The 72,089-nt window shown below is 44.8% G+C and overlaps 1 protein-coding gene across 1 annotated transcript; it reads right to left on the reverse strand.

The window, feature by feature from the left end:
- Positions 1 to 17,357: 17,357 nt before the first annotated feature.
- Positions 17,358 to 57,710, reverse strand: LOC306956986 (phospholipid-transporting ATPase ID-like; the record flags this gene model as incomplete). Its single annotated transcript, XM_079548327.1, has 26 exons — positions 17,358 to 17,579; positions 19,269 to 19,399; positions 21,383 to 21,521; positions 22,363 to 22,608; positions 23,391 to 23,474; positions 24,195 to 24,418; positions 25,915 to 26,098; positions 28,291 to 28,438; positions 29,244 to 29,349; positions 30,319 to 30,430; positions 32,182 to 32,346; positions 34,020 to 34,135; positions 34,491 to 34,679; positions 35,109 to 35,274; positions 36,717 to 36,760; positions 38,916 to 39,124; positions 40,577 to 40,773; positions 44,669 to 44,757; positions 45,589 to 45,747; positions 48,933 to 49,015; positions 49,858 to 49,928; positions 50,113 to 50,185; positions 51,568 to 51,629; positions 52,304 to 52,402; positions 54,669 to 54,782; positions 57,702 to 57,710. The coding sequence occupies 26 exons, from the start codon at positions 57,708 to 57,710 to the stop codon at positions 17,358 to 17,360; spliced, it is 3,441 nt and encodes a 1,146-aa protein (XP_079404453.1).
- Between the last annotated feature and the right edge of the window lie 14,379 nt (positions 57,711 to 72,089).

The raw sequence follows: 72,089 nt of genomic DNA on the forward strand, positions 1-72,089 counted from the left end.
CCCACACTCACCTCCCTCTGCGCATGCCTAGGCACTTCTCTGTTATTGCTGCTCAGAGCTACAGCAAAAGACACGGTCAGAGCTGCCAGCTCAACACAAAGCTTGCCGGCAGATCTCCCTGTTCTCAAACCTTCCCACCCTTACCACAGAACCCGGGGAGCACACAGTTTAGCTGATTTATTAGAGACGCATGATACTAATTATGGTTGGTTATGCTGCTTTTTTTCCTAAGTTTGTACATTTCCCACCCAAACTGAAGGTGCAGTGCTATTCTGCAGTATTACCTGCCCCAGATTGCTATGTTTTAGCGGCAAGCAAAGCAATCTCTGCATAACTGATGGCTTTTGCAAACCACCTTCCAATTAAAAGAGACCATGGAAGTTCCATTCAAAGGCCATTCACCAATACTTCGAAATGTCGTAAAGGGGAGAGGGAACAGAACTGCAAACGGAGCGCTACTGAAAACATATGCTAAAAAGTCCACGTATTTCAGGCCTGCAGCTAAATCCTGCAGACCTCCATCTACCTCCTGTGCATCATACCCACTGGATCTGAGTGTGTGTCTTTTCATCTGTGCCATCTCTGGTACCAGTACTGTTAGCTGAAGGGTAAGGTCAACACATAAACAGCAAATTAACATAAATTATAACCATTACCATGACACCTCACGCAGCACAGCCTGCGCATCCTCACCCATAATCATCATGCATGACCTGCTCATTAAGAAGGGATTTGTGGTTACCATAGATCACAGGCTGAACTTGAGTAATAGTGGCATTTTGCTTTGAAGTAGACAAACAGTATGTAGGGCTGTATGAATACATGAGATATGCAAGGCATGGAGTAACCCTTCCTCTCTACCCTACACTGGTATGTGCCCCAGCTCTGTATCAGTCTGGCAAAGATATGGACAAACTGTAGAAGGTGCAAAGACAGCAGGAAAATGAATAAGAGAAGTAAAATGCAAAGCAAGCAGTTAAGCCGTCTGTAGAAAACTACGGGGTACAAGAAGGCAGTTCTGAAATGCATAAAAGGCTGCTGCCAAGAAGTTAATAAGCCATACTCCACATCCCAGAGCAACAAGAATAGGGGCTGCCCCTTAGGCAAGTTTAGGTCAAACAGCAGGTATGACAGATAAAACATTTATTATTTTACAAAAAACAAGCAAACAAACAAAAAAACCCAACCCAGAACACCACAGCAGTCAGAAGATAAGGACGATTTTCTTATTACAACGCATGGGGCTGTATGCCTCAGAAGCATTTTGCTTTATTTATTTGGAGGCATGCATTCCTGTTAGTTTTTGCAGGCACTTAGTGTGACAAATTGGAAATAATTTATTTTCCTGGGTTCTCTGACAAAGAAATGTCCATCTTAGGATCTTGGCCAATCCAGTGTGCCATGACATCAGAATACACTGAAGAAGAGAAAAGATTGGGCTGAAAGGATATGGGATGCAGCAATAATATTCCAATCACTGGGAGCTTCTCGAGAGATGAAACAAAGAAACATGAGGAATGGCATTGCCTGAGTCAACTATGCGATTTTAGGGAGATGGACTTGCACAGCATCTGGAGGACTTATTCTTGTATGATTTCTGTTTGACTCAGAGAAGCAGGAAGCCTCTAATGCAGGATTAAAAGCCTAGATCAGTTTACTCAGGCAGAAATCCCTGGAGAAGCAGAAATATACTTCTGGAAAGATGCAGCAACTCCACAAGTGAAGATGGACCATACAAAAGCATCCCATGCCAGCAGATCCAGTAGCTAATCCACTGGCTGGATTAGCTTTTCTCATGAACTTGTTGTCCTGTTGAAGATGACCCATGACCAGAGCTGATAACTCTCCTCACTTTCTCTTTGGTGATCATGACCTCTTCCCATCTAAGAGAGCAGGCTGCACTGGACAGTCAACAAGCTGTACCACAGGTCTCCATGTCAGGTCAGCCCAACACTAAACAACCCTGTGGTTTTGTGTGCTTACAGCTATATACTAAATCAGGAGGAAGAGTCCAATCTGCAGCATTTGGCCAACTGTGCAAGGTCTACGTCCTCCACAGACACATTTTACCCATCACGTAGAGCCAAAACTGGGAAGAAACTTTCCACACACTGCACAAAAATTCCACTCAGAATGGAAAGAGACCCACAGCAAAGGAAATGCTGGAGTGGTAAAACAGAACTTGTATTTGGGAGGAAATCCTGATATGTTCTTTAAAATAGAAAGCGAAAGTTGGTGGAGGCAAGGCCTAGGCACACACACTGCCTGTGACCTGGTCACAGGAGACTCCTGAGAAACACATCAAGATTAGGCTGCTTTGGGCTGACTGAAATGGGTCTCAACCCTAACATGAGACAGACTGAACAGCAGGGCACAACACTCTGTGATGTTCTCTGTGGATAAATCTCAGCATTTCAGAAACTGTTGGAAGCCACGGACTGAAGCTCTGCACAGATAGCAAAGAGGTGCTTAAAGACGGCAAACAAGTTCATGTGTCTCCATGCATCCCAGATGCATTCCAGCTATGAGACTAAGAGCATACCAGAGTGGAAAGAGACCTGAAAGGGCCCTCAGGAGCTTCATCACAGAGACTTGACCCAGGCCTAATAATAAACATCAACGATGATGATTCAGAGATTTCATATGTTGGCCGGACATGGCAGAGGAGCAAGAAGTCACTGATGAAGGACTGGCTGCTCAGAAAGGTTATTTTCCCTCACAATACCTATAATAAATAGAATCTAATAAATAGAAATATGCTTTTAATCTCTGTGATGTATCCAGACAATTCTGAAGCCTGTAATTTCAGTAAATAGAAACTTCACTTAAGAAAATAGTCCAACCTGTGCATGATTTCAGCAAGAGGCTTTCAACACACAGTAAAGGAAAGAGAAGCCCAACTAAAAGGCCAGAAAAGGAAGATGGCAAGTGAAAGCTGCAGAAGGTAGATAATGCAGTCAAAACCAGAACATGAGCATCTGCTGTACTCTCACCAGTTATGAGTACAACGGAAAACTCCCAGCCACCATGTTATAACATTCCTGGGAACATCTGCCACGCTAGCATTTCCATATTAGAGGAGGTGAAGCATGGAGGGCCCAGGAGCAATGATCTTTTCAGCAGTTTTTGCACACCCGCTGCTTTCACAGCAATTTTCCATATTAGTTTAATATAAACCAAGCCCCTCAGAAAGGAAAGTACTTGGAGAATACAGAAGTGTCTGACCATTCCCCTACAAAGACAAAACTAGCACAGATGCATTTGGACATGCAGGATTGGAGGCCAAGGAGCTTTCAAGAGGGATTGATGCTTTAGTTCTGAACCCAGCATCTGAAGCAGAACCACGGTCACTCCTGTCCATGACACAGCTGCCTTCAACTCATCAAATCAACAGATAAGCCAAAGTGCTGTCCTAAGCTTGCAGTCAGGAGACAGCTCAGCTCTTTTCCTCTTTCTGTATGCAGAGCTCCACGCATTAAGCCACATAACAGCAATGATGGCTGCAGTCCACAGAGGGTAACTTCTCCTACCTCTCATATTAGAGCAGAAGAACAGACATGATGCAGCATCTCTGTCTTCTGATGGTGCTTCACTGAGCACAAGACGCTTAAAGAAGCATTCCTAAGAGAGCTCTGGGATCCATATACAGTGGCACAGTGGGGTCTGCCACTCTGGCCCACTGCCTGAAAACAGCAGAGGCCAATGCTACAGCAGCGTGAGAGCAGAATTACACACCTAGTATAGGATCCGACCAGCAACAGGCCTGAAGACAACAAACTACAGCTTCCAGCTCCTCAGCAGGAAGGTGCAGACTATGCTGGCTGCCCAAGGAGCATGTATCGCAGTCTGCAGTTCCAGTATCCCAGCAGTCCACAGTGGGTTTTTTAGATATAGCCACCAACCACATCATTAAAAGATACATTTGTGATTACATGGATAGCAAGGATGTCTGGAGCAGTAGGCGTTAATCCATCATAGATGCTATTAAATATGCACATTTTCCATAACCAACTCTAGGGCCAGCATCTCCACACATGCCCTTGCTACAGCAGAAGGCTTTTTGGAAGGCATCAGATCTGTCCAGTGGCAGGGAGCTGGTAGCAGGTGAAGCCCTCCTGGCATCTTGCATACCTCCTGTCAGGCCAGAGATAATGGTCAGAATGTGCAGAGAAAGCTCAGGAGCAAATAGCCTAATTAGAAGTGAAAGTCCCACATCTTCTTGGTGACCAGCAGATCTGCTTATGGTCAGGGTTTTCCGTGGCTAACCAGACAGAGAGCACTGGAAGGCCCTCTGGACCCCATCCTGAAGCCCCCAGTCAGGAGCCCCCAGCACTCTGCCTGAACCAACGCCAGCATTTGGGCAGGGCTCAGCGTTATTTTTAACATTTGTTCACATAACTCTTTGGATGAGTCCTGGGAAGAGCTTGTCCCCAAAATAGTATGCTGTGGGCACTATTTATACACCACTGGCAGCAGGGTGGGGTGTGCTGAGGAGGACCCTCTTCCTTCTTCAGTGCTCAGGAACTGCAGATGCTAGGGCCATAAAACAGGGCTTGTTGTTCAGATTAGTTCTCAGAAGGAAAGCACTGCCTGCAGAGGCCTGAGAACTCTGTCTGTCCTATCTAGGAGACTCTCCCCAAGATGGTATGGAAGCCCAGGTACTGTGGGGAAGATGAATGACTTGTGCACATACAGACAGCCACACATCAGCTGCCTTGAAGATAAAAAAAGGAACAGCTGTACTCAGATACAGCAGGGACAGAAGAAAACACTGCCCTCTCATTTTTTTCTGTCCTGGGCTCCTGCAGGGAAACAGTTCTTTGGTGAGCTCCAATGAAGGAGTACAGTGGTGGACACTAAATGCCAGCAAGAATGGCTGGGGAGGGGACCAGACCAACAAGCCGACTGTCCTCCACCACATGGACAGTAACAGACTCAAGCCCTACCACAGCAAAACAGCTTGTCCTGAGGGGCTGAGGGAAGAAAACGATAAAAGACAGCCTTTGGAGACTATTCAGAATATCTTCCCTGCATCTATTTTCTAGGGTAAGGATGCCTTCTCACACACCACTTCTGTGCCCACTGAACTTTGTTGATTTTTGCTTTCTGTGCGTTCCTTCTCCTCTCCCTTTCTACCACGACACATCCTGATTGCCCTTACTTTCAAAGTGACCCTGCTGTCACTTGGAGAAAGCAGTGACACCACATGACCTGTAGAAAATGCACAGGACGCTGTACAGGAGCAGAGAAATGAGCTCTGGAGTATCAGAGCACCAGGCTGGAGGAGAAGGGAGCCAGAGCTGATTTCCTAGTATATCGGGTAAAATAAAATCGATACATGCATTTCCTTTCCACGTAGCAGCATACTACGTGTTCATGGTGTACAGACACCGAACAGAGAATAAAACCAGACAGGTGCTATGAATTGAAGCACACCCTACAGATGGGGCAGGACTGGTCACACCACTTTTAGCACAACAAACAGACGGGATGAGCTCCTACCTTGACAGATACAATCTCTCCAGATTGTGGGCTCAGAGCACAGCAGCTGGGAGTCAGGCAAAGCAGCAACTGCATGAGAGCAGCAGGAGGAATGCAGCACGCAGAGCTGGTGATAACCTGAAGCAAACCAGGAAATCAGCGAGCCTGGCTGTGAGGGTCTCTGCAGGCAGCTTTCCTGTTGCTGTAGGATATCAGGGCAAAATGACACGGTGCTTCTTCCAGATGGGAGCTGGCGTGGGGGTTCCTTGGGGACAGCAGTGCCAGGCTGATCACCAAGTGCAAGGGCAGGAGATACGAGCAAGGGCTGTGGGCTGCTGGCACTGCAAGGGCCAGATTGCTAATGAAAGCCCCAGTGTAAATACAGATGCACTCTGGAGGGGACTATGGCAGAAATGCAGCTCATGTTACAGAGAGCCATTTAGAGCAAGCTCAGAAAGAAGGCACTGCGATGGGACTGCGCTTCTGCAGCTGGGTGGTTGGGCAGCTGCCTGCCGTGGAGCAAGGCAGCCCTTAGCGAGTGGACCCCACCTCCACAGCAGCTCCTTCAATGCCAGGCAACTTGGATCTAAGCAATTTTCCACCTACGTAAGACACACCAGTCCCACATCTTCTCTGGTGTACAGAGTTTCATCAGCCCATCATGGTTGGGAAGGAAAGCATTGCTCCATCCTTATGTAGGACCACTCTCTCAGTGGTATCAGTGCCCACTCCACATGCACACAGATTCCGGTGTGTCATCTTCCTTCAGTCCTCCATCTTCGGCACCTCCTGCTATCATTCTTTCCCTCCCATCTCAGGATATCAGCTGGATCACACTTGGATTTACACCAAGTAAGGGAGGGCTATAGCAATTTCTTCAGCAAAGAAGCACCGTGTCAAAAGGTTTGAAGGCTTTGCCCATACAGCTGGACCCAGCAGTAGAGAGACTGAGCACAGTTTGGACACTGCCCATTGAACTAGCACTGAAAAAATCTCACTGAGAGGTTGAGGAGCTGTTACAGGATACATATGACAGCAGGCACGGCCTATTTTCAGTATGCCTGGTGCCAGACAGGCATACAGCTCACATAAGTGACCTGGAGAGCACTGACAAAGAACAGGGAGTTCACAGAGTTTGGTAGCAGATGACGTCTGTGCTGTAGACACACTAGCATCTGCGGGTACCCTTTCTTCAGGCTGCATTGAAGAAGGTGAAAGTGCTCTGTGCTTTTTCTCTCCACTGAGCAGAAATTTTCCCTCACCTCACAACTGAGCTCAGGATGAGCTCACCTAGACTATGGGTACTCTTGCACAAAAACAAAGGGAAAACTTCCCAACGTAACAACAGTAAAATACAATGCCAAGTGCCAGTCATCAGATCTGTCTGGGACAAAATCTGTCCAGAACTTAAGTCTCCAAAGCCCTATTCATCAATATGGGCTCCAAACGGGTTGTTTCTCTCAACATGATGAGCCTTCGTGATTTATTTCTGCACGTTCACAGACTGGTTCACTATGAAGCAAGACAATATAGAAGTCATATCTTCAAGCAAGCTGCTTCTGCAGCCCAGCTGGCCTCGGTCACGGGATGGCTAACACCAGATAATTCCAAACAGCTTTAAAACTACTCACAGCCACCCAGGCTAAAATAAGGCAGCTGAGAGCATTCAGATCATGGCTGCAGTAAGGCTTAATACATCTGCAGCAACTGCAATCCTCCCATGGCGCAAGAGAGAGCCCTACAGTATCTCCAACCTACTACAAGCACTGAATTTGGCTGAGGAATCCCAACTGTAGCTGTCCCCTGTGCTTTCTGACTACACTTGGAGAGATGCAAGAAAGTGGTACCAACAGAAGATGCGGTCTAGGAATCCGTACAGTCTGGTCTTGTCTTGCTTTAGAAGCACCACTCAACTTCAAATCACAGAATCATCAAGGTTGGAAAAGATCTCTGAAATCATGCAGCCCAACAGTCTACCCACCACCACCGTTTCCCCACTAAACCATGTCCCTAATTACAACAGCTAAATGTTTCTTGAACGCCTCTAGGGATGGTGACTCCATCACCTCCTTGGGCAGCTCGTTCCAGCACCTGACCACTCTTTTGCAGAAGTATTTCCCAACATCTCTCCTGAATCTCCCCTGACATAACTTGAGGCCATTCCCTCTAGTCCTATTGCAATTTGCCTGGGAGAAGAGGCTGACCCCCAACTCACCACAACCTCCCTTCTGGTAGCTGTGGAGAGCAATAAGGTCTCCCGTGAGCCTCCTGTTCTCCAGACTGAACAATCCCATTTCCCTCAGCTGCTCCCCATAAGACTGTGCTCCAGACCCCTCACCAGTTTTACTGCTCTTCTGAAAAATTTGCCTGACTTGCTGCCCACACTCACTGGAGAAACTTAGCCAATACAAGAGAGGACAGGCAGCATCTGCATCACTTCCCCAAGTTAGGTTTGAGTAACCTCCAGCAGCCCAGCACCCAGCCCCTTGCCTCAGTTTCCCCACTTGCAAACCAAGCATCACAATGCTCACCAATTTTCTGAAGCTGTGATGAAGTTCAGGTCCTTAAGAGACGCTGACAGTCTGGAAATAGTAATAAGCATTCTGCATTTTCCACCCATAAAGCTGAGATCCTTGTGGCTTCCCCAAGCACACTGCTCTCTGTTTCACCCTCACCAAGGCAGGTACGCTGCAGAGATGGTGATCCCTACCAGCCCCCAACGCAGGAGCTCACGTCCCTCTCCCAGCTGTGCCCAGGCCATCTGCCAGGCAGGAATGCAGTGCATCAGCTAAGGGTTGCAGGAGAGCTGTCAAGACAGCGGAAGGGCTGGGGCTGCACCATGCTGGAATTCCAGCAACGCACAAACACCCGAGCGTCCGCACCAGGAACGACTCCTCCCTGCCCCGGACCAGGGCTGAATCACTGGAAATACCAAAACAATGATGAGGTCACGTTCCCTGAGCAAGGAGCCAGAGCCAGATATAGATGCATGGAGAAGCATGCTAAAAAGGGACTCAATGTACAAGCTGGATGCTTTGGCAGACAGGCACCCGGGGCATTTGTCTCGTTTAAAAACAGCTTGAGGCTTCTTTCTTTTTTTTTTTTTTTTTCCTCTGCAGGGAGCAGGGAACTGAGCAGTGCTACAGGGGCTTTAAATTCTTTATTTGTCCTGTAGGAAGAGCACATTGGAGATCATGAGTGTGTAAACTGGTGTTCAGAGCAATATGGGAATGACACAGACGTTACACTATGACTCAGTTCCAAGCCAGGTGGTCCCAAAATGTCTGTCTTGCTGAGATTCCAGACAGTTCCACAGTTTCCACAGTTAAGAATCTACCTGCAACAACCTGAATGGCAGACAAAAATCACATGGCATTACTGTCTGATTGCTTTTGCTACAGCCTCAGCCAGATCCAGGAAAACCCATTGGTTTGACAGGTGGTGTGAGCAGCAAATAACAGTGATTCCTGCTAGAGCTCCTAACAGAAGCATCTAGGGCAATCTACAATCAGCAAATAGACTTTTCCAGGCATGGCAGATCCAGCTGTTCCTAGTTCTCAGCGGAGGGAAAACGCAGATATCTACTGCTTAGAAAGTGGAGGAAATTATAACAGAGAACCTGTAAGGGATGGAGGAATTCACAGTGCAAGCCTAAAATTTGCCCTTCTGCACAGCTAGATATTTGGCTGGATAACTCAAACACCCACACTTGCATGATGAAGAGGCTTGAAGCGTCCAGATTTTGTTCTGTTGGGACACGGAATCATAGAATCAAGGAATGACATAAATCAGCTCCTTATCAGGAGCCAAGGGGAGCAGAGGTAGGAGCAGATATCTGGCACTGCACATCTCACCCTGCTGGCTGCGTGCTGTCTGCAACAGCCACAGCCTGGCACTCTGCACTGCTGTGCCTGCACCATTCTCTTCCTACTGCAAGCGCTTTCAGATCTGCTTAAAAAAAAAAACAGGAGAATGTGTGGCGTGAGGTCCCTCCTGGGGGAGGAAGAAGGGAGGGAGGAAACCAAGGCAGCTGCAGTGTGATGGCATGCTATATCCCCCTGCTGAGACATAGCTCCTTGTGGAGAAACACTGCTCTGCAGACATCAGCTTGGCTGATGAGACAGGGTTATCAGATCTATTCAAGCTCCTTCTATGGGAAAAATATGGCTGTGCTGCAGTGCAAACTGGGACCCACACAAAAGCTGCCTGTGTTACCGCACTCCCTTCAGCCAAAGCCACCAGGAGTCTCACCAGCACCACAGCCAGAAAACTTCATACATTCACATCATTTGCTTCTGCCTTCTCTCAGTGACAGAAAGGACACAGACAGGCACTGCCCTTCCTCTGATAAAGCATCTGAATTCGCAGACAAGTTGACAGCATCCAAAGGCAGTGTTCAACAAAAGACTTCATAGCCTGGTCCAGTCAAATACAAGTGTCAGCAGGGCACTTGTCCACAGCTGAAAGCTTGGATGTCCTCCACTGAGGACTCCATAGGAAGCACAGAGTCTAGCACAAGACTTCAGAAAATACCAATGTGGGGCATAACAGATGTCACTCAAGGAAATCAATGCTCCCAGTCCGTGCACACACATGCAAAAATGAGAAGGGGGGGAGAAACTGTGGGCTATCTCAAGTAGAACCCCACCAGGCTTCGTGTTCCAGAACAGAGCTACAGTAATCTGTCCTCAGGAAACACCCTTGTATACATGTTCTTTGGCAAAGAGCAGGCAATTAAGTGTTCAGCAGAAGGCAGGCTGCATGAGGCAGCCGTTCGGCCTCCCTCAACATCTGGGAGAGACAGAGTGAGCAGAACTCCTCCCAGCCAACTTCCCCCCAAAGCGCTCCAAGCCGAGCTGGCAAAGCAACGGGACCTGGTGCCTGGCCCAGCCTCAGCAGAGCTAACCACCGGGAACATCATCAGGCAGCTGCAGCTGTGCACGATCACTTCATTTCATCAAGCTCAGAGCTACCCGTGCCACACAGCAGCTTGATGGAGAGATGAAAGGGTGAAAGAAACACTCATATGAAATATTGCCATCCCAGCAGAGAGATAAAAGGGAGGTTTTTGTGAGCCATAACCCCTATGAACAGCCTTGGATGTTACATTTTCTAGCACACTTAACATCAGAGCAGACGTACTGCACACTGCACACCGCCCAGCCAACTGCTCCACCAGCACACTCAATATGCAGCATGACCACGCTGCTGCAGCAGAGAAAACGTAGGAAGCCAGGCACCCTGTACAGCAAACACCATCAGACAGCATCTGCTGCCACAGCAAAAACTGAACCGGAAGCAGAACTGCAGGCAAAATATTGGGCAACTGCAGACGAGACTTACAGCTTTTGAATATTCAGTGCTCCCATATGCACGGCTTAGAGGTTTCTAAGGCAGCCAGCAGGTAAGGAAGCAGCTTTAGCAGCTTTAAGTGTTGCCCACGGCCCAAAGGATGCAAACCCACTGCCCGTGAAAGGCCACCAAATGGGGACCTTGCCTGGCAGACTTTCTGCAGCATGTGAACGAAGAGACTTGGGCTGATGGGTAGGGCAGTGCTGTTCTCAAGCTGACAGAAGATTTCAGTCTAAAATTCAGGGCAGCTCCTGACTCCCGGCATGATCTTGCTCTGCATTTTTCTGGTCACAGCTCCTGCTGATCCTCAGTATGAAGATGCAGAAAGGGGCAATGACCCCAGGATCCCCAGCCAAATTCTCAAATTTAGGGGAGGGAAATGGGGTTGTTTGTGGTGTACAAAAGCCAGGAGCCTCCTGTTAACACAACTCACAAAACGCCCACTAAAAGGCAACAGTAGGAAGGCATGTTTTCCTAATTCAGAGGAAGCCTGGCCTTGCTCTGATTTTCCTAAACGTCTCATGAGGCTGGGAGGGCAGAGGGAGTGGAAGAGGCTGGATCCGTGTACAGCCCCAGAGCCTGGCTGAAGGCTCAGTGCTGTGCGAGCAGCTGAACAGGGACATGGGGGTTGTCAGAGGCACTGCCCTTCCTGCTGAGCACCCCAGGAGAGAGGATGCTCCTTCCCAGCACCAGGTGGAGAAAAACATCCTCTGCTTCGGAGCGAATTATAACAAGTAGGGCAGCAGCAAGCTAGCTTTGGAAAAACTGAGCAGCAGTTCTCAGATGGAGCCTGGTCAGAAAAGCTTTTCTGAGACCTTTCTTCTGAGCCCAGGGCCACCTCTACCCACTCAGAAACACAGTCCTGACTACTGAAATAAGGGTAGAGGTGGCTCCCAGGCAGGAGGCTGAAGAAGGAATGGCAGCTCTCCAGCATGCCTACAAAAGCTGGAAGGAAAGGAGATGCAGTAAGAAGCCCCCGACAGCCCTTGCAGAGAAAACTTGTCACCAAGGACAAGAAAAACACCAGTTTAAGGCTCGCACAGACTGACACTCTGATGACTTCAGCACCCTCCCACATTATCAGGCATGAGGCGGTGAGAGAAGAAATATTTATTTAGCTCATACCTCAGCTTTACACAGACATGAAGGAACTTTGGGTGCTGGGTTCTCTGGGGTGTACCCAGCACCCTGGTTGGTGCACAGAAACGTAACATTATAGGGATCAAAGCAGCCAGTCCTGCATACCAGAAGGCTGTCCCAAATGGCGATTTCTTTACTGCTGTGCCCCAGGCAAGGGCTCCCCACACAGGCACCAGTATGGACTGTAGAAAATTTTCTTCCCATTGCAATAAACAACACATTTACAAAGACAAAATAGGAAGATTTATATCTATTCAGAAGGTGTGCATTGACAGAAAGGCACATTTTCAAGCTTCATTCACCCAAAGTTTTGAGGTATTAGTTTGCCGGGCTGATAGCTGGGCTGCAAGGACAGAGCTGGACAACTGCATATTGACAACAAAGTTAGGAAAAGCAGTCACTGACAGTGCATAAGGAATTGCAGAGATGACGCAGCCCTAAAAAAAAGCAAATGCCGCCCAGACAAGGCAGTGAACTATCAGCATTATAATACAGGCACTGGTGACAGGAGCATCACACAGAAGAAAAAAAATATCTGTTCATCCACATTTAAAAACGATAAACTCAAGTGAACAGGTGCATAAGGAGCCTGGGGGAAACAGAAAACCTATCAAACAAGTAGAAACTTAAGAGCCTGACTTGTTTAGCCTAGCCAAATGTAGGCAGAGAGCGGATAGGATTGCTCTCTAAATATATCACAGGAGACAAACAAAACTGCTGAAGCAAAAGGATAATGCTGGCACAACAACAAGAGAATAAATGTGCTGTGAACACATTTAGGGGGAAAAAAACAAAAAAGTCAGTCATCAGAAGAGGAAGCCTTCCAGATGGCACAGCAGAATTTTAGGATGAAGTTTGATCAGTGGTCTGAAGGGGCAGGATGCAGTATCTCTGCCCAAAGGTATCCAAACGGTCACCTATGTGCCTGTCTTTGTTCCCAGCTGGGAATTATCACGGGTCGCAATGCACAGGGCTCCTGTCTTGCACAGACCTTGCTGAGAGTCACATCTATTAGAGAACCTAGGGCCAGCACGTGGTGCTCCAGCAGCCTCCCGTGCCACAGGAGCTGCTTATGATTAATGACTGCCAGCCTACAGGTCACTGGAAGAGCCTCGTGTGGCTGCACATGGATGAGGTGACAGCCACCAGGCACGTGCAGGCAGTTACATAAAACACCCCCAGGTGCCTCTGCCCTAACACAACCAAACTGCTGCAGCACAGGCTGCTGTTTTTCCCATTTTCCACAGCTAGCATCAAAGCCTTATCATTCTTGACCCCAAAATTGCTGTGCGATAGGCCAAGAAGTATGAAGGTGTTACAACAGAATCCACCGTTCAGACCACTATATTATGCAATAGTGTAATAGTAATAATAATAATAATAAAAAGCCAGGGAATAATTTTCTATGTATCTGTCAAACAGAAGAGCTCCGTAAAAGGCTGAATACCTATCCGCCATCTCTTTCAGAAAGCACGCCGCACAGCAGGTCACGACACCTCACCCAACCCCGAGCGGAGCACCGTCCGTGCTCGAGCCACAGCCCATCATTCCCGCAGGGCTTCCCCCTATTTACCACCAGCGCTTTTCGGACATTCCTCCACGCCTGTACGGCAGCGAGGATTGCAACACCCTCCAGCAGGCGCTGGCGAGAAGGAGGTCCGTATTTTCTACGGGCACCGGCACACACGTGTAGCGTCCCCACCGCCCCGCTCTCCCCCTGCCGACCGCCGCCCCTCCTCACTTACCGAACCGGCGCCGCTGCGTACAGCCGGCCGCCGAGGCGGAGCCTCACCGCTGTCCTCCCCACGGCCCGCCCCACCCGCCCGGCCCGCCCCCGGCACCGGGGTCCTCCCCCGCGCAGCCCCGGCGGCGGTGGATCGAGGAGGCGGGAGCGGCTGAGCTGAACGGACGCGGTTAATCGTCTGGCGAGAGCATCCTAAGAGCAGGTCGAGGAAACTGGAGTTGCAGCTCCGTCACAACCATCTCCCGCAGGGCTTTTCCTAGCGCTGTGCTGCTCAGAGCGGTCAGATGCAGCTTACTTTCTTCCCTGGTAGTTTTCCAAGCCCAGATGTTGCTTCCATGTAACTTAGCAATAGGATTAGAGGAAGTGGCCTTAAGTTGTGGCAGGGGAGGTTCGAGTTGAGCATTAGGAAGGATTTCTTCTCCAAAAGAGTGGTCTCTCCTGGCCTGGAATAGACTGTCCAGGGAGGTGGTGGAGTCACCATCCATGGAAGTGTTCAAGAAAGGCTCATGTTGCACTAAGGGGTTTAGTGGGGAAATTCTGGTGGCAGGTGGATGGTTGGACTGGATGATTTTGGAGATCTTTTCCAACCTTGGTGATTCTGTGATTCTGTCACTACTCAGCTCTGGTGAAGCCTCACCTCGAGTGCTGTGTTCAGTTTTGGGCCCCTCACTGCAAGGAAGGCATTGAGATGCTGGATCATGTTTGTAGACAGGCAGCAAAGCTGGGAAGGGTCTGTTGCATGGGGAACAGCTGGGGTTCTTCCGTCTGGAGAAGAGGCTCAGGGGAGACCTTACCACTCTGCTACTCCCTGAAAGGAGTTTGTGGCAAGGGAGGTTTGGCCTCTTCTCCCATATAACAGTGATAGGACTAGAGGGAATGGCCTTCAGAGGCACTGGGGGAGGTTGAAGTGGGGTGTTAGGAAAACTGTCCTACCAGAAAGAGTGGTAATGCGTTGAAGTGGGCTGCCCAGCATCACCATCCCTGGAGATGTCCAAGAACTGTGGAGATGTGGTACTTAGGAACAAGGTTTAGTGGGCAATACTGATGGTGGGTGGACAGTTGGATCTTAGAGGTCTTTCCAACCTTAATGATTCTATTATTAAAGGCACTGTTATCTAAGATCCAGCCTCCCACAGCCCATCCTACCATTTTAGGAAACCCAGAACTACCTGTATGTCTGGTTCTAAACACACCTGGTCAGTTAGCAGACTGGCAACAAATCGGTAATCCCAATATTCTCTTTTTATTTAAAAAAATATTTTACAAAATCAGAAGTGATGCAGGACACACATCACCACCAGATGATATGTCTCAAATCTAGATTTTGACAAACTACTGAAATATTTGTAGCTGGAAACAGTTCCCCAACAGATCCACCACCCCCTGCATGTCCTTTGCAGCCTCCACAAATCCCCTTTAGCCAGAAGGTGCTTTGTATGTAAAACATATGACGTGAGTAGCACAGCCTTTTCCTTGCTCTCTTAGCAAAAGAGAGTTTCCTTGCTCTCTTAGCAAAAAGTCTGCCTCTGCTGCTCTGTATTAACATCTGCTGTGTTCCACACTGGGAACAACTTTGATAGGTCCACAGGCCATATTGGGTGTTGTGTGGATGTCTGCTCACCTGCACACACTCTCTTTTTAACTCCAGTCCCAAGAAGTCTGACTATCAGAGAGATATATCTAATCAGAAAACCATGATTCCCTCCATAAAGTGAATGTAAGTCAGAGGGAAGTTATGAATACCAACTGTCACAGCAGTTTCTTCAGTCAGGTGAAGGCTCTTGGTGTATTTAGATATCTCCGTGCAAGGGAGATAACTGAGTTAGAATTTGCTCCTTTCCTACCAAGCAGCTTCTGGTTGCTGAAGCCTGGATCCAGTTCCAGCTCTGGTTTGCACTGGCTAGGCTGAAATTTAATACCATAGTTTGCAACAAGCCTCTCAAGCAGCAGGTGCAACAGAATGGTATTTTATGTGCACTGAGATAAATGTGGGGATACAAAACCTTCTATCACAGCTTAAACCATTCCTTACAGTAACTGCTGAAACTGGGACCACGGGCAGCATGGTGTTGTGCGCAGACCAGATGAACAGGGGACATGGCTGGCCTCTTGCCATCACTGAGTGCCTACAGCAATAGCTCAGAGTCAAGGCAGAGAGCTCCCAATAAATGCCAGATGGTTAGTGTTCAAAATTCTAGGTCAGTACTAGACAAGAGACTAAGTTTGTAAAAAGGAACTGAGAAAATATCACAGGCAAAGCTGCTTAGTCCTCTGCACACACACAAAAATTGCTCGGTATAGACAGCTCAGCAGCACTGCAAGACAGATCCTCGTACAGCCATACCAGCCTTCCACCCAGTAACCCACTGGTACTGGTGCAAAAAAGCTGCCAGCCATCCCAGTCTCTTGAGATCATCACCAGATCACCAGGTCCCTCTGCTGGCCGACTTATAGGATTTCGTGGAGCCTCCTGCTTTCTGGAACTGGTGGCTGAACCATCCAGAAGCAAAATAGCAGCACAGAGAAACTCTGCAGAGGCCCCTGAGCCCTTACCTAGTTCTCTGAAACTTGACCACATTGCTCAACAGGGAGGGCAAAGAGCAGCCAGATCATAGTTCATCCCTTACTCTGACCAGCCACATCAGTGGAGTACAGGGCAGGACGCCCTGTGGCAGCAGTGAAATAGCATCTTTCCCCCTGATATTTCTGGAGTGAGTCCATCAATTCAAATGTGCACATGTATCAGTCTGCTTTGGAGGGAAATCTATCTGGTGCTGGAGGTTCAGATGAGCCTAGCCGTGATACGAGCTTCTACATGCTAGATTTTAGAACTTGATTCGTAAGGGTGCCTGAATTTCTTTTGACCTTCTATTTTAAGTCTAAATGAAATGGCCGGTGCTCAGCTAAAAAACCTGAGATGGCTGTGAGGACAAAGATCTTCCACAAGAGCAGATCGGCATCGCAGACAGGGCAGACTGATGAATATCTACTCCTTGTTCCTTGACCAAGTGGGAACCTCTCTGAGCTTGCAGCACCTTCTGACTGAATGTGGAGGAACAGGGTGGTTGGGGGATACTGGCCTTCCTTTGAGAAACGTGATCAACCGTTGGTTTGAAAGGAGGTTACTTCCAAATCATCCTTTCCAAAGTGCTTGTGTACAGAATAGTCAAAAGGCTATAGAATTACATATGTTATGAAGACTAGGGGTTTGCGAGTTGTATGGCTGGACCTAAGGCACATCTGGGGTCCATACTATCACCCCAGTATTATGGCCAAGAGTGGATTCCCAACAGACCCAAAGGCACATGATTAGAAAAGACATTGCCAATTCAACCTTTTCCTCAGTCTGGGCTTCACTTTGCTCTGAGGTATATATAGATAAAAAAATGAGGAGCTTTACAATCTTAAGGAGTGAAGGGGCCTCCTGCAGCATGTTCTCCTTGCTCCAAAGGAGGCTCTTAGGGATACTGCATGGCAGTTTTGCTTCCCCTGCTCCTCCTTCCCCAGGAACAGGACACAGCTTTGGGAGAGGAGCTGCATCCAGAGAGTGCACATGGGAGAAAGGAGAGGCGAAAGTACTTGCTTAGGTAGTCCTTCCCACCAGCCCTTTGGTTTGCTTTGGTTTGGTTGATTTTGGTTCTTACAGTCCCTTCTGCTTGTATTTGTCACTATTGGGTGAAAATGTTCCGGTTGTGGCAAAAGGTGATTTTGGCCGCATGTTTCTTCCAGACATGATGAGTGCCCCAAAGCCGTGCTGGTGGGAGAAGGCATAGCCCGAGCGACGCGTGCTGGTCCGACGCAGGCGTCTCTTGGGGGACGGTGGGGGTGGCCTCTTTTTAGCTTCTTTGATCTTGAGTAGGACCTGAAAATCAGAAAATGAAACAGAACACGTGGCAAATGCGCTGCTATTCACAAGCACAGTAAAAGAGGAGCGAAGAAAGGAGAGAAAAAAGTAGGGTCCGAACCCAAAAATGATTAACAAAACAAGAGGACCGTGGGAAGGACTGCAGATCAGGAACTGAACTTGCCAACCTAGAAAAGGGTAAAAACTAATCTTATTCTAAAAGGCACTGCTGGTAATGTTGTCTGTAAGACATGGGAGAGGATGATTTCTGCTCTGTGAAACCTTGGTTGTGGAATTGCCACAGCTCTTTTAGGGACTTCAGTCAAATTCCCCAACATGCAGAAATCATTGCAACAACAGCCGAAAATCCAGAAAGCAAGATCTGTAAGGAATTGTTGAACGCAGAGTACTTGAGGGAATCTCCAATATGTACAAGGTTTTTATGATGGTGGTGATCAATGGATTTTCATATCCTTTGTCAGAGGGGAGAAATATGGTGCACTTTATTTGCAGATAGGAGGCTCTCTGTCCCCACGTGGCTCAGGATAATCCCCTATTGCCTCCCTTTGGCCCTGCGGCCTGGGACAGCACTAAAGATACTTGGTTCTCTAAGGGTCAGTCCTGTATATAAGTTCCTTTTGTGCTGCCAGCTGGGGATTTCTATACAGCAGGAAACAATCCTCTCCTGTGACAGTTCATTTCCCAGAGTAGGAAAAAACAATAAAGTGGTTTTGCACTATTGATGCTCACTCAATGCACAGAGACTGGCATTTTGGGCCACAGTTATGTCTGCTCAGCTAAAGAGTAAATTCAGCCCATGTCTGCACATCGGAACTTCCTCTTTGTCTCAAGGACCATCCTACCTAGCACCCACCTTCCCCTCTGCAAGGGCTGAGCATTCCCCCTGTCTCTTCCTCAAACAGCCCTGGAGCACCCGAGGAGATCTGTGAGCATCCCAAGGATAATCACAGAATCATAGAACCGCTTAGGTTGGAAGGGAACTTAAAGGTCATCTGGTCCGATTTCCTTGCAGTGAACAGGGATGAAGGCCCCGCAGCGAGGTGCAGGAAGAGGAAGGGAGCACGAGGTGGCAGCAGCATTTAGCAGATGCTCCTGTTTGAGACTAAGGTCGGAGAGCTGCGGGGATGCTGATCTTGTGCAGGGGTCGTTCGCTGTGCTGAGCTGTGTGCTCACTCCATCTCTCCCAGCCTCCTCTTGCCCTAACGGTCTCACCTCCAGACTCCTGGGCACGGGAGGGCAGCTGGTTTCGGAGGGGCTACAAATGAAGTAACTTCTGAAATCAAAAAATCCCCAGCAAGATGGATGCTGGGTGGGGTGTTGAGGGCTGTGGTCTGCCAGGCAAAAAGTTCTGCAGTATGAGGGCAAGAGGACTGAAATACACTGCTCCTTTGCTGCCAAGCCACAGGACTTAAACCCTGCACCTAAAAATAGTGCTGCTTCCTCACTCCAGTGCAATCCAATCCGCATCTAAATAATCTCAGCCTCAGTCCCAGCTGCAGGTGGCTTAAGCAGTGCCAAAAGCCAAATTCTGTTTTCCTGCTCAAGGGACTGGGAGCCAGATGGATGGCAAGCACTTGCACCTGCAGGGATGTGAGCTCCAAGCAGTGCCAGGCCCCTGCAATATGGCTCTGCAATAAGCCTGGCTGGTAGGAAGAGGGTTTCAGGCTTACTAAAATGCCTCCTTACTTTATCACTGGCAGTTGGCCTTAAGAGAGCCTTCAGGAATCGGAAGCCAACGACGGGCAGCACACAGAGGGCAATGCTGAGGAAGATTGCTAGCCACACGTTGGGTTGGCTGAGAGTGTTTCGAGCAGTACCTGAAAAATAAACGATTGAAAGCATATCAACAATATGTCTCACCATCATTCTATTCAGTGCCATGATTCAATCACTCTGTCACTCCAAAACACTGGGAAACTGACCAAAATGGCTTCAAGCTGCACCAGGGGAGATTCAGGCTGGACTTGTCTGAATACTACTTGTCTGAAAGAGTGGTCAGGCTCTGGAATGGGTCAGGGGAGGTGGTGGAGTCACCAACCCTGGAGGTGTTCAAGGAATGTCTGGATGTTGTATTTAGGGATATGGTTTAGTGAGAACTATTGGTGATTGGTGGATGGTTGGACTGGATGATCCTATAGGTCTTTTCCAACCTCGGTGATTCTGTGTGATTCTGTGAAAATATAAAGTAGACACCTTCTCCAGCAGTGAAATGAACTTGCTGCAGAGGACAGCAATATCATTATCACTGAGATGAGGAAACTGGAAGGTAACATCCAAACTCAATCTCTCAGACAGAGAGGTATGTTAAAGAGTCAAATCAAGTGCAAAAGATTGATGTAAGTGTTCAAGACATCTGTAGCAGCAATTCAACCCTCCCAAATTTTTCCAGGATGCTGGTGCAAAAGGAAGAACCCTTCTTAATTTCAGCACTGTTTCCCTAAATGGATGAGATCACAGCTCGTTAGAAGAGGAGTGTGCGTTGCTCTGGGTGTGCATCTAATGGATCTGTGGGCAAACTAGCCGCCACGTCTGACACTGCTGTGTTCTTTGAAACCGAAGTGCTGGCTTTTGGCTCCTCTGAAAACTGAAGGAATGTAGGAATATAGAAAACAGTCTATAAAACCCTCATTACAGTGTTCAACGATGTTGTTGGTAGTAAAGTTGCTGAGTGTCTTCACTTGGCCAAATTCTGCCAATTCCAGTAAAATAAGTAAAAAAGTTTTCCAAGTGTTTCCTAGAAACACTTTCCTTAGACATGGTTTCAGACTAAGACCTTATTAAGCAGCATTCAGCATTATGGATGATTTCACCTCAGCAGCACCAACAGAACAGCAGATAGAGAAACCCCTGGCAAGAGAGTTACCAGCTGTCTTTGGAAACTCAGCAGACACTCTACCTTCTCACATTCAGCACTTTTGATGTTAAAAGCCATCTTACCATCTGCTTGGAAGACACACTGCAGGCACTGACTGAAATCTAAGAAATTTCTAAAACGGCCATGCAGCGAATATGGGCAGAACTGGTCTTGGTTCAGCAGACCATCCAGAAATAAATGTATTGATTTGTACAATGATCCAAGATGTGAACAAAAAGCTTTGTGCTATCAGGAGTAAAATCTCCTAGCAATGGCACATCAATGGATACACAGAACCATTAAAAACATCCAAATTACTTTTCTAATCTTTCATCTTCCCCCTGGTTAAAGTCTCATGAGACATTCATTTTTATGGTATTTTTTCCTTTTTCACAAGTTCAGAAACTTTTTATGCAGAGATGAAAATTGATAATCGGCAGTGGCATTTCTTTATTCTTGAGCATTTGCTGTCTAAGCTCACCATTGTCCTATGGCATCTAAATACATGTTGTGTTTCTGTGTCTTTCTACACTAACACATCAATTTGTTTATGACATAACATCCATCCTTCTGCAAACAAAATGCTGCCAGACACCTATAAGCATTGGATATCTGGAAACAGAATGTGAAAGTGTAGCTGAAAGTGTTCCAGCCAGCTCAACAAGTTTATTTTAGGGATCATTCCCGTGGCTGTGTGAGAATGTGCATTATTCTGCAAGGAAGTGAATATGGTGCATGTTCACATGGATGGATGGGACTCTAAGTAAGCTTTTGTGGCTGCCTCCAGAAGTATTTACCCTGGCATTTCTTGTGAAAAAGGCCATCATTATACTCTAGCATATTATTGCCTCCAGAGAGGCAAGGACCCATACTAGAAGCACTTAGCAGAGTTAAGCTCCACCGTATAATAGTTTTGAGTACAATGCAGGTTTGCGCAAGTGCTTACCAACAAATGGGAATGAGGCTGGGAGGATCAGGTACATGCCATCACTGTACATGGTGAAGGTGATGGCAAAATAAACAGAAAGGCTGCCCCAGATGAAGAACTGGTTCACAACTGTCCAGTAAGAGGTGTCCAAGCCAATCTGAAAGAGCAGAGCAGTATAAATGCCCTTATTATTTAAAAGATATGGTTGGAAGACAGCTGGAGATCTTGTCCTCCAGTTTGTACCCCTACCCCCAAGACAGTTGTTCATTCAGTCCTCACTCCAAGCCTTAGATAACACCAAGCCTTAGTTAGAATGCAGGAAGACCATTCAGGGCAAGCATTATTGCATTTGCCCTCTTATCAAAAATTCACTAGTGGCCAGTAGTAGAGACAGGATACTCACATCAAAAAAGCCATATTTACAACCCCACTCCAAACTGATCTTCCATCAGAAGCTAGGAGAAGGAGCCTATAAGACCTCAGAAAGCAGAAACCATTTTCTAGAGAGGTATGAATGATTTGCTTTTCTGTTGAGAAATTTCTCTCATCATTCCAATACCATCTGAATGCTGTAGCTCCAAGTCCTAGCAGTTTCTTTCACTAAGCCCAGTTCTAGCTTCTGCACCACACATGAGATCTCACTATGATGGAGTCCCCATAAATAACTGCCTGCTGGCAGACACAGTCCTGTGGTTCAAGCACATCCAAGAAAACTGGAATGAGTTCTTTTCTATTTCCAGCCTTAAACACCTTCTCCACAGTGACAGCAAACTTTCTCCACAGTCAAAGCAAACTTGCCTGACTGTGATTTTTGTGGCAGAAAAATCTATTGTTCTGTAAAACTGAGGAGAATAAGCTGGTGTCACAAGAATATACACAAAAAATACTTTTGCAAGAATTGAAGATGCAGCAGCAAACAGAATGCTATCAGAATGCCAAGTGGCCCTCCAGAGGCTGCCTTCTTAAAACAGATTCTTAAATACAGTCAGTACAGTTACCTGTACAGACACCACAATCAGTAAGCAGGTCTGGGCCATCAGGGCGAACGACTGGTAGTCAGCAATGGCTTTCCCATCACTTCTCATCGTATTGTACATGGCCCCATAGGGGATAAAGAAGAGAATGAGGGAACTGTAGATGCCTTGCAACATGCACTTGATAAACACTGTTTTGTTAAAATACAGGTTTTCCTGTCCAGGCACATATAGCTGTGGAAACAGCAGGCTCCAACGGTCATCCACGTCCTGAAAACAGAGAGAAGATGGTCACATTTGCAGGCCCCTTCCCAACCAACCACACAGGACCACTTAAGGTTACCATGTCCCCTTATGTTCATTTCCATGAGAAAAGGCTCATCAACCAATTCACTCAGTTCAGTGACTAGCATGCCACATATCGAGGTCACCTAGACTTGTTTTCCATCCCAATTTCACCATTCTGTGCTGAAAAATCTGACAAGTGTTGGGAAAAAAAAGAAAAAAAAAAAGTACATTTCATCTTAATCAGACTGCATGCCCAATTCTCCTAGGGGTTTCCTGGAAGCTTAACAACAGAAAATACCATTCTGGCTGTGTTTCTACTGAGGTAGAAATGTATGTGTGAAATACATGTATATGTGAAATTACTGTGGGAAGGCTTAACCTGGACCTCCTGGCTAAGAGGATCCTCAGAGCTGTATGTCATCCGTTATTCTGTGTGCTGATTAAAAAGCCACTTGTCTGGCTTTAGAATCACAGCTATTGAGATGTGGCTGCTCCAGGGGAATGGCGCAATAGCATCTTTCACTCATGTCAACATCAAAACATCTCCAAACACTGAAGCACACAGGACAAGGCAAGATAATATACAATCTCCTTCTTGGTGTGTCCTTTTTTTGTGCTCTGAGGTCTCACTGACAGGAATCTGTTTTAGGGACTATCACAACAGCTAGCCAAAGAGCTATCTGCTTTTGCTTCTCTGAATCAACTCAGAGTACCCAGACACAAAACACCTATAAAAATAATGTGAGGAGTGATCAAAACAGTACCTGATCGAAAAGGCTCATTCCTAGCACTGGGAGGGAGGTATATGCCAGATTGTAAAGCGTGATGAACCACTGATCATAGACAGTCTGAAGGGAAAAAAAAGCAGAGCATCATGTTAGGAGAACGCTGCCTTTTCCATCTCTTCACAAGATTACACAGTTATAAAAGCAGTCTCCTCCTTGTAGATCTGCCTGAACATGGTCCTGCTGAAGCAAGGGTTGGACCTGCTGGACGCAGAGGTCCTGCCAATTTCAATCACTTTGTAATTCTGTTAGGTAGATGCTGGAGCATCGTGACTGCAGATACTATTGAGAGCAAAAGTATAGCAAGACTTGAGCTCAACAGCCCTAACCTGCTCACTACCAGAAGGTGAGGAGCATGCAAGAGAAGGATGACTTTATGTCAGCCCTGACTGCTAAGCACTCACTACTGCCCACAGTCACAAGAGCTCCTTGACCTAACCCAGTAAGGCTCTTCTTGCATGTTCACGAAAATCATAGGTCCTACACAGATCTGCACCACAGTGGTCAGGCTTTGGGTAATCTGCATCCTACTTTGATGGCTGTAATCATTTTGGACACTTTCAAAAGTCCCAGGAGGTGCCTACATTCTTCATAAGGCAGTTAAATGTCTTTAGGCATCTTTCCTTTATCAGCAATACTGTATCAGTTTTGTACAAGCTGAAGACAGAATTGTGTGCATTATAGTAAGGGAGAACTGGTTTAGTTTACTTTTATTTAAAATATTTGCAGGCATTTTCCTTGGAAATGCTAAACACGACCATGAAAACAGAGGAGCTGACCTACCTGAGCTGAGAAGCCGGAGAAGAACCCATACCAGAAATGCACTAATGTGAAAGCAAAATTCTTATAGAAGAAGTACTTGAGGAACTTGCACATGCGGATGTAGGACCAGCGTCCGTGGACCAAGAGCAGGCGTTGCAGGTAGCGGAACTGCGCAAAGGAGAAGTCACTGGACAGGACTGCCTGCATCCCCTCCTGGCCACTGATACCAACCCCGATGTGGGCAGCTGCAACAAAGAGGTTATTGGTCACATCAGGTTGGATATTAGGAAAAAGTTATTCTAGGGAAGAGTGTTGAGGAGTTGAGGAACAGGCTGCCCAGGGAGGTGGTGGATCCCTAGAGGTGTTCGACAAACGCGGAGATGTGGTACTGAGGGACATGGATTAGTGGGCAATACTGGTTATAGGTGGACGGTCGAAACAGATCGCAGAGCTCTTTTCCAACCTTAATGATTCTATGAGCCTATCATCCTATGTGAGTACAGCAAGGGCTGTGCTAACCCCATTGCTTAGATGAATTACTCATCCTGAGACACTGTGTTAATTCCATCCCAGACTGCTTGAAAAGTCCTACGTAAAGATATTCAGGAAAAAAAGTAACTAGAGGGTACTAATTCTTTCAGCACTGTTATGATTTTGGCTGCGTTGATTCATTTTTAGTAACTGACTTGTACTACCTGAATAGAGCTACATTCTCTGCGACAATACATTTTATTTTCCAACAGCACAAATCATTGCTGCTGTTATAAATACTTTTAATTTCTGTTGACACATGAATAATTGTATTTACATGCGTAAAAATCCTTCCAACAGCCTTAAAACATTGCTTCAGACAAGCAAAACTTTCAAACTGTCAAATGTTTCACAGATTTATCAGACACAGTAGTATAAGGCTAACTGCAGCCTTTACATTTCTTGGGCTTTATTAGTTCAATCATATAATTAGATAGAAGAGACACATCTCTTTTAATAGCAGCCTGGGTTTATTAAACATGGACAAAAGTTTAATATGACAGCTAATTATACAGCTGTAACTAACGAGCAAGCAATCTTGATGACTAAGGGTTGGTGAGATTCAGAAGTTTCCATGGAACAGCGAGGTGATAAAATCCCAAAGTCCCAACCCTCTTGTAGTGGCAGCGTTAGTTTCTAATTATCATTTTACACTTTTTAATTTGCTTTTCTTATCCTTTCTTGACTGGCTGCCTGACTTATCTCCCTTGAAGCTCCCTACTTAGCCTTTTCTTTCTTAATTAAACAGCTCCAGTTAATCAATTCTTGCAAATTAACACAAGAAGATTAGCAACAGGCTCTTCTGAATAACCTTAATTTAATTATACATAGTTAGGGAATTCTTTTCATAAATTCATTGAGGAAATGCAACACCAAATGATGCTCAAGGATAAAGGAGCCTAGAGGCCTGTGTTTTATAACACGTGTGAGACAAATGACAAAGGGCCCCACTAAGTGGAAATGTTAAAAAAAATCCTGCGACATTGTGCAGATTATTTAAAGCTGTGGAGATTTCCTTCTGCATGGCACATAGGCCACCCTGAAACAAGTTTGTTTGTCCTTTGCATTACCATTATGATGATGGCAGGCAGTCATACAGGTGGACTTGTTGCACCCCAGAGAGCTTCAGGTCTATTACAAGGTGCACCATTTTTCTGGAGCATGCTGGCTTGTAGGAGGCGACGAACGCTGGCTCTCAGCCCTTACTCACTTTTGATCATACTGACATCATTGGCACCATCTCCAATGGCCAGGGTCACAGCTTTCTTGTACTTCTTCACCAGCTCCACCACCTGGGCCTTCTGCAGCGGAGTCACCCGGCAGCAGATCACCACCTTGCACATGCACGCCGTTCGCACCAGCTCCAGTTCCAGATTCCCTTCCAGCGCGTAGGCCTGAAAGCAAAAGACAAGGATGTTTCCTAGTAGCTTGTGTCAGACCAGCAGTGAGATCTGGAGTTTTCCCATCCAACACAAGGGGAGTATGAGGTACCTGAAAATGCTGAGCTTAGAAGAACCTGAGAAAGCAAAGCACAGTTGGATTTCTGATTACCCCTCCAGTTCTGCCAGAGAAGGCTTAACAATTCATATTTCTTTCAAATTGTGGTTTTTGGCTCTGTTCCTTGATGTTTTTCCTCCATAGACATTCATGGATGGAATCTACTTACCTTCAGCTTATTAAGTGACATGGTCTGGAGAAGTCACAAGCATTGGTAAGTGGTTGGACTAGGTGATCTTATTGGTCTTTCCAACCTTAATGATTCTATGATTTTCTCATTACCCATTACAGCAAGCCCACAGTCCTTCCACTGTAAGGCAGACCATCCTTTGGCCATATGTCCAGATGTCCTTTTTTTCTTTTTGTTTAAGAGTCAAGAGCTTTAAAATACTGTGTTATCAGAATCCTCCTTCCTTCCTGTCAGTGGCAGGGAGACAATGAAAGAGACCTGTTCTTGATTTGGTTTTAGTGCATGTACCAGTGGTTGCAGCCAGAAATGGGTTTTGCTACAGCATCCTGCCCACACAGCACCAGGAACAGCTGTGTTTCACACAGAAACTCTGCTACTGGCATGGCGCAGAGATCAGCTAGTTATATGATGCTGCTTCTTTGCCCTGTTCTTTTTCTGTGTCTCAGCAAGACTATGTGTACACAGTACCAGTAGACAGGGGGACAAAGCACTGTCCAGATGCTCTGTTAAAGTAGGATGCTAGCAGGACAGTTACCACTCTTCAAGCCCTAGGTTCATAGATATAAACCACATCTAGTGGTAAGATTTTTGGGTAGTAATTAGCAGGGCTGATGTAGAGCTGGGAGTTAAATTTACTGGATTGCTATTAAGAGGTAGCAACCATCAATCCATCCCCACCATGCCTACTTCCCTCCAGTCACGGTGACTCCACCACCTTCGTGGGCAGCCCGTACCAAAGCACTATCACTTTTAATGAGAAAACATCCGAGCTGAGATATTCTTCTGTGAATTCTTTTACCTGTTCATATCAGGGTGGATCGGCATTCCCTGGGCTCAGAAACCCTAACTCTCTTATTTCTCATCTGTGGTCTCTAGATCATACATGATCTTACAGATTTCTTTGCATTCTCTCTCCTGTTGGCCTACAATTTTCTTAAAAAAAAAAAAAAAGGGCAAGTGACTTGCATTATTTCAGCTACAACTTCACTGATGCCAAGCATCAGCGAGCAGGAGGGTTTCTTTGCAAGTGTTACAGGTGATGCTTTTACATCCATATGTCTGATCTTGTATGTGCACAGCTGATTGTGTGAAAGTGGAGAACAATGCACTTGTTCTTCCTGAATTGCATTTTCTATGTTTTTCAAGATATTTCTCCAACTTGCCAAAATTATTTCCAAATCTAATCTTGAACTTCTTGCATCATGGCTGCAGCTCCCAGTGTGGTGTTACCTCCATGTTTAAGAAGTCTGCTTTCTTTGGAAGCAGTTAATTAAAATACTAAGTATTAAATAGATGTGGGTAGCCCTCTAGAAATGTCACTGTTGTTTCATACCCACAGTGGGCTCATAAAAGCCATACTTTCCAAGCAGCCCTGCATTTGTCACATAAAAAACTTAATCAATACCATATTACTTCAGCTTGCTTGGAAAAACATCACAGGGAGCACTGAAGAATTTATTAGTCAAGTTTTATGACATATATTCTATCTTTATCAGATACATGTATTTATCAGATATATGTATTTACGATCTTGGCATACTTGAAATACATGTTTGATGCTATCTTATTTTCTTGGCGCATCCACTGACTGCCTGAATATTTTTCCACTATATTTCTGTAAGAATAACAGATCTGCCTACTGCTCGAGCTCACTGAGCATCAGGTCCAGCTTTTTCCTGCTCCTTCTGAAGTCTTGCTCATCACCTTTGATGCCTCAAATAATCACTGGAGCTCATCTTCAGGTAGGGAAAAAAAAAACACTAAAACATCACATGCAGGTAAAAAAAAGCAAACCTCTGTGCTCAGTTGCTAATTTTTAAACATTTTCAGACTTCCAGCACATCTCGAACTTAAGTTTCTAGGAACACTGAGTCCTGCCATGACTCTGGACTTCCTTACCAAGCTGTGACCATTGATAACCAGACCATACACCCCATTTGCTTGTTCATCAGGTAGAAGCTTTAGATTTTTGGAAGATTTTTCAATCTGAATGTTGATTTCATCACTGTCCAAAAAGGAGTCTGGCTTCATCTTTCTCCTTGCATTCCTGAAAAAAAAAACAGAATAAGAATTAAAATCTTGTAGACATATATGATGTACTAAACCAGCTTTATGATGTTAGGAATTTGGAGCTTCCCTTTGTTAGTTTAGTTCCATTTTTCCTGCATCCTTACCACAACATGCATTGTTTAGCTGCTGCTTTTTGTGCACATCACCCATATGCTTATGAAAGTCTACAAAGCATTTTCTAAATCTGTGCTGATCTGAAGTCAAACAACTGATCTGAGTGTCACAAAAGACCATATTCCAAAGGGATCCCAAATTTCCTTGCATGTTGTTTGTCAATCACCTCCTTAAAGAGAAAAGGTTTGAAAAAAATTCCAGTTTTCCTCCATGTATCTACTGAAGAGGCTATGGAGGAAGGCAGATTTCCAGATAATGCCAGACCAGGATCATATCCAAGCAAACAAATTACAACATGAATGAACAACAGTTGCAGTAGAGCAACAGCACAGATCAAGCCTGAAGCCAAAGGCTTTGTGGCTCCTCATCACTTCTCCAATGTCAACTGATGCTGACTGCATGACTTTGCTGCCTCATTCAGTGATATAGATTTGAACTCTTGGAACAAGAAGCTGCAGAGTTTACCCTCACAGAAGATTTCTACACTGTGTCTATCTGGTAGGTCTTCCAGGGAGGCAGCTAATCAAGCTCCCCTGAAATGAGCTACACCAGGTAAAGCATCCAGGGGAAAATAAATGAATGAACAACAAAAAAAAGAGAACAACACAGAATACTGGCCATTCCATCGTCAGTGCACAGTAACGAAGCTGTACATTTCAACCATTTACCTGAGCTCATCAAGTACATCCTCAGAAGTGCTGCCTTCAATAACGAAGACATCTGCCATGTCATCATACAGCAAGTTGCAGGAGTAACCGATATTCATTGCCGTCTCTGGGAAAGAAAGGCAGGAGAGATTACCCACCTTAGTACTCCAAACCCACCTACAGTCTGTGTCTTAGATGGGCGTAGCAGGTCTCTAGCTGGGTTTTAGAAGGCCACAGAAGGAAAGAAATCTACAGAAAAACTAAAAAAGCTCGAAATACCCTTTGGTCAACACACTTGGAGCAACTAAAACATTTCGTGTTGCCTCCAAAATTTTTTTTCAGGATACTGAAGTTTCCATCCCCTATCTCTATTGCCACCCTAAAAGGGAAAACACAGCCCCAACTCAAAGCGCCGAAGAAGAATATCAAGACTTTTTATTTAGAAAACTCCTTGGGGAAAAAAGTATTTTGTTTTTTTTCCCAGAAGTAAATTTATTTCACTCTCAACATGAAAAATGAAATGCTTCATTTTTTTTCTCAAAAATTCACTGCTCATTTCTTGGTTGAAGTGATCTGGAAACACTTTTTGCATCCCAGAAATGCCGTTGTTTCAGCAAGGTTATTATTTCTCCAAAATAATTCACTGGATTCTATTCACAGTTCTTTCCAGCATAATGAATTTTACAGAAGCTTTTGTTTCCTCCAGTTTCGTTCTAGAATGTTAATGCCAGAAACAGAACTAAGACCAGCTTTAGCATTCAAGTTTCTTGAAAGTTATAGTTAACCTTTTCTAGCCTTCTTCAGCAAGACAGTAGACTGCATTATGGTGACACATTCACTGTCACCTCTCCGTTGCCAAAGGACACTATCTTCATACTGTTTCCATCTTCAGGTCAGGACTTAGGAACAGGCACTTCTTGCAGTTAACTGGTCTCATTGCAGCTAACTAGAGTTTTGCCTTGCTGGCACTGAAGAAAGCCCTCCAAGTTTACCTTCTGTGCAGATTTTCAAAGGAGAAAGGTTGAGAATATGGATCCCAGTGGAATCATCTCATCAATGAAAGAGAAGGTGGCATCCCAAACTGTAGCCCCCTTACCTTGCTTGTCTCCAGTAAGAACCCATATCTTAATGCTGGCTTTGGCAAGAGTCTCAATGGTCTGTGGGACCCCATCTTGCAGCTTGTCCTCAATCGCTGTGGCACCTAGCAGCTTTACAGAGAACAGGGAATAGGTTAAGACTTCCCATTGTGAGTACAGGAGAAAGCATTAGATGGCCATGCAGGTAGTTAAGCAAGAACAAAAGAAACTCAGAAATAAAGTTGCACTGATTTTCATTCTCCCTCAGCAAATTTACTGTTCAAGGCACAGTTCTGATCCTGCAAATGTTGTACTGTGTAACCCTCTAGGCTCAGCTGGATCACAAACATGCAAAAAATCATTTGCCACACATGAGCACGTCTATGTTCTTCCATGTCCTCTCCACAATAGATAGAGATTTAATGCAGGAATGAAGACTTTTGGGGATTCTTGTCCCCAAATTTCCATATGCAATCTCCAGTGTAGATCTTGCACCAGACATACTGCAGCTGTTGCAAAGCATCTTCTCCAGCCTACAACACATTCATCCCAATCCTTACTCCTCACTGCCACACAGCATTAAATTCAAACTGATCAGGACACAGACCTTTGTTATTTTAAAGTTACTATTTTCTCTGTGTTTTGGAAATACTTGGTGGCTTTAAACTATTGTCAAAGGGACATGAAGGTTTCACTCTCTTTCAGGCATAAGCGGCACCTGCTACCATCCCTCCTGTTTTTGGGAGACTAAATTCAGACTCTTCTACTCCCTTGCTGATTCTGTTCTCTTGCACTCATTCTCTACCACAAGCCAGGCTCCCTTACACCACTCCATTTCTCCCTACAGCACATTCTGGGGATAAAGTCAATCCTGTGTAGGGTACAGAGAAGGATCTGGTGTTCCACCTGTGAGCCTCTGACCTGCACAAGGACTACTCTGTCCTCCACAAGGACTACTAGTTTATTCAGGCCGTGAGCTTCATCATCCTGAGTTGCAAAGCATCTGGCTCCCTGACTTCTACGTATTTCCTGCTCTGAACATACCCCATGCTGCATTCATGTTTTCCACTACTCTACTGAGATCAGGAGGGCAGCAGGCTCTGCCCCACAGGCTATGCAGCTTCTAGAGGTCAGTTTCTTCTAGGCTTACACTTACTTCTTCCCAGCTCTTGCAGTGTCCTGAGCATAAAGCTAATGGAAAGAGCAACAGTGCAGCTCCCCAGATTTCCCAGATCTCAGAAAAACACTGCTATGAGTGCAAAAGCTGAACTGTTTCCCCTCAGACACCACACATTCTTTTCATTCATTATTCATGTCTGTAAAACACAGGCAAACCCCAGGGCTGCAACAACACTCATGGAGAAAAGAATGACTTAAAGATCACAGTTCAGCTCTGCTTCAGATTGACACAAACATCTTCACGGACATCATCGCCCATCCTGCCCAAGGCTGTGAGAACAAAGGCGATGGTCTCTCTGAAATGGAGCAGGACCTGGGGATTACTCACTGCCTGCCATTTCAAAGAGAGGAAAATAAATAGATCAGCCATTTGCAAGCACAAAGGAGAGCTATGAAATATTTGTGTCCCTGCCACCTCCCTTAGGCTCTGCTATGTCACTTCATCACGAGAAAGCTACTCCGACACCCACGTGAGATAAAATAAAACCATTCCCAGGCACTGGTGGCTGACACCCCATTGCTGGCTCCGCACGGAGGTGCCAGTGAAAACCCAGCACTGCCATATTTCAAACTGCTCCTGTCAAGCAACCCACTGAGCTGTTTGCAGAGCAGTGTTTACTGAAGTCATACTGAAGTGTCTATTGACAAACCACTATCCTCACTGCCTCCCCCAGACATTGGCCCAGTTTCCATGAAATACCAACCACTAGATCTTTTTCGATCTCTTCATATATCTCTGACAGTTTGTCTTCCCGTCCTTCCAAGGAGGTGCTTGCTTCGTGGTGACGCTTGATCCAGTCCTGAAAGTATTCTTCATCCAAGTTCTTATAAGCCACGACGAGTGTCCTCAAACCTTCCCCAGCAAACTCCTGTGAGACAGTGGTGGGGCAGAAGAGGTCAAGGGAGAACAGTTTCTTTGCTCTGCTTTGCAGAGGACTCTCTGAAAGCAAGGAGCTATTTGTGAAAACTTCCTACCTAATGTCTGCAGAGGAAGGGTGAAAACCCACACCTGAGTCTACAAATCTACAAGTCTACAAAATGTTTAAAAACATTTTACATTGCTGTCCACAATCCTTGCAAAGAAAAAAAAAAAAACAAAATCCTCTCCAACTTTCTGGCTTTGACCTTTACATCAACTAGGCTCTTGTTTCCTGGGACCCCATTTTTCAACATGTGGTTCAGAGTAGCGAGACTTAAATTAGACACTCTGAACTCACCCTTAAATTTCAGAGGTGTGCTCAACATGTCCAGTGGTGGATTTAAATGCACAGTGAGGGCACAGTCATGACATCTCAGGAAGATCTTGTAAGTCTGCCTTCTGCAGATCACAGAGTCACATACCGAATTGAAGAGGTTGGAAGGGCCCTTTAGAGATCACTGAGTCCAACCCCCTGATAAAGCTGGTTCCTCTTTACACAAACTGAAGTTTACCCCCAAAACAGGACATTCACTTTCTTTCTCCTTTGGGATTCCATAAGTACAAGCTTGAAGTAGAAGTGCATCAGGGACAGAATGACAGAATCATAGAATCATTGAAGTTGGAATAGACCTCTAAGATCTTCTAGTTCAGTATCTAACCTATCACCAACGTTGCCCACTAAACCCTAAGAATGACATCTCCAACACTCTTGAACACCCCCAGGAACGGAACTCCACCACCTCGTTGCGCAGTGTTCCAGCGCCTCACTACTCTTTCAGAGAAGTTTTCCTAGTATCCAACCTCAACTTTCCCTGGTGCAATCTAAGGCCATTGCATCTCATCCTACTGCTGTTACCTGGAAGAAGAGGCCAACCCCCACCTCATCACAACCTCCTTACAGATACACCACAATCACAACCCATCTCCCTGTGCTCTGACTTCTTCATCCACCACATTCTTCCTCAGGCAGTAAGCAGAGATGTTTGTGCAATTGCTCCACATCCCTGGCAAAATATTCTGTTATCTTGTGCTCTGCTCTGTATCAGCTGGAGTTGGTATCACAAGTCAAAGTAAATGTTGGCCAGATCATCCACTTGATGAGTGGATGAGACTACACCTCAACCATATAAAAATCCACAAGTTTGAGAGCTGCATTTTCCATTCTGTTCTGTACGATGTAGGAGAATCATTAGATGGTTTGGGTTGGAGGGATGCTAAGCACCATCTAGTTCCAACACTCCTGCCACAAAAAGGGACATATCCTCCACAGGATCACAAGTTCCACCTACCCTGCCTGGCTTCTACCTCCTTCTCTAGAGGAATATAACTGCTGTGAATGTTGTAACCTGTATTTGACATCCATGTCATGATGTCAAATGTCATGATAATACAGAGCAGTTTAAATAGCACCTGTGATGCCTAATTTGGTATCAAAAGCTTCATTAGTTAATTTCTCTCTTCAATCTCCATGAAAAAAAAATATGTTTTTATATATCTATATATACTTCTTGTTTGGGTGCTGCTTCTGAAATCTATTTTTTTGTTTAATACAAATCACATTTTCATACCTGGAGAAAATGCAACCACCAAATGCAGAGATTCAATGAAGAAGGAAACACTTACATTCAGGTGTTCTGTGGTCTCCTCCTTGAGAGACTCACAGGATGAATGAAGCAGTTCATAAAGAATGGTGTCAGCCCCCTTGCAGTACAAAGTCAAGTCACCTTCTGGACTGCGCACTAGAAGGAAGAGGACAAAAATTCTTCACATCTCAGGCTGAAGCAGGTGGGATTCATAGCACTTGTATCAGAACAAATGTTTTTACAGGTGTCCAAACTCTACCAAATGTTGGCAGAATCCCAGGAACCAAGACGAACTTGCTTAGAACAGAAGAGAGAGTAACTACACTCAGCTTTAGAGGTTGAACACTGGTCTGAGCAGATTCTCTGTTAAGACAATATGGTCCTAACAACCTGAAATTCAGGTAGGACATCTATATTCACACATCAAGAACAATTTGTTCTGATGCCAGTGAAGGTTCTCATAAACCTAAAATCCCAGGAAGGAAGAAAGGAGCCAAGAGAACATACATACCAATAACAGACATTCGTTTGCGGACATTATTGAAATCAAGAATAGCCAGAAGTTTGTAGATTTTTGTTTCTCCCATTTCCACAACAGTGATGGTCTCTGGTGTGCGAGCCCGGAACACAAATCCAAAGTTTCTGGCAGCAGTGACAAGGGCTCCCTCATCGGGAGATTGGGCCTGGTACACCAAGTTACCTGCCACGCAAGAAAAGAAGGTAATGTGACTTCTGCCCTGTTTCTGAACTAAATAAATACTTTTTTTTTTTTTTTTTTTTGGTAGCAATTAACTAGAATGATAGAATGATAGGATCATTAAGGTTGGAAGAAACCTCTGCAATCATCTAGTCCAACTGTTCACCAGTGATCAGTGTTGCACATTAAACAACGTTCCCAAGTACCACATCTCCACATTTCTTGAACACCTCCAGGGTTGGTACAGAATCACAGAATCATTAAGGCTGGAAAACTACGTGTGAAGTAGAGAAGAGTGGTTCAAGCCATCTCCCATCTGAGGGAAGCTGCGGCACCTACAATTTCTGCACTCCAGTTACAGTAATCCCATCTTAACCACAGTCATAAATGATGGGCACAATCACTTCAGCTGCTGCCTTTGCCAGTCCTCACCTTCCTTCTTCTCCTCAGGCATGACAGTGTGACAAAGGGAGAGCAGCCGGAAGAACCTGTGTGTCGGGGCATCATTCAACTTCACAGCTTCGACCAGGCTGTGGTCATAGAAGGCAAACTTAGGGTCAGCCAATTGGTTGTAGGAGAAGTCAACCTTCTCTGTGTTCTGTAAAAACATGGATTAGTGTTATCTATTGAGTTCTCATATACATGTATAACCAGTGCCTGCCTACCCCATTCTCTTACATTTACAGAGATCTCTTTCTTGCAGAACTGCTCATGACACAGTGATGAATCTAAGTGGGAGGTCCTGAAAGCTACTTAGTCACAGGAGAGGACAGGCACACTGGTACTGTTCAGAGCAGCACCTGGGCTGACAGCATGGTTATCTAAAAAGATGCCTCCCTTCTTGAAAGCATCATCCAGATTTCAATGTTTGTCTGGGACATGGGCACGTGGAGGCTCAATTTAAAATAATTCAAAAGGCTTTGCTCTCCATCCTCCTAAAAGCAAGTGAAAAAAAAACTGATATGGAAAAAGATGGCAGATGAGTGATGTAAAGGTTCAGCCCTGTGGGCACTGCCTACTCTTATTGTTTAAAAACTGTCTGAAAACAGGAGCCTCCAAGCACAGAAGATCACAGTGGAAAACAGGATGAAGTGTCCTGGAGGAGTGTTTGGCAGAGCCTGACCAGCATGATCCCCACTCTCATCCCACCCCCAGTGAGCTCAGAGTTTCCGGGATGGGAGTCACTCTGACCTGCACCAGCTGACATTCTGCACTTACACCATAAGAACACAGCCCTCCCACCTCCGCTGACTTGTGCAAGGTCCAAACACTCCAGCACTGTGGGGGTGTGGGCATCAGCCTTTCATCCCGCAGGACGCTGCTGCTGGGTAGCTGGCTGGGAGCAGACCAGCATCTCTACCCCAGCAATTCTGAGGCATTCTGCTGCTTGAAGCAGGGCAGGATGGTGGCACCTCTGACAGCACTCAGAGCAAAGAGCCAATTTCAGTTCAAGTTCTAAAGGGTCTAGAAATGAATCACAGGGATGAGGAGTGGGATTTTAATCACCGCTTTGCCATTTGTTTATTGGATTATTGCATGCAGTTTTCAGACATTTTAGGCAGTGAAATCCAATATGGGGGTTTGTACCAGCAAGCAGAGGCTGGAGAAAATGAAGAAGTCACTCATTTTCACGCTCTCCAATGTTCAGACACTAGGGAAATTTGAAAGTGACCTTTTTAAGGATATGAACTGAACTTCCTGATTCCCAGCCAGAACTTTAATTCATTGCTAAGGATAACAGTACCCAACAGTGTCCAAGTTTCCAATCACTATCAGTACCCAAGTGTCCAGAGGAGCTGTGCATGCAGTAGGATGCCACACGAAGCTGAGGGAACAGTGCTGCCCATCCTGCAAGTTTAAAGCAGGCCTACTAGAAGGGAATGCAATTATGACAAGCCTCTGATGCCCTCAATAACGCACCTCATTGCTGTTAGGATAAGGAGGAATATGAGTACGAGCTAAGCCTGGGTGAGATGTGTCGATGGACACCTCTGCATGGTTCACAGAAAGCAGAGGATCTGCTAGCTCTTGAGCACTTACCTCGTTTATTTCTACCCGCTGACCAGACTGATCATACACATCACCTGCAAGCAAGAAAGACTGACGTTATCCCATAAACTCCAGATAACTGCAATCTCTGAGCTTCTCTACCAAAAAAAAAAAGACAGAAGCGTTTTGAAGCTAGTGCCAAATTTAAAAGTTTCAATAAAAACAAATATATTGACATGTGGAGTGGAGACTGGTGATTCATACTGATCAGATCCTATACTAATCCATGACAAAATCCAGAGATGAGCTTAAAACTCAAAGCAGCGATCATAAAGTTGTCTGCAATTTGGGTAAAGAAGAATTTCTGCTCAGAAGTGACAGTGCTAAGACGGTGCTTTCAGGAGATTTCTCTTGCATCTTTCCTTTGGAATGGAAAATATTTTGGAACAAAATCCAGCTGTTGGGTCATGTTTTGCAGCAGTCCCTGAGCAAAGAGCAGTTTGTGCCAAAGCCCCTTCTTCCCACCCATAGATGGTATTTTCACTGCACTGACGATCTGGTCAGAGAAATGAATGACATCTCCCTTCTATCTACAGGAGTTTCCTTACTGAAACTTCTGTCTGGACAAGAACATCTAGGAAGCTGCGGGCTGTGCCCAGGCCAGCCAGATTCAATACTTTTTGAAATAGGACTGAAACACAGAAAACTACATATTTGACAGATCCAAACTCAACTGCGGCTACAATCAATTCAAGGTACTGCTACTCCCTCACAAAAACCCTGAGGTTGAGAAAGAAACTCAGAAGCCATCTCTCCTGAGAACTGTACAGCAGTTGATCCCAATGGGAACTATAATCAAAAGGCTATTAGACATCTCCTCCTTAATGGCAAGCCTAAGCCTACAGAGTATCCTCCCTGGCAGCAGAACCAATGCATCCTTTTTTCTGGCATGGCTCGCTCCAAGTGTAAAATCCAAAGTATGCTGGAGAAATAGCTAAGCGTTTGGGGTGGGAGGAGTGGAGGGGAAAGGATAGACTGCCTTCTTTCTGTCTACTTCTCATTCCTTTCTTGAGCAGAAAACTCAACAAGAGGACATATGAATGTCAGCGGTTTACTGGTCAGTTTGGCCTGGTTCCATGACTAATATGTATAGTACAACCATGGCCATGAATTAGCAGGCAGAATATTTTCAAATGGCAGCACTAAGGCTGGGTAGTAGCACTGTGTCATCCAAATATACGCCAAGCAAGATTTATAGGAAGAAGTTACTCCTTCGTCTAGGCCAACGGATAGCACTGAGAAAGAAGCACAAGCTTTTTGGCGCACTCATTCATCAGTAGGTCTGATACAGGCAACACAAGCATCAATCTACAAATAAGATGTGACTAATTTCTCTGGGGGAGACTAATGATGTTAATCAATTAGTCAGTATGTGAATTGCTAGCACCTCTAGATGTGGATGAAGAAAACTGCCTGTGGCTATGCAATGAAGGAGCCTGTCAATGACTGTTGTCATCTAATGGTGCTAACAACCATTGTTGCCCGTTTTTTCTAACTCTCTACAAACTTTTCTTTCTCCTGGTAGGCTAAATAAGTTAGGATGCAGATGAATGGCCATACCATTGACACGGGCTGAAGGGCAAGCTACCTGAATAGGATGTATAAAGCCAGTGCTCAGTATGTAAGAAATTGCTAAGTGTGAGAGAAAACACTGTGAGTAGTTGACAATATACCACCATGAGGCACAGCTCATTTCACAGGTGGGTAAGACTGAGTATGTGAGGAACAGCTGGGCTCCACATATAGTTGGAAGGGAGGACTGGGTGCCTTTTAGGAAATAAGAGTTTTACAAAGCTATCAATACTTGGGTAACCATATCAATAACACCACAAAGGGCTGAGATCATATAGGCAGTGATATCAGAAAAAGAATAAATTTGGGTATAGATGTAGTAAAACTCGGATCAATGAGTGAACAAAGTAATGAAGTGCAAGTTCTTTCACTGGGTGGATTATGGGGTTCCTACCCCATAGGTAGGTCAAAAGGAGGTCAAGGGATGGCAAAAGGGGGAAGCAAAGGAAACAACAGACAGGAAAATCATAGTAAGATACACAAATAATGCAATATCAGGACTGTCCTCGTATATCTGACCATTACAGCTTCTTACAAAACACTCTTCAAGATGTCATATTTAGTCTCTGTTAACTGAGAGGTGTGAAACCCAGAGAATAAGAGCAATGGTTAACATACCATAGGATTTGCCATTGATGGAGCACTTGTTGAAACACATGATGTTCTGAGTGAGAGTTCCTGTTTTGTCTGAGAAGATGTACTTGATCTGCCCCAGCTCTTCATTGAGTGTAGTGGTGCGGGCCTGAGCTGGTGTGTCATTCAGGGGGTAATACATCTTGCGGTCCCAGTCGATGTAGAAACTGTTACCCAAGCGTATAATCTCTACACTGGTGAAAAGAGATAGAGAGGGCGACCAAATAGTCATTGATTTAAAGGACAAGATCTTTAGCACTATCATTAGCAATTAGAGGACAGCTTTGAAGTTAATGACAGGGCATACTTGTCAAGTAGTCCCTAAATGGACTGCAGTGAGCAATATTAAAGCAAGTCCCACTGAAACGATGCAATAGGCTTGTAGTAGCTTCCTTTCCCTTATGTATCAAACCTGCACTTGCTTCTGCTGCGGCTATCCTTTCTTAGGCTGAGCAGTGAGTTAAGACAAGCCACAAAAATTCACTCTCACTCTAGCACAACTCATCATTAACCCTGCTGTGAACAAGTGGCAGCTGTGCATGGAGCACAGCCGTGCCAGAGGCAGCAGCAGGGTGTTTCATTTGGTGCAGTTTAGGGAAAGTGTTTGGAGGGACTCTGGGCTGAGCTGCACTGTGGTGCCTGGAGATGAGTACAAACAACTCAGATCACCAGAACAAGTGAGTCATTGTGTAACTCAATATAATCATGGAGCAATATCAACTCACACAGAACATGAATTTCCACTTTGCCGCTGGTATGACACACTGGGCAGGAACGGGATGAATTCCTTACATTTGATAACACAAAAGGGAGTCTAAGAACGCAACTTCCAACCCCTTATCTCTAAGTGTAACTGCTCATGCTCTGGAAGCTCCATGGAGAGGGCAGCACCAGCAGCTACAAGCTGTCCTTGTGGCTTGGCAACACAAACTTTTCACAAATGTTCTCTGTGAACTACACAGCAACAGTACATCCTGCAGTCAGAAGCATTTCTCCCCGACAAATTAGGTAAGTTACAAACCAAACCAGCCTAGGCAGTCAACAGTGCCACCTCCAGGTTTTGTAGGTAGCACGTCCACCCTTCCTACCCCACTTGCCCATCTGCAATAGCCAACATAGCACTGTTCTCTTGGAAACTATGGCAATGACTGTCCACTCACACAACTCTTACCTCAACTCCTACCTGGCAACCCACACCTCATATGAGCCTTGTAGCCACTGTAAAGAAAGTGCTATTCAGTTTTTCCAGTGGGTTGTACAAAGGGGAGAGAGCATGGTACTACCTGTAGTAGCAAGTTTCCAGCCTCACTCCCACCACATCCTACACTTACACCTCTTCTTCAAATGGAGAAAAAAAGGTCTCACTAAAGAAGACAATATATTTTTTTAACCTCCTGTTCTTTCTAAAACCATGTGGGACCTGTTCTGACTAGTCAAGAAAGTAGGGGCTATGAGATGTCTTCACTAGATGGCAACAGCGTAGAGAGCTGGCCCTGGCTGTGTAGAGTCACCCACACTGGGACTGAATTCATGTCGTATCACAGAATGGCTTGGATTGGAAGGGACCTCAGAAATCATCTACTTCCAACCTCTGTCCAGGCAAAAGCTAAAACTTTTCTAAAATGAAAGAAGGATCTGACACATACCTGACATAGAGAGAAATTGGCACCACTGTGTTTAGGATGATTACATACGACCAGAACATGAGGAAGGCAGAGAAGGGGGCAGAAGTGACATCTTCTGCCCAGGGCAGATACACTTGGAAGTTGTAGCCCTTATCAGATTCCCAGATACCATTGCCAATGGCTAGGATAAGACACATCAGTGCTAAAAATGCAAAGATCTGGAAAAAAAAAGAAAAAAAAAGAAGATACTGCATGTTAGAAACAAGGAATTCATTACGTGCTGTTTAATTGAAAGACCGTAATCGAAAGGAGTTGGATAGTCTGCATGATGGGTAAAGGTTTTTAGAGGTAAAGGAGGCAAACAGACAAAAATCTGACTCTTTATCTCAGAGATACAACTACACAGTGCAGAGTCTCTGGCAATTCGGATTCACAAGACTTCAGACAAACAGGAATTCATGTCCCAAGTACAGACCTGTAAGAGGGTGCTCATAGGCAGATGGGTGTAGAGCATCAAATCTCACTGGAGGAGCACTGAGCTGCTGCTCCTTAAAAGTCTGGCTGCACACTCGAGAATAAAACCACCCTAAAGACTTCTTCTGGCTGCTTGCCAGATGTGTCAAGGTTTTCCTCACAATTTCTGAAAAATCAGTAAGGATAATTTGTAATGCAGGAAATCCATCGCTGTGCAGGTTGGAATTCAGCACTGGATATTATTCTTATGGTTAAAGGAGAGTCACTGACTCAGAACTAATTGTTGCCTTGGTACCTACCATTGCAATCTGATTACACCTCCTTTGAGCTAACAAAAAGCAATGTCAGACACTGAGGTGTAGCCTTGGACTTAGAGCAAGCTACTTCTTGAAGCTTAAAGCAACCCGGGGAACGGCAATTGGGAAGAAAAATCAGGTAAATACCAAGAAAACAGTAAACACACAAATATAGGTGTGGAAAAGGCAGTCTTGTTCAACAGACATTCCTCCACTAATGATGGTGGAATAAAGCAGAAGGATGTATCTATCCCATATGATGTAGCAGATGGAAAAGACAGTTCACCTTCTGTGATAAGGAACAATATGTTGCTTTATCTGCTAATAACAAGCATTTTCTAATCAGTGGGTCCAGGTAATTGAAAGCCAAAAGCTTGAAGGAGCTCACTGAGTAATTACCTTAATGAGTCAAGTTAATTTTTAACAATGCTTTGAAAGCTGCAAAACATACTGAAAATCTGCTAAGATAATTACAATATTTGGAAGCTGAAACAGTGTGACTGTGGTAAAGAAACAGAAGCTAGCATGACATTATTCCTAGATAAACGATACTAAAAGAAATTCCATTGATACTGGATTCTCCTTGAAACATCCACCATCCTAACAGGAGTGTGAAGATACAGAATCAACAGACTGTGCAAGTGTACTGTTAAAAACCATCTCCTGCACGTATGGCCATTAGGGATGAACTACCAGTACACTGGGACACTGTAAAGCCAACCAGTAATAATCATACTACAGGAGTAATCAACTTTTTTTGAAACAGTTAGTGAGATACAACTATAGGAACTGCGGGTAAAGCAGATGTTTGCATTACTAAGTAGTCTATGAGGGGAGGAATGATATTTTTATGGAATGATCTGAGTCACTTGGTTAAAAGTTCATGCCCAACCAACTTCAGATTCGATACCAACAAGATACTAAGGGGGGATTTTAATTAATAAAGGTGTTGTGCTGGATTCAGGAGGCACATTTGTTTCCCACAACAGAGCAGGCTTTCTGTTTCGCTGTGGGAAGCCCAGTATATTACTCCACTGGTGAAATGGAGACAATGTTGCTGCTAGTAAGGAATGTGGTGTGGTGTTTTTAAGCCTGGGTGACAGCCACTAAAAACAGACTTTATTTTGAGCTGTTGCAATAACAGCGGTTTAAGGGTTTGTGAGAGGGATGACTCAGGAATGGGTAATGCCCTCTATTGAACCAACAGATGGAGAAAACACACAAGCCCATCCATTTTCATACGTATTTCTGTCGGTCGAGTAAAAAGTATGACTTCTCACTGCAGACCTCGTCTGCTATAAAATAATTAGAAAAGCCAAACAAACAACTGTGGTCAGTGTTGGCGTCATTACCACCACTCTGGAAAAGCCGCAAGAGAGCAAAGCTATCGCAGCTGAAGGCTTCCCACCATGAGCAGACTACACAACGCCTGATGAATGCTCTGCAGGACTGAGTGGGATTTGTGGAGGGAGGAGCTGACTTCTGACAGACATTTCCTGCCAGACAGTGCATTAGAACAGTCTGGGTTTCTTTGCTGGCACTTCGAGTTTTGCTCTGTGTTGAAGCAATAAGGCGCTTAGCGATGAAGCTGACAGCTGTATTTCTCCCAAAATGTGCCTCCCCAAACCTGTAAAAAAGCAAGTTTTGGGGGGAAAACAGATTCCTGGTACTGACAGTAGCATCCCCTACTGGACGAGGACCATTCTCATCTCTCTGAGATCCCGATAAATGTTCCTCTCTTGCTGATTTCTGCCCTGTGCTGCCAAAGAGCCTTGCAGAGAGAAATGTTCCCAAACATGAACGCACAGTGATGGTTTCCATCTGGAAAGGTTCACTCCCAATTAACCCCTGTAGGGACAGACCAGGGCAGCACTGAACCATAACTCCTTTGTCACGCCTTGCCAAAAAAACTGACTTGTCCCTGGAAGTTTTACAGACAATTAAACACAAAATGCCTTTGCCAGTGTTAACGCAGAAGGAGTTTCATTAAGCTTAAAATGAGCCATTTACCACAAGCTGCGGCTGCTCTGTATTTCCAAACTTGGGAGTGCAACACACTGCCTCTTTTTATGACTATGCTTTGCAACCTTTGGCCACATGGAGAGCTGGAATGGACCTGAGGCCACATTGCTGGCCATGTGGGACAGGGCAGAGCTGCACTCAGACACCAAAATGCTAGGTGCCTTAAAAGTGCATGAAGGAGAAAAATACACACTTGGCTCCACCAGTGCCCGAAAACGCAGGCAGAGGCTGATGCAATCCACTGCAACTTGCTCTTTCTTTTTTTCTTTTTTCTTTTTCTTTAATGGAGCCAGGAGGTAAACTCATCTTGTTCTCATTCTCAAAGAGAGGCCAGACAGGCTGAAATCTCTGGGTGGGACCTTGGCTTGCGAAAGCAGATTTGGCAAACCTTCATCGAATGCTAAATTCTGAGTTCTCTATTCAGACTTCCTCCGCTCCTCTACAATTCTACCCCACATCCCCTGTTCCTTTCCAGCAACTGCAGAACAGAGCACCCTTGAAAATGTGTGTTTTTTTCAGAAACCAGCAAAATTCTCAATGTCAGATGCCCAAATCTTGCTTGGTTTTCGCTGTCCCCTTAAGCCTAAGGGAAGAAAGCAGAAAAGAAAGCGAGCTGAGGATGATAAGTGAGGATTTCACTCGGTAGCAACTGGTGGGGTGTTATTAAAGTCAGTGGAATGTCTTTAATGTTCACTAAACAAGGGCCCAAAGGCTTGAAGATGATCCCTGAACAGCTCTCCGTGCTGTGGCATTGCTTAATATGTGCAAAGACGCACATGTAGATATTCAGGACACTACTTCACAGTGCCAGCAGTCAGTCTTGCATTCAAAGGAAAACAGCTTTTCTTCCAGCAGTGCTGAGTGCAGCAACATCAGAATGCAAGGCTCCGAAGATTGGTGGTGATAAAGGTGGTCCTTCCCTGATATGCTCTGAAAGCAAGTGGTAAAGTATTGAGAGAGTCTGCAAAAGAATCACTGCCTGGTACTGTTTGCCGTTTGTTGAAAACACTGACAAGCTTAAATCTCAACTTAGGACTGTCTTATTATGTATGTAGAGCACCTGCAATGTAAGATCAGTGCTTTCAGATTTGGCAGCTCCTGAGAACATCACTTTCTTGGTATTAACAAGCCACATCTCATTGTTCACCCCAGTGTGACAAAGCAAAAGCTGGCATCATGTAGATCAACAATCTCAGTTACCAAATGCAATGCATATATCACCAAAGACGCCAAGAAATCAGAAAGAAGAGGGAGCACTTCAGAAGAAGCGTGGGGCATGTGAAAATGATAAACACATCTGGACGAATGTAATGAGGCTGACCATCAGCACAAGGACATTCATGAGCCGGTCGATGCTCGTCCTTTTGAAAGTTGTTCTTCCACTGTTCTGCATCAGTTTGGTGTCCGGCCCTGGAGATGAAACACGTTGATGAATGTGTTAAGCCCTAGGTTATAAGGAGGAGTCACGTAAAGCTAATTAACTAATCCATTAGTTCTGTGTTTTGATCCCATTCTTTTCTTTCAACAGCCAATCCTCTCTTTGGGTTTAATTACTTTTCACCGAATACCTGATGCTGTGCTGTTATTACTGACATATTACGCATGTCTTCTAAGTCTACAGCACTATAGAAACGATAGAAGGTCTATGCTTATAAAAAGCATAGGTTGAACAGTCTACAATAACACATCTGATGGTCATGATATTCAATATGGCTTGAAATCATATAAAAATGATGTTGAATTTTTAATCAGATACATTTAAGAATGAAAAATTTTGAACAAGCTTGGGAAATTAAGGCTCCTATTGGCCTAAAGTAGGCCAATAAAGGCAGATCTCAGATGTAATTCCTAAACAAATTAAATGTTTAAATTCTTTCTTACTGAGAGATCAAGACTTCTCTCACATACTTTGCTGCACACATTTCAGAAATAAAACACTAGTTCTGCCCATAAATGCATTTTATTAAGATGGAATGGGATGCTGTAATGTAATATTTGCAAACCACTTTTCTCTTACAGACCACTATAAAAATTTCAGTTTAAAATCCCCAATAGTATGCAAAATGCCTAGCCTAAAGTTAAACCACGGGATCACATTTATTGTTTTGCCTTTATTCTTTTATCTGATAGGAATCTATCTCTAAAGAGGAAAGTATTTGGTTCCTTTCTCCTTACTAGGTATGATGTGCTCCCATACAAATGCTGCTGCACTCTGCATTTCGCTTGTTGTTTCCTACCTACCAGCATAAATAACAAGACCAAAGCACCACTCCGTGTTCCTAATGGTACAGCCCCTCAGCAACATCTTCTCATTATCCAAGGCATACTTCTCTCCTCGAAGAGCAAGAGTTCCCGTGAAATTATCCAGCTTGTTGTTAGGTGCCTCACATTTGACTTCACCTGTTATAAAAATAAAACAATAACAAAAACAAAAAAAAACAAACAAACAAACCACGAAAACATTAAGAATCTTCATGGCCTAGAAGTACCTTGATCAATACTGCATTCTCAGCTGTTTCCAGGCAGGAAATATTTCACAGTTTAGTTGATCCCATCATTCCTAACCTTCATCCAATATATACTGGCGTTGCGCTCACACCGTATCATATCATAATCTAAAGGCCACAGCAAATTTGGATTTATCTTAGATTTTAGAGATGGTAATTCTGTATTACTACAATCCAAAACTAAGTTTCCACTCTCTTTTGTGGGTGAGAAGAAATGTTGAACAAGCAACATACTTCTAATCCTTCCGCAGCAAGATCGTCATGGTAGGATGTCACTGGGTAATTCTAGACAGCAGTGCTGACCTTACACAATTCCTGCTCCATTTTCTTTAAAATTGCATGAGCCCAAGCAAGAAAATCATTGCCTGAAGGCTGCAAGAGAGTAATTAATTGAGGTGTCTTTGTTCCGTGGTTTTTAATTTTATCTGTTTTATACCTTAAGACATGCTCACACTTGAAAGAGATGCTGCTCCCTTTGGCCATGCAGCTGACACTCTGTTTGGAGAACCTGTTTCTATTTCTATACTTTGTAAGAGAACATGTTAATGTAGAACTGTAAATACAGATAATTTGGTATAAAAAATATTATTTAAATTGACTTAGCAGCCAGCATCTAAAGATTCAAAGCAGAGCCCTGTGAACATGTTGGAAGGAACTGGGAAACATAAATAGACCTTACAGAAAAGAGACTCCAAGAGTTCAGTCTGTTCGGATAATCAGCAGAAATGCTGAAGTTCTTTTGATCACAGGCTGTAAATCTCTACACGAGGACGAGCATTTGCAGAGAATACAGTTTTTCCAGCTGTTTTCAGATACAAAGACACCAGATTAAGAGGTTTCAGGGAAAATGCAGAGATGTGAGTGTTGTGGTGGACTCCACTGCTTAAAATTTAAAACTAAGGAAAAGATGTTCTCATCGTGGAAAAGCCATTCTGCTGTACGGCAGGGAAATCACCAAATTCCAAAGAAGAAGCAATTAGGAAGTTCTAAGAGACATCGTTGCTGGTGTTGCCGTTTCATGCTCCGGTTGATCCAAGAAGAATCAGACCTGCCCTCCCTAGCCTCTAACTCCTATAGTCACCACACGTGTCTCGTGGCAACCCTCACGCTCCACAAAAAGCACAAGGGAAACAGAGGCTCTGCAGTGTAACCCAAAACACAACACAACTTCGGTGAACCAAGACCAGGGCACGATCCTTGCCAAGAGGTGTGCTCCTCTCCTCACGCAAGTTTTGGGTTGTGACTTAAGTATCTTGTGAGTCAACGCCCAAATCTGCTCTCCCAGCGAGTGGGTGAGTCTGACATTTTGACATCGGAACAAAATCATTTGAATGAACCCAACCACAAAAGAGTGAGAAACTCTGGAATGAGAAACCCAGTGCCCTCACCATGACCCCACTAAGACTCTATGCCTCCTGTCCTGCTAACAGCAGGCAGACATCAGAATGCCTTTCACTTTAAATGCTGCAAAGTCTACACGCAGTAAATGGTAGGTACTGAAAAACATTGCTTCCTTTTTGCCTCCTGGTTTCCAAATGAAATAAAGTTCAGCATGTTTCAAGCATCTTCCTTATCTGAGCCATCACAGTGTCAACAAACATCATAACTCACATTAAGCATTCCACTGAGTGCCTATATTAGCTGCTCAACCTTTTCCTCTCTTCCTTCTTAAGAAATAATTAGATAAAGAATTGCATAAATATTTAAATACTTCTGCAGAAGTTAGCTAGGGAAATGCAAGACTGGGTCTGAGTCCAGGCACTCTTCCCAGTATTCACCCAAATACAAATCATCCTGGGAAACATTCTACTCATTTTAGTACAGAACAGAGGCCACTTTATTTACAAGCAGAGATTTAAAGGACAAATAAATATTTGATAGAACCGCTGTAATTCTCCAAGACTTTGAAACATTTTTTAATGATGTTGTTTCAAGAATGCAGCATCTTTAGATAAGCACTACCCAGAAAATGCTTGAAAAATGGTGTAAGACGGAGGATTTGCTAAACAACGGATACACACTGCATCCTCCCCAGGAAAACAGCTGAGAGCACAACCTGACTATTGACAAAAAACATCTCGCTGCGCCCACAAAAGCACATTTCTCAAGACCTGAAGCGCTCAGAACCGCAGCCTTCACATTGGAGAAATCCCAATGTTCTGAGCTGTTGCTCAGCTGAGACCACACATGTCGCTTCACAGAACCTCAGTGCAGAAAGCAGAAGGAAAGCCTCTACATTTGGATGATACTACCAAAGATCATCCACACCATGCTAACTCTGCCACACCACCACCATTTTTCCTGGGACAGTCTGGTTATTTCAATGAGATTTATTTTTACTGTAGATTATTTGTCCTCTTTAACTAAGACCACTTCCTGAGAGCCTGCACTCCCTGAGAAGTTTTAGTGGAACTGCCCAGGCTGCCCAAAGAGGCTGTGGGTGCCCCGTCCTTGGAGGTGTTCAAGGCCAGGTTGGATGGGGCCCTGGGCAGCCTGGTTTAGCATTAAACGTGGAGGTTGGTGGCCCTGCATGTGGCAGGGGGGTTGGAGTTCATGACCCTTGAGGTCCCTTCCAACCCTGGCCATTCTGTGAAGTTCCGAGGACAGCAGCCCTCGCTCCACTCCTCTCCATCCCCGAACTTCCTACAGTCCTGCCCAATGATGGAAGCCAGTAGGGCTCTGCAAAGCATCGTTCCCTTGTCCTCTCTCTGCTGACGGGTGATCTATGAGCACAGACTATTCTGTCTGCAACAAGTCTGGCTCCTTTTTCCTACTGCTATATATTTGAGATGCAAGCAGTGTGAAGAAAGGATGCTTTGCCTGTTAACAGCAGCTGGAGTATAAACACCTTAAAATGTGGTCCCTCTGTGGCATTTATAGAGAACTGCTGGCAGGACAGAGGTTCTTTAAGTTGCTGTTATTTGCTGTACAGATGCAATGTGCCCATTCTATTTGCCTGCCACCACATCCAAAGGAGTGCTGTGCAGGAAGTAGCCTGGAAAGGAGATGCTCGGGCAATCCATGGACTCCAGTGTTTGAGAAAATTCTTTGAAAAGACAAATTTCGACATAAACTCACCATTGAAGTCTGTCAGTTTCTGAAGATCTTCTCCAAGCTCAGCAGTGACTGTCAGTGCCTGTTTCACCTTGAGGTTAGTTTCACTGTAATACATTACATAAAGCATAAAGGAATGAGACCATCTCTCCCAGAAGGTCACTTCTGTCCTTAAGGACTGCCTCCTTCCCTAGACATCTGATGGACCATGCCAGTACAGGCCTTTTTTTAACTGCGCAGAAGAATGAGATTTACTGTTTCAGTTGCAAAGACAAGCAGTCCAGGGCAATTCTGGACATGGTAGCAAAGAGGGTGAGGTTGTCTGTGTCATGGTCACCGCAAAGCATAGGACCAAGCATCTCAACCCCCTGAGCAGTTTACTGTCAATTCTGCCGTTCATACTACATGCAGTCCTGAACTATCTGAGCAAATAAGAGAGTTTTGGATCTTAACCCATGGTATTCTGGACTGAAGAGCTCTGAAGTTTAGGCCATCTAGGGGCGTGAGTTGAAATGCAGCACCAGATAAACACTATTTGTACTGGGCATCCTAAACGTTCTCCCTGGCACTTGCATGTACCAGAACTACGTGCTCATTTTCAGGAGAAAGAAGAGAGGGAAAATCCATAGAGCTCTGTGTAGGATCTGGAAAGATTACTGTCCCTCGAGCTCTCTGATCTGTCTTGCTCCTTCAGCCAGTGCCAGAGTTCTCAACTGACGCTAACTCTGGGCAATGCAGAAAGGGTAATGCAAAGTGGGATGTAATGATGAAGTCAGCTCCAGTTTCTGCCAATTAATACAAATAAAACGTAACTCTCTAGCTAGTGGCCCACTGTACCCTCAGTAAGCAGTGCTCGCATGGAGCAGACCCCTGCAGCACCTAGGAGAACCACACAAGGCTTGTCCTTGTGCTAGCAGCAGCGATGGTCCCGAGGAGCAGGCTGTCTTACCCATCCAGTTCCGCCGTCTCGATGTACACCAGGCTGTGTGGTTCACTGCTCGACAGCAACAGCAGATCAGCCTGGACACAAACAGACATGCTGGGCATGAGCTATGCACTTGGAGGGCAGCGCACTGCTACGCTGCTCGTGCTTTCTCAACACTGCAATTCTCATCCCTGCTGATTTGTCTGCTAGTGAGTGGTAAGGCAGTCAGAGTAATTATGGAGAATGAGTGTGAGCAGGATGGAGATAAACTGTACTCACCGTCACAAAGTTGTTGTTTTCTAGTTTTATTATATCCCCCACTTGGATATTCATCCATTTTTCATCCTTCAACCTGTAAGAGAACTCCTAGTAAGTAGGAACGTAAAGCAAACACCGCTCAGGAACATAGGGTGCCCTGCTCTGCTTCAGGATGTACGTGCCATCAGAGTCTGGGCTGCTGGTAAAAAGGAGCAGGTCTGCCACTATGTGGTCTGGTACATGGTGGGCTATAGGATGGCATAAAAAGCAGTATCTGTGGCTGGGGTGACACATGAAAGGCTGAGACCGTGTGCACTCTCTGGTTGCTCCCTTCCTCCGATGTGTGAGGGAAAAACTCCCTTCTTTGCTGCAGCAGATGGCAAAAACACCTGGGAAAATCACCGGATGGGTTGGCTTTTCTAAGCAGCACTAAGGGCTGGAGCCTCAATTCTAGCTCCTCCAGGAAGGGCAGCAATGCAGGTGCTAAGGATGCACCAAGATGCACGCAGCTAGCCCCTGTCTATAATGGCCTTTGCAGCACAAAGCTGTGCAGGCACTCAGCTGGACTAAAAGCACCAGTGTAACCAAATCCAGTTTTTTGTTTGTTTTCTAAAGCAAGAGCACATTCCTCCTTCTTCATTTTCAAGACTCAGTAACTAACAGAGAGTAAACTAAGAAACTGGCATACTTAGCAAAAGGCACAAAAAGTACATTCCTATTCTTTAGTTTCCAGTTGTATTTTTAACTGTTTGATCATCCAGTGGAGTTTACACAATATACTGCTATTTACAGCACAGGAAAAAAAATCACAGAGACTTCACAGCTGTATACAGCTGTGTCCTACAGGAGGGTGGACTCCATGGAGCCACAAGCAAACAGTGTGTCTGTCAGCCACAACAGCCACAGCCTCCACTGCTTTTTTCTGAAGGAAAAGAACAGTGCTGGCAGTACCATGTCTAAGGCAAAATTGAAATGTTTTGAGTACATTTAAAGTCTGAGGCATTAGGCACAGAAGTAAACACACTCAAAGTATTGCAGCACAAAAGAGGAAGCTGTCTGCACTTATTTATTTAAAATCAGTTGTTGCTAAAGTCTAGTTTTGCTTAATGCAGAAGTAAATGCTATCAGTATGGACACAGAGATAGCCTTGCGTGTCACTTCAATGGTAAAGAGTAAAATAGCATAATACTCTCAAAGCACCAGTTATTCACACATAGATATTTCCATCCAGGAACAGAAATAGTTTACTTTCTGCCTGTGCAGGCACAGCCATAATGTCTGCACTGATTGTGTAACCACGTCATGGGTTCACCAACAAGCCACATCATTCAGAACCGCACTGTGACTTAACACGGTGCGAGACAATTCCATCTGAAATAGTTTGGTGATTTTTGGAAGCCCAAAGAGAGAAAAATTAAGTGCTCTTCCCATTGGTGCATGTTCAGACAGAATTACAGCAGAATAAACAGGACTTACGTGCCATTGATCAGGACCTGGACTGGACGGTTGTTGACATGATTGTCACTTTTGTGTCGATTCTGAAAATGTGATCAGTGTGTTAAAAAGCATCCCCAGAAAACCAAGCACACAATAGCTGTGGGCAGTTCATTAACATTTTAGGTTTTCTCCCAACTGGCTGAATGGGTAAGGCAGATTAGAGTCATAAGTGAGTCATAGCTGAGCTCACATTTAGCTGGTAAGATAAGGCATAGCTGGACTGCAAAGAGCAGCAGGCAACATAGGGTGCGCTCTCTGGAGAGAAAGAGGAGGGTAGAGCCTTATTTAGCACAGTCCTGATTCAATTGCCATGAGACCTGCCCATCACAGCTTCATAAGCTAAGCATCCAAAGGCACCCACTCTTCTGCTCTGCTATGGCTTGTGGCCACAAGTTCTGGTATGTCTTCTGGTACAGCCCCCCACCACCACTGGATCACCTACATCCAAACTATCATTGAGACTCCACAGAGCATATTTTAATAATGACAGAAGACTGGATGTTAAAGTCAGCTCTGTTTTATCATCGCTCCAAGAAGTCAATAGAACTTAGACCATTACAGAAGCAGATTTCAGTCAAAGCGGGGCATGTGTGGAAATGTACACACAGCTTGTATGCCTACTTGGTTAGAAGACTTTTCTAAACTTTTACTTTAGTGATTGTGCTGAAGAATGAAGTGCAAAATCCAAAGTACAGGACGGTAATGCAAATCTTACAAAATCATCGATGGCATCCTTGACTCCTGATACAGCCAGCACCAGCACCAGGGGCACCACTGTTGTGAACCATGGCAGTGAGGAAATCTGAGGAATCAACTGGAGGAAGAAGGGATCTAAGTTGAGAAACTTTTTGACTTTTCAGCAGACAGAAACAAAACACAGTTTTCTGCATAAGCTGCAGATAATTTGTTCTACGACATCTGGATACAGAATAAAGACAGCGATACATCTCTGTCACTCAAAAATATGAGAGAGCCAGGGAATCTATGCTTAGCTTATAGTTGTAATTTAATATGTGAGCATGGTGCTGTCAGGAAATGCAGTGGGCCGCTCTTTCTCGTTGCTGGTAAAATTAGCATTGTGAAATCCCTGTCGGATTTTTCTGGAGTGGCATGAGCAAGTCTGGTTGAAGGACCCAGAGCCATCTGAGCAAAGGCTGCTGTGTGGAGCCTTCAGATGCTTCTGTTTTGTTTCAGTAACTCTTCACGTTTTGCTGAAGTAAACTTCATGTCATTGAACAGCACACAGCTGTTCCCAAGGCTCTTCCAAGATTAACGGAGACATTTTTGTTTCTGACATCTTCCACAGAGAGCAGCCAAGAGTTGAAAGTGACTGTGCCATGCCTTCACCTCTTACTCCAACAGAGTTCTCCCCTTCCTCTAGAAGAACCGAGGGACATGTTTTGGTGGCATGGTGGTGTTGGGTCAATGGTTGGACTACATGATAAAGCAGGTCTTTTCCAACCTTAATGATTATATGATTCCATAATGATGGAAGGAACATGATGTGAGCATCACTCCATCCATCAGAATGCATTTGGGCAGTACTAACTCCATGAACAAGGTTAAATTGACATTTATGCCACCAAACAAACTGCTCTTCGTGTTTGGTTCTTCCACTGCACAACGCAGATCCCACAGGTACCACCAAATCCAGACAGAAGGAATGTTGTTCACAGGCAAACAGAGCCCTGTGCAGAGCCATGGGACTGCTGTCTTCTCACACAGCTGGGAAGATGCATGTCCTCATGGGCTGTGCCCACAGCATGGGGCTGCAAGCACCCACAGCCACCCATCATATCCACTCCTTCTAGTGCTACAGGAAAGCAATTAGCAGGTAGAAGAGGTAAAAAAATTAAATGGAGAAAAATTAAATGGAGAAAAAGAATGTAAAAGACTGAAAGTCTTGCCTTTCTTAGCCTAATTTGACAAAGGTAGCAGAAAAAGCTCTATGCCTTTATATACACAACACTCCAGATCAGTTAGTTCGGCGAAAGACACAGCTGAATAACTTGGGGGTAAATAGCTTGAAGTATCGTGAATTTGATAGGCAAACAGCTAGAGTGCAGTACAACAACACAGGAACAGTGCTGTCGGATTAGCTGAAAAAGCACTTCTTTCACTGCAAGCTAGTTTCTTGGAAAATATGTATGGGCTGAAATAATTCATTCCCTGTAAATAAGCAAAGATTACATACAATTTGCTATAGATTGAACTAAATTATGCCTATGCATTCTTGAGCTGAAACTGAAAAACATAATTTGAAAAAAAAGTAATTTTTTTAACTCGTGTGCACTGAAGTGAACAAATTTAAAATATCATCCCTGAGATAACCAAAATTGTACCAGTTTTTGTGGTGGCTTTTTTTTTCATGTGTATTCTAATATGACTCAGCAATGAGCAATTATGCAGCTTTTATCCATGCTTTCTCAAAGTGCCAACGGGCAGCAGGTCCTGATACCAACTTCTCTGGTGTGTTCAGCTTTCAGATGCAATAGCATTCTCATTGTCTACGGGCAAAGTGCAACTTGATGCCATTATGAGCTACTGGGTTCGGTGGTGTTGCCACTTCCTGACATGCTCCACATCAGGCTTTGTCCTTTCCTTGCTGAGCAATATTCAGCTATATGCAAATGAGCTGCAACTGTCAGCTTTCCCGATGTTAACTTTCCTTCCATCCTCCCCAAGGAAACTTGATCACTTAATAATTTGTTCTTCGTGCTGCTTTAAGGCGGTCAAAGGAGTACAAGGAATTTGCCTTTAAACCTTTTGTACTACAGAATGAGTAAGTAATGCAAATCCAAGGAGAAGCAGGAGCACTCAGATGTAGACAAAAAGGGGCGTGAGAAAGTGTACACAACTTACTGAAAGCTGCAATTAATTTTTTTGTTCATTCAATTCAAACACTCATGTCCAAAGCTAAGAGAGCAGCTGGCTCCTTCTTCTGCCCTACTTTTTACCTACTTCAAGGCTCTACTGAGATGACAGCTCACAACAGGGAAATAGCTTACAACTATCAATGTGCAACCAGGTTTTGGTAACTGACACAGCAATCTGTTCGAAACAGCACAGTGAGTTCATACCTGCAAAATCAGCAAGAAAAGAAAGTAGGCATTGGCTATTCGCTGAAACTGTTCAAACAGGTTGAGAGGCAGGAAAGTGAAGAAGTTGTACTTCGATGTTTTAATTGAATTATTCTGTAGGAAAAAAAAAAAGGCAAATAAATAGGATTGGTAAAACAGGAAACAAAATTACAGCACAACCCATTTCAACTGTGTTTTTGCTTGCTTATATTTAGCAATAGCATTGTTTCCAACAGCAGCTCAAAAAACATTTCCTTTTCCCCACACAGCCGTGCTGAGTCTGGATAAACAGAGAATTCCTCATGGAATTGGTGAAAACACGATGCTCAGTTTATGGTAGTGCGACTGCAGGTGGATGCAGGTACCTGCATACACCCCACGAGACACGCTGTCCTTGTGTTATTCTTTCCACTTATGAGACATGCAAACTGAATTAATACGTACATACATATATAAGGAACACAAGCCTGACATTTTGTTGGTTGTCTCCAGAACAGAGTTAGAAAGCGCACACCTGTAACCAGCCTACCAGCTTCAGGAGCTGGTCTTCCTTTCCAGAAGAGCCCAATATTACCATTTCTAGCTAATTCAGCAACCTCTCAGCAACTTGGAGCAGTGGCTTGTTTCTATTCCACAGAGACCACTTGAACGAAGTGTTGTGCAAACAGCCACTAATGAAGATGTCACCATTCCACTCAACCATCTGCTGCTTTGTTCCCTATTTCCAGTTTCCTCTTCTAATTGCACACAGCTCCTCCAGCCAGAAACAATGGCTGGTCTCCTATCTGCCTCCTTCACCCCAGAGAAAGACCCATGCTTGGTATTACGGAAGTGGGTACCTTCTTCCCTGCAGATCAGAGCACTCCAATTTAATTGCTCCCACCATGGCTCAACCCATTGTACTGAGCCCACCACCTAGGGCTGTCCCAAATCTACAGAGGTTTTTAGCTCTGCCCATGCTTCGTAGCACTATTTGGAGATACTCAGCACCCCCGAGCCAGAGCAGCATCTCATAATGCCTCTCAGCAGCAAGGTAGCAGCAGCTCCTATGCTATTTTCCTGCCAGATTGGATAGTACTGAAGATCTCACCACATGCAGGGCTGTGGTAGCAAAGTGAGAGCCCAGTTACATGTATGGAAACCATGAGCAACATGGGTTGAGTTTCCAGCATCAACCCAGAGGCTTGCTGTTTTCAAACCTAACACTGTTGGAGTATCCACGGCCCAAGGTATGGATGGTTGTTCAAAACACAAGGTCCCAAGGACACAGCAAAGTGTGCAGGGACACACTGTGCACAGCCAAGGGTCTGGACACCAAGGACAAAAAGAGCTATGCACAGCTAAGCAGACAAGAATGACGCATTAGGTTCTTCCCCAGCTTGAAGAGAATCTTGATGTGTATTTTTCCTAGCACTTTGGGGAAATGGCAGTCACTTTACTCCCTTTGGTACTGAGCTGTACTGGATTTCACTTTTACATGAGGTTTATTAAGCATTCATGCAGGGTTAGCACTGTACGCATGTATGCCATCTGTTGCCAGCACGTCTAAAGTTTCTCTCAGAGAAACTCCCCACACACACAAAAAAGCCTATTAACTCCCTACAAGGAAACCTAAAGTGCACAGGAAAACAGATACTGCAAGGTGCACCTTCATCCAGTGGTAGGTTTGCTGATTCAGTAGAAGAGCAAGTATATTATAATCACCTTTAGAGATTGCTAAACTAGTGGGTGCATAGCAGCTACTAAATATGAACCAGAGACCATTTCCAATCCATGCATTAATCCAGGACATCTACCTCTTAATCAACTCACAGCAGCATGTTTCCACCATTAAATCAATTATGAACGTCGCTGTGAGGTGTGTGAGGGGGGCAGCTGCTGGATTTCTGGCTATGTTCCAGAAAGTACAAGAAGTACAGCAACACTCTTCAGCATTAACTTTATGTTTTATCCTTTTGTACAAGGCAATGAACAAGCCTCAAAAAGACTGGAGATGGAAATGTCCTTCATAGAAGAGCTCAAGAGATGGGCTCAAGAGATGAGAACCAGCCATCCTCATATAAAATAATACTGCCTGTCACTTGGCATCAAGTTGTCATCTACAGGTGTGGTTAATTCTGCCTGTCACCTAAATATCTTGACACTTCCTTAAATTTGGATCATATCAGAATTCCTCTGCAGAGGAGATGTGCTGCAAACAGGCTCCATGGAATGGGCACTGCTGAAACAAGACAAAATGAAACAGCAGCATCCTATGCATACAACAGATTCAGAGAATTAAATGACTTGCTAGACAAGTTTGTGTCCACCAGAAAGTGTCTGGCATATGTCTAAACAAAATCTGGATTTAAAGACATCCAAGAAACTAAAGAAAAATATCACTGACACTTAAAAAAGAGAAGGCAGCATCCACGGGAAGAAGTCTGTACAGGGGACTTGACCCTCATGCGTCACCAGATCTCACAGGGTCACATACAACATGGGAAAAACTGCTCTGTAAACACTCACACAAAGTTTAAAGGACTTTGCCTGCAAAAATCTCAGAGGTGAATAGGAAAAGAATGGGAGCGGTTTATTTCAATTCCTGCCTTCTATTTCTGTCCATTAGTTACGTCAGGAAAACCACTGAATGAACCAGACATTCACTGTGTTTCCTATTGCCATTAGGCATATTAAAATGCCCAGAACTAACAATTTCCACGTGAGCAACCGCTGGGATCTGAGCATCTCCAGTAGCTGAAGACAGCAATATTGTTTGTTATGTGCTGGTTTGGGAACACTGGCACACTATATGGCTCAGAAGGAAGACAGGCAGTGTCAGAGTGGAGCTTCTCATGATTCTGAAATCTAGAATTAAACCCAAGAGTGGGCACTGCTCTAGACCTTGTTCTAGTCCATGATGCCTGATACCATGCAACCAGAGCTGTTTCACACCCTGACTCTGGGATGGGCGCTACAGACTCACGCAGTGTGTTAAGCAGTCCATGCACAGTCAGCATTTTATCAGCAATGCCTCAAGAGCATTATCCTCACCTGACCCATGCCCTACTGCCTTGTGTGGGACAAGTGATGGAGGGGAAAAGCTTCTGAGCAGAAACTACGAAGAGATCTTTCAGGAGCTCCTCCTTCTACAGAATTACAAAGATCAAATATTGACAAAAAACCATTCTGTGGGCCAAGAACCAAATCCTTGGTTCTGCCCCTCCATGTGCCTACATCCGGGAGGACTCAGCACAGTTAGCCAGCCCCAGGCTCTCCAGATGCAAAGCTTGACACGAGAGCCTGTGGGAGAGAGATGAGTCTCATCTGCTCTTTTTCAGGGGCTTGATCACACCTCCTGAAGGTGTGACTCCATCGAAATGCTGTCCCTAAGAATAGTGCTCATAGCACCGTGGTTACACACGTCCAGATCTGGCAGATGAGCTGTTGCTTCGGGGGTGTTTTCAGAAGCCTGCCTCTGACGTCAGGCCATGGGCAGATGCTCAGCAGATGGCTCCTGCCTTTGTTCGCAGAACAAACATTTTACCTCCACACCACGAAAGCCAGTGGAAATAGGAGATGCTGCTGCTTTTGTGGTCGTATTAGAGGGGCTAAAGACGGACTGCCAGCAAAGGCAGGCTATGGTACTGTCCACCTGAATTTATACCCCTAGCTCAGTCATATATTATTTTCTAGCAACTGTATAAACTTGCCCAAAACAAATCTTGCAGAAAACTTGGCTGTTTTACAGTGAGGTGTAGCACAGGGTACAGTGCAGGGAAGCAGCTGAGAAGCAGGAGCGGCTTTCCCACATGATCTGATAAAGCCTTGTGAGGAGACGGCAGTGGTGACATTCACTGGCATTCTGTTCACCTGCAGGAGTGCATTTTGGAAGCATACACATACCATATGCAAAAAGGTGACCCTTGCACTGTTAACGTGCTCAAGGACATATTTGATAAACTTGTGAAACAGGGCATGTGGTGCCACTGAGGCTCTGCTTTCATAGAGAAGCCACATGAGCTGTTTTAGCCTACCAAGTTCACTGCCTCTTTCCCAGTGGGCAGCAGCCCCAGCTCAACAGGAGACTGAGAAAGGGCTTTAGTAAGTCAATGGGCATCACCAGGTCCTCGTAAGGACCTCAGAGAAGTAAAAGGACTACCCACAGAAATGAAAGGCTGGCCAAAATACCAGAAACAGAAAGACTTATATTCAACCCACATTCTATTTTTGTTTCTTTTCTTTGTAACAACTTCAAGAATTTATTACCTATACAGCTCCTTGCCCCATTCTGCCTCATGCAACTAATAATAAACTGACTTCCAGGATCGAGTCACACATTCAGTATTCCAGGAAAATCTCTAGGAACATACACTCAAGCGAGCTCTGTTTCCTTCCCTTCTGCCTGCAGACATCCCATGCATGACAGAGCTGTTGCTCAGAGTACCGTCGCTGTGGTGACCGCCCTTAGCACAGCAGTGCAGAGGTGTGCAGAGGTGACACAGCTTGTCAATGAGCCTCAGATCCACGGTATGGTCTTGCTATCCCTCTCCAGTTATCTGCTGCTTCTGGCTGGGTTCTCTGAATGGATCTTGGACCTGGATCTTCACCTCACCTTGACTGAGACTGTCTCCATGCAGCAGGATTGCACTTTTGTCAGTGAAAACACATTAAACTGCATCTGAGGACCTCCAGTTCCCAGCTGGTCCCTTCCCATGGGGCTGCACTCTGGCTGGAGCTGCTCCCTGGCAGTGCAGATCAGTGGATTTGTAGATGGATTGAGCTTGCACCTTATTAATGGCAAAAAGAGCAGTGCAGGATGCTGCTGTTGTTCCTCCTTCAGGAACTGCTCAGACCACTTTGCACATCACCAGAGTGCACTCCCTTCAGCCTCAGGCATGACGAACAGGGGCAAACATTGGCAGGTTTGGGATGTGATCAAAGGGTAACATACCAGGTCACACAGTGACAACATCCCTGAGGATAACTCTCTGGGCATCCTCAGATGTTAGCACAAAAGTACAGGAGATGGATCAGAATCTGATCCTAATGCCCCAGTTCCTTTCTCTCCCAAATTCCAAAGGGATAAGAACCTGGCTGCTCCTCCAGCCCTGGGCAATGTGTACTGGCCGTAGGAGATTATATTCCTCCTCCTTGTTTCACTGGAGAATTCATTAGGCGACCAGGGAAAACAAAAAGAGCCCAAGCAGCCCTTCGCTGCTGGCCCTGCGGAAAGGATGCTGGTTTGACCCTAGATCCCGATCCAAGATGAAATCTGTCATTGACTCATGGGTCCTGCATTTCCTCTCCTATTGTCTGAAAGCCAATTTCAAAGTTGTTTTCACAGCCCTTCATGACGTCCTAGTGCAGCTGTGCTGAATTCCAACGTGAAAGCGAAGAAATAAAAGGGAATGGGAATCTAAGCAAACACTGAATACCCACAGAAGAGATTTTCCTCTCCACAGTGTCCATGGACAGAAAGGTTCAGGGATGTCCCACAGTGGTAGGTCCCCATCGCAGCGGTGCTGGGGATACAGCAGCCCGATTGCATCACAGAATCACAACAAAACCCCTTAAACCTTGATGGAACACTTCTGGCATCTTGCTTTTCACTTCATTTCAGCCTTCAACACAGGCAAACCTCTTGCAGAAGTCAGGAAGGATCTGCCTGTAAGAGGTGTGAATAAATACAGGACTAGGAGTTGACTTTTTGTATTTAAAGACCTATATTGGATCAGTTTCTGTGCTGCAATAAATGTCTTTGCATGTCACCCCTTCCTGCTTCGTTTCTGACTCATTCCTAACTAATTTTGTGAGCTGGTGGGTAGTATGTACCTTCACACTCAGCCCTTCCAGTTAACTGCACAACACTTTGTACTGAAGGTTGGTTTATTTTCCTAAGCTACCATGTTCCTGCTGTGCAGCGTAAAGCCAAGGGTGTCTGGGGCTGCACCACTCTGAGAGCACTAGTTTCAGCTTCACACCGACCCAAATAAACCCTGACCTACCCAGAGCTATCACTAGAAGATGTTGCCCTTAATCACAGCAAATCAGGTTGGACACTGGGAAAAACTTCTCCAAAAGAGCAATGATGCATTGGTGCAGGCTGCCCAGGGAGGTGGTGGTGTCACTGCACCTGGAGGTGTCCAAGAACGTGGAGGTATGGAACCATGGAGGAGGGACATGGTGGGGATGGGTTGGCAGTTGGACTGGCTGATCTTAGAGGACTTTTCCAACCTTAATGTTTCTGTGATACTATGAATAACCATCAGCAGACACCTAGGAAGCACCATCAGATCAGAGATATTTCCCTTGCCCATCTCAGCCAAGACTCCATTCAGATGGATCAGTGAGACCACCCCCATTTCCAGCTGACTATAGGACACATTTCACAGCCCTTGGCCTGTGGGGACAGACCTTCAGCTCCTCCTCTGAAACTATCCCTCTGCCTCCACGATAAGGTGATTTCTACCAGTGCAATGCCTATCCCCTTCTCTACCCCTTCAGTTCAGCTTCCTGCCCATCCCCTGTGCCTTGTTGGTGCTCAGGTAAGGGGCTCCGCAGATGGAGTGATGTCTCTGAGACACGCTGCTTTTTGTCTCTGAGAAAGTTTTCTGCTGAGCCCCAGAAGAAAATCTGTCCTCTGGATTCTCCTGCAGATCGAAGTGTGATGGATCTGGACATGCCCTTACACGAATTGGCAAGCATCATTTTCTGTGGTGAAGCATTATATCCTGCAAAGCTGGTTTGAGAGTTTTCAAGAATTGCTTCATATTCATCAATTGCCAGAGCTGATGTCACCCTCCACACACACAAAGGATTTTTCAGGTTTTTTTTCCCTCCCCGTTTCTTCCTTCACAGATATCCTGTAGACTTTGTACCGCAAAGGGAAGATAACTACAAATGGCTCAGGGCCAGAACACTCACCCGACTCTACATGCCCACTTCCCTGTTCTCACCATCAGCTCTGTCCCTTTCATCCATGCCTACACAAAAGAACTCTCTTTTTAGTGAAAGGCTGAAAGCTGCACACCAGCTGTGACACACAGCCTGGCTGCAGTAATAAAGCAAAACACTATGCCTCTGTTTGCATTTCCCTTTCTTCTCACTGGCCTTTCTCAGCAGCTGCCTCACCCTGGAGAAACATTTACTGCCTCACCTAGCTTTCTTATAGGAACCTGTTCTATAGGTTTTACGGATAACATGGCTTTAAGTTACCAAGAAAATAAACTTTATCCCTGTGGCTTTCATTGTACAGAGTGCTTTCTAGGTCTCATTACATTGCTGCGTTTCCTTCTTGTTTCTGCCCAGGGTCTCCATTCATAGAATGTAGTTTCATATGCACTGAGGTCCAGAGTCTGGACCGTCTTGGTTCTGCTGGACCACATCCTAGTGCATCCCCACAGCACTCACAGAAATACGAATATGAGGAAAGGACCCAGACTTAACCTTTCAAATGGAGTGAAACACTGGTAAAGTATCATGCATATGCCAGTGCATTGGGAGACTCCTTCCCTTTTCAGCATTTCCAGAGGTACCCAGCAATTTACAGGATGGGACCAACTTACGAGCAAGATTAGTCACTTTCATAAAACATGGAAATGTAGCTTTAAAATGGACCTTTCATCAGGATTTGCTGGAAATAAGCAGCCAAGGACATGGTGTTCAGCCCTATACAGCAGTGAGTGCTTGCATTGCTGCTTGAAGTATTTTAGTACCTCACTACCCACTCACCTACTCAAGATTTGTCTTTTTCTGGACAGTTTTCTAGAATGCTGAGTCTCAGTCTACACTGGGCTCTAGAAATCATTAGCCATAGGTGACTAAATTGAGGGGTACGATTACTGAAACTCATCACCAAGACTGAACAGCTGGCCCTCTGGTCGCCTGCACTTTCACACCCAATCAATAGACTTTTATGGAAACCCTCCAGAGCTCTCACAGCCCTCTCCTTGATTTTGGTTATTTGCAGATCCTTGGCTACATAAGAAATAAGCTGGGAGGCAGTGACATGTAGTTATCTTTGTGAGTGGCTTTTCAAAAAATAGACTCAGTGCCAGGAGAGTTGTTTGTTCTCTCTGTTCTGACATCATTGTACACCTCCCTCCTACCTCCCTGTCCCACTGCCGCTCATAGTCCACGTTGCAATCAACCAGTGAAAGATCTTAAACACACTCATAGCGGCAGTGCTCACCACAGAACTCAAATTGTAGGCTCTATGCATCTCAAACCACCAGGCTCAATATGGCATTTGTGCTGCAAAGTCTTTTATATATATTATCTACACACCATTTCACGTTCAGTACTCATGCAGCAGCGCTGCACTTAGCAAGGCTCTAACCTGTGTAGCTCATGGATGAAAGATGACCGCTGATTACCAGTTCATCTTGCCAACAGATCAGCTACGTTAAGATCTTTAGTCAAAGCTAATGGCAAGTCTAAGCTTCTATCTTATAACAAATCACAATATATTGAAATGTTGAGGTTTTCCAGTTATGAAAGGACCAAGAAAACACTGATAACGTGCCTAAACAAAGCATGATTCAGATGAGCTCCTCAGTAAAATGAAGGATGAATTTCATTGCTGCAATTCAGATATGCAAAAGACAGAAATTCACAAAAATCACTGCAATATCAGTTGGCAGCTCTACATAACTTTGAATAAATACATCTTTAGGATTGCCCAGCCAGGAGATGACCCTGCAGCCAAGCAATGTGGCTCCACAAGCTGATCTAGTCCTTCTCTGCACACAGGGAATACAAACAGTCCCCGTCTTTGGGAATCGAGCAGCCCAGGGGCTGCCTGGCAGAGCTGAGTGATGGGCAGCACGTCTCACGGTGCTTCTCAGAGTCACAGACTTCATGGCACAATGCGAGACCAGCAAGGCTGTAAAGAAGATGGAAATAAAAGCTGGCAGGAAGCCACGAAGGCCAGATTCAAAACTTTCCTGCCAGAGAGGATTTCACTGCCAGAGCTGAGGAACTGACACATTTCCTTTCATGTTTTACTTTAAATGGAGCCACGTTTCCAACAGAAATTTCCCCCAATGGTTCCCTTAGTGAAAGACCTTGGAGGGCTGATCCTACAAACATGTGGCTCTCAAAAAAATTTCTGGAAATATATAAGGTCACTTGTGTGCTTTTCTAGCATTAGGTCTCCTTTGACCACCATTTGCAGGGCTGAGCTGCATGGGTGACTCAGTAGTGAACCATCTCTCTGACGTGTTCTCTGGCACATCTGTCCTCCTGTTTCACCACAGAACACAGAAACAAGTCTTGCCCAAGTCTTTCTGGAAAGCCCACTGAATTAATTCCCTAGATTTATTTTCTGCAGAGTTATAGATACAGCTCACCCATGCCGTGCCCTTGTAACAGTAAACTGAAGATGAGTCCTTGTGGTGTGTGGGCATAAAACACGTGCAAATAGCATCTGTAGCTACAACTGCAACAAACAACATTTTATGGGTACTTACAGCATATTCAAACTGTAGGTTAAAATTTCGGTTGTTTGCTTGAAGGTGTCTCTCTTCCTCTGCAAAGAAGAAGAATCACATCAGATGTGCTTGAAGGTAGGCAGAATCAATACACGCATGAATGAAGCATCAGGAAGAGCAGGTAGAGCTGCTAGCATGTGACGTCACCTGGAATCTGTGCTGTGTTCTAAATGTCCCATGTTAAGGAATTGGAGAGACTTCCAGTATTGACAGAGCAATTTGTGTGCACAGGTTGCTCACCTTCTCCTGGCAGGAATCAACATTTAGCTGGTGGTGTTCACTACCCCTGCTCTGCTCCATCTCTTGCCCTTGATATTTGTGAAGCTGTTTCTGTGGGCCTACTGTTAGTGCCATTGTTCTACTAAAATGTGTATCACCCCACAATTGGACATCACCACTGCACCTATCCTGAAATCAAAAACCACTGGAAGGGATTTCAAGAGGTCACCAAATCTGCTCTCTATCTGAAGAGATGGTCGTGCCTGTCACTCTCAATAAAAGTTGTAGAAAGCTTCAGGACAGCTGTTTTTCCAACTGCCTATTCCAGGACTGCATTGTCCTTCGCACAGGGAAGGTTTTTCCCATTATCTAATGTAAGACTTATTATTTCAGTTTAAATAAATTGTATCTTCTCCTGGGATGATCAAAGGCGTCCTTCAGCTCCCCGTCATTTCCTTGTGCTACTGGCCAAGGACACAGAGCCCGGATGAGTTCATGATGCACTGAAGGCTGCTCAGCCTTACTGCAGTTTATCCTCGGAAAGAAAACACAATTCTTATCTTTATTCAGTTCTTACAGTTTGATCTGCCCAGAGTGGCACCATTCTTGCTGCTTTCCACCTAGTTAACCTCATTCTGGAACCACAGAACCCAAAATGAGCCTTAGTTTGCAGCCACAGCCTTACCACAGCAGAGCAGATCAGAAGGGAACCCTACCTGCCTTTCTAACAATTAGTATTTTACATTGAAAACCACCTTGAAGCTATTCAAAATATCCTTTTGCACCACCAGCACTTGGTAGACAGTGTGGCAGAATATGACCCATTGGGGCTGATCCCTTCTGGCACAGCTGATGCCTCATCCGGCAGCACAGACCCTTGATTTACCCTTACTGAAATGCATCCAAACTTCCTCAGACTAGTCCTCCAGTTAGTCAATTCTTCTCCTATCTTTCAGTGTGTTCTAACTCCTGCCAGGAGCAGATTTACTAACCGTGCTCTTCAGACTGCTAGCCAAGCAGGAAAATAAAATATGGAACACCAGATCCAGGATACATCCATGATGACTCTTCAGCTTGATTATAAGTCATTGATAACTATTCTTAGTGTATTATTTTCTCAAAAATGTTGGCAATTGGCCTACACTGATTTTATCTCAAGCATGTATCTCCAGCTTACTTGTATAAATGCTACAGATGACAGCCAAGACACATTACAGCTATCTAAGGCTTCTTTGTTAGCCCTCTGGCTACCACAAACACAGAACTAATTTGTGCTGCATGTAGTATTTCTGGACTGCTGGCTGTTAATCATCTCTTCCACCACACACTTCCAGTCACTTTGAAGTGGTTTGTTTGACTGTTTCAACCTTCACCCAAGAAGTGAAGCATACATATCTATAATTGCTCAGCTTTTCTTCTTCTCCTGTTTCAAGGTAGGGCCTTTTTGCACAGTTCTGAACCATATCTGCCTGTGCTCCAGAGTGTGTCCAAGACAGCATCCTTCAGGCTATCCTGTCTTACTAACCTGCCCCATTCCTTCCTTAATCCAGCCCCCTTCTTCTCTGTTGGCAGCAACTAATGTGTGAGGTGCTTAACTAAGGAAAAAACATGTATCAGATTCCTTAGCATGATTTCCTCAACTTTTTCCACTAGGCAGCAGACATAAAATGTCTTTGATCTTCCTCCTAGTAGGGTTACTGAACCCCAGAGAACCCAGCTTTTGCAGAACAACTTTTATTACCTTTTACATCCTCACTAGCTGTTTTTCACTTTGAGCTTTGCATTGCAGTTTGTGCTGGATAAAACAACTCTCTGTACACCTTCTAGAAGCATCTTTCCTCCGTCTGAGGTAAAGGGGATTCCACCACTTTCTTCATTCAGCCTTCTGAGCCTCTCTGAATCATCATAGCTTGTACTCCTGACCTTAATATCAATTATTTAAGGAAATCACAGCTCTGCTTAATTCCCTTTCCAAATTTCCTTCCCCTGAGTTAATAATTCTTCATATTCACCAAGGTTTCATTCTTGAATTCCATTTAGAACACTTTGCTGTTGCAACTTTCTTTCCAAGCAACACGCTGCCATTTTGTCACCATTCCCATTTACACTACCTCCCGCTCTCAGCTACCCAGCCAGTTCCTCCCTGTTGAAGGCAACCACTTCTGGAACAGATTCCTCTCCATCTCCAAAAACCATCCATATCTGCACCAACAGATTGTGCCTGCTCAGCCCAAAAGCAGAAGAATACATTGTTCACCCTTCCGCTCCTTCCCAATTCTGCATCTGCAGAACCTGGATTCCTTATTTAACACCATGCCCTGTCATTCAGAAAACTACATTAATTTCTACTGAAGTCTGTTCTTTTTGGTGCACTATGCCTGTGTTCTTTACCCCTGTATATCATTACTCAGAGATCTGCAATTTGTTTATCCTTCTCTTCTCCGCACTGGATCTCAGAGAACATGAACATACAAGGAAAACATCTCACCCCCTGCCACCTCTGTTATCCTTCCAGAATGAGCTTTATTCTTTTCTATTAATATTACAGCCTCATGAGTTCCAACACGTGTCTATTATACCTATTAATGATGTATTAAGACATCTAGCTCTTCCTGTTTATTCAGTCTTGCATTAGCAAGTGTCTAAGCTATTCAGGGCGCTGAACTGCTATCCTTCCTCCTTTCCCTCCAGAAACCCTATAAATAACACCGTTTCCCTAATTTTTTAAGCCCTTTTACAGATCACCAGTTTTCATCTCTGCATGTGGGCTGTTTTCATCAAGCCCTCTCATTACTAATTTAAGCCCTCTTTACTATGTTACAGGTAAATATATTTTTCCTTTTCCCTCAGGAAAGCTCCCACCTGCCCTGGCTGGGTGGTACAAACCAATACAGAGGCTTCATTCAAGACTCTGAAAGTGCTTAATCCCTCACTGCTTTCCTCAGACACGTATTTCTCTTCTTTCACAACAGGAAAAAAATGTGCAGAGAGACTGAAACTCGTCCAGTGCTCAAGAGGAAAAAAGAAGCAGAGCTCAGCAGGTCCATGCTGACATGGCTCTACCTATTGCGTTAGGTGCCCTTTCAGGAATTTTCTTGAGAGTTAACAGCTGTCACCAAATTAGATGACAGAGAAAGCCTAATCCCGTGATGGACAGACGCACAAAGACATCTAGAGCTGCTAATCTGGGCTGGAGCCCCGCAGGTATTTATTCCTCTCCCAGGACACAAGTGATTGCACAAAGCGTGCCGCAGCACATCCATCTCGATACCGGCACTCCTCACTTTCAGAAGATCCAAGCTCTTAACAGGCATCAGCCCTCCAGAAGCAGTGTCCTTTAAGGCCAAAATACAAGGCTTTTTCTAATGGAAAGATTTTCATTTTCCTTGCTGGATATCATCCAGTACTTTTGCTAAATCAAGAACAACCACAAATGGCAGAGGGTGCCTCATCCAACATCAGCGAGCCAAACTTTCCCTCCTCCAATCGGTCCAAAGGAGGACCACCGCTGATCACTGACCAGAGGCACGTGGCAGCACCATCTCAGTGATTTTATTTTTGAGATTTTATATTTGAAAAAAAAAATTAATAATAATAATAATAAAAATCAGAACCCACTGTATTAGACCAGACAACTCCTACTCATTTCTATAACTGTTTGGGTAGAAATGAAGACTCTTGGATGACTGCCGTAAACAAAAAGTAGCGAAAGTCTACATTACCCCAGCCGTGCCTGAAACCACAGCTCAGACTATTCTGAATGTAGATCCAAGTACATATGTCTTATCATGCACTGGTAATTCTGGAAGCATTGAGGAAACAGGGAAGGGAAATCTGAAAAGCGATTGCATGACAAGTTTTTCAGCTCTCGAAACTTTTCTTTAATCTCTAAGCAACTTGTATTAAACTTTCTGCTTCTGCAAACTGCAGTTACAAATCACTGGAAAGAACAAGTGGGATCTGTGTTCCAAGTTATCATCTCACTGCCACTGAAAACTATTTTAAATTATTCATCAGTGGAAACTCAGCATACATAAATATGGCTTAGTGCCCAGGTCTTGGTCTAACCACTGAGACCAAGTCACTGGGAAAGTGGCTGTTTTCTCAGGCAGACAGATTTAGGAGCTAAACCAGAGAGTAACATCTGGATTTAATAACATGAAACCCATGCCAAAAATGAGCTATGAATGTAACTGGACAGCTTACCAGCCTTCTCATTTAGGGCTGTTGCATGGAAAAGTCCTGCAAAAGGTTAGATTTGAGGTCTAGTCAGAGAGCTTGGAAATTTGCTGCTGGTTTATGCTTAAGGAGCATGTGCCAAGAGCTTTAAACAGGCCTATGGAAAGGGTTTGTAGAAGTTAGGTTGTGTGGATCCAAGGAGCGGGGGGAGGTGAAGATCTGCCTGGTTGTGCCAAGTCATATACAAACTAGGGCCTGACATCTCATGCTTGAAACAAACACTGCCCACTTAGGGGAGTGCCGGGGTAGCCAAGCCTGACAACAGAACTGAGACAAACTCTATAAAATAATAAAGCTCTGCTCCACCCTTTAAAGGAGTGACCTCAACAGCACAAACGTCACACTGGATGAGCTGCAAAAAGCAGCAGCTGGGAGCTGGGCTCATCTCCCCAGCTTCCCATGCAGAAGCGCTCTTAGCAAAGCCATTCACCTTAGCAAGTTGTGAAAGCTGTAGCCTCATATACCTTGTTCCTCAGGGCACATATCTGATATTTCTGGGACAGTCCTTCCGGAGGCAGCCATTAGGCCTCACCCCAAGAGGCTGCAGGCAGTCTAAAAAGACCTCCACCAGTTGTAGCACACCTTTGTTCTCAAGACTTGCAATGGAGAATGATAAAATCACTGAGGCTATAAACAACCTCTAAGATCACCCCCATGATCCAACCCCAACCCATTCCCACCATGCTCACTAACCATGGTTAACATAACCATAACCCCCAGCTCCACATCTCCATGGTTCCTGAAGACCTCCAGAGACAGTGACTCCACCACTTCCCTGGGCAGCCTGTCCCAGTGCCTCACCACCTTTTCTGAGAAGATATTTTTCCTAAAATCCAAACTGAACCTCCCCAGTGCAACTTGAGGCTTCCTTCCATCATATCTTGTCTTCCTTAAGCTATTGTGGGCTTTACTTCTGGACACCTCACCTCTCTGGTGTGATCCAGCTTTCAGTGTCACCTCACAGCCTGCACACAGAAGGTGGCCCATTTATTCACAGAGAAGCCCTGCCATTATTTCTGGTCTTTTCTGGACTGCTACTCTACATGCACAATTAAATGAAATCTGCCATAGTATGTCGATACCTGTGTGCCCCCACCACAACAAAGCAAATTAGTGTCCGCTGAGGGACAATGTCGTGGGAGAGGGCACACCATTACATGGTGTATTAGGCAAATAAAATTGCTGTTTTAAGGGAGGTTACTAGGCAAGCTACTTGCCAAATTCTCCCTTCACTTTAAAGCAGTAATTACTCTTTTTTGAAAGAGAAGGGATGTACACAGCAAGATTCTTGAGTACCATTCCAGAGTACTTATAGCTGGGTTAAAAAGTACAGGCTTATTTTCTATAGCATACATCACAGGATTTTCAAACTACAGCATGGCAGTACCTTGCTGGGACCTGAGTGAGCTTTACACAAAACCAAAGTCAGAGTTCTTGACCCAACAAGCCCAGTATTTTAATACAAATCAGAGAGTAGATGGATGAAGGGAAGCAGTGCATGATGAGTCTGAGGCTTACACTCTACACCTACACCATCATATAGCTGGTATGAGATGCAGACAAAAGCTGAAACTTAAGGCAGTTAAGTTGCCCCAGGGCAGGTTCAGGTTCAGGATATTAGGTAAAACCTCTTCCCAGAAATAGTGGTCAGGCACTGGTACAGCCTGCCCAGGGAGCTGGTGGAGTTGCTGTTCTTGGAGGTGTTCAAGAATGGAATAGATCTGGCACTGAGTGACAGGGTTAGTGGGCATGGTGGAGCTGGGCTGGTGGTTGGACTAGATGATCTCTGAGGTCTTTTCCAGTGTTAATGAATCTAGTCTGAGTATCAACATAACACCATAAGGTTGCCAGCGCTGGCAGGCCAACTCCATGCCACAAAACCAAAGAGCATCCTTAGCTTAAAAGGTGCTCTGTCGTGGTGCAACCACGTGCATGAGCTGGAGGAGAGATAAGAGCCAGGAAGAACGGAAATGGGAGAGGTAAGGATTATAGCCCAGACCTGCCTGGGGCGGGCACAAGCCCAACTGCAAGGTAAACAAAGGTATTCTCACTACTGATTTGAAGGAAGGGCTCTCAAGAGCTGTGTTATAAAACTGCATGGTTTGAAAACGCAGATACCCCTTCCTCTGCAGAGCTTCTCTGGCTGGATAATGGCAATCACACGCCTTTTCATCTCTGAAATGGATAGCTTGTACTGAGTGTGAGGAATTTAATTTAGAAAGCTAGAGGCAAGGCCATTCAGATACAACATCATAAACAGAATTAGCCTATTTCCTCTTGCCCTTTCCTCCATTATTAAAGGACTTCCCTATCATATCATTTTTTTCTCAGAATAATGAGAGTACTCGTTCCTCCTGAGGAAATTAAATGCAAGAAATACACATTTGTGTTAATGGATCATGTTTCATGGACGCAGTGGAGCACAGCAACTGGAATTTGCCAGCACAGGTGAAATATTTCATGTGTTTCTGCACAAGTTATTAAGGAAAGATGATTTTTTTTTTTTCTTAATAGGATCTTCACTAGCAGAAGACCCACTTAAGAGAGACCTCAGTTTTTATACAGCAGATGCAAGGTCTGAAATTAAAAATTTCAAGGATGAACTGGAATTATTTTCGCCTGAAGTCCAGTAAATGTTTAACACAATGCTAAAGTTCAATACTGGGTCCTGCCCTTTTCTAGAAATAGCATTTGATATTATCACCATGAGGAAAGAAGAACAAGGAAGGGCTCCAAAAGGACTCCTTTGTTTGCCCACCATGTTTACACTTGTGTCAAACAGGACTTCTGGGAGAACACGGGCCTGGAAGAGGTGCTGGATAACCTTAAAAAAGAAAGCATTCCCTGCGAGGTCTTTCTGGGAGGGGATGGAATGTGCCTCCCCTATTTCTTCCCCCAGCTCCTGCCTTACTGCCAGCTCTGATTCTTCCTTCTCTTCCTCCCTTCCTCCTCCTGCGATGTCTCACCCACCTGCTGCTCTGGGCAAGGGCTGGGACTCCCCAGCTCTCAGAATGCAACAGATTATTTCTCAAGTAGCATTTGCATTTCTCATGTGTTGTCAGCCTGTTTCAAATTAAAAAATAACGATATTCAAATATTTCAGCAGCAAAAATTCTGTGTCATCTTCATTTTGGAAAAAAAAAAAATAATTGGAAATTCTATTTTATTTGGCTTAGATTTTCTCTGGTATCCTGTTTTGAGTAATACTTGCTCAAAATCATTTGGCCACTATCAGCACATCAAATAAAGCAGCTGAAATAGATATTTCACTTCATTTTGAAAAACCAGTCTGACAGTGACTGGCTGGCACATATCAGATCCTTTACTAGAAAACATTATCTCAGACATGTACCACAGCTTGACACAATTGCACATGCTGTCAATAACAGCAATACACAGTGATAGGAAGTGATATAATATCATAAAAATAAATACAGATCTGAAACAAACTTTGAGAAACTTTTCAATTCACAGTTATTTTCCTAATGCT

The sequence above is a fragment of the Tetrao urogallus genome, assembly GCF_951394365.1.
Source record: "Tetrao urogallus genome assembly, chromosome: Z".
Classification (NCBI taxonomy): Eukaryota; Metazoa; Chordata; class Aves; order Galliformes; family Phasianidae; genus Tetrao; species Tetrao urogallus.